The 50,546-nt window shown below is 37.5% G+C and overlaps 1 protein-coding gene across 2 annotated transcripts; it reads right to left on the bottom strand.

Annotated features, from left to right (window-relative positions):
* Positions 1–5,569: 5,569 nt before the first annotated feature.
* Positions 5,570–39,373, bottom strand: LOC753040 (serine protease inhibitor dipetalogastin). Of its 2 annotated transcripts, none has more exons than XM_001181022.4 (9): positions 39,058–39,373; positions 26,531–26,770; positions 18,152–18,373; positions 17,493–17,828; positions 11,904–12,083; positions 10,774–10,938; positions 10,034–10,189; positions 8,008–8,174; positions 5,570–5,901 (listed from the first exon to the last, which is right to left on the bottom strand). In XM_001181022.4, the coding sequence occupies exons 1-8, from the start codon at positions 39,131–39,133 to the stop codon at positions 8,023–8,025; spliced, it is 1,527 nt and encodes a 508-aa protein (XP_001181022.2). In that variant the 5' UTR covers positions 39,134–39,373; the 3' UTR covers positions 5,570–5,901; positions 8,008–8,022. The 2 variants fall into 2 exon arrangements, with proteins under 2 accessions (XP_001181022.2, XP_011668235.1); XM_011669933.2 differs by having other exon boundaries at positions 11,904–12,065.
* Between the last annotated feature and the right edge of the window lie 11,173 nt (positions 39,374–50,546).

Raw genomic sequence — 50,546 nt, 5'->3', positions numbered from 1 at the left:
AAAAGGGCAAAAGTAGCTATAAGAAGTGCAGTGGGGCTTTAAAGTCGCTCAGAACAAAGCATTGACATTCATCAATCACTCATTATAGTTAATCTTTTGTACAATCCATCATTATAGGAATAAAAATGTTTACACAAAGTATGACCGAAGCATATTCCATACCATAAGTATATTTCCAAACAAGTGATGCCACTCAGTCCTGATGAATGTAACATCATTCCGCGTCAATAAACACTTGATATGTTTCTATGAAAGAGTCCATAATATTATAATGCTTTAAAAATATAACATGTAAATTATCATAGGGAGTAAGATTAAAAGAAGGATTACGAGTACTTGTTGAAAAATAGAAGAAGAAGACAAGGAGGATAGGGGAAAACAACGTGCATACCATTTTCAGCGAGCGATTATTATATATATTGTTGGATATGCGCATTTTGATTATAATATGACATCCCAAATTATTATGAAGATATCCATATTCTTCATCAAACACAAAAAAAAACATTTAAAAGCAACTGTTGGAATAAGTAATAGACCAAAGATGGCGTTGTTTAATTCTTCTAGAAAGGCGCCTTTATCTGCGCCCTTTGACTCTCCACCAACGACCGCGGCCTCATTTTGCATTATTTCCGTTTCTAGATTAATGTTGTTGCTACCGTAAATACGTTATTACATTCATTCATTATATCGTCTTTCATCCATTATTTTTAGAATTCCTGCACCTTTTTAAAAAGTACTTTTACAGCTACATCGTAAGCAGAATAGTCGCAAGTCTTCATTTTATTTCGCCGATATTCCTAGCTTCATGGCCTTTACACTGTCAATACAGATAACTCAAGGGGATGGTAAAAACGACCCAAATTATGTTCCTCTCTGTAGAATTTCTAACATATTATTTCAGCGAAATGGAATAGTGAATCCTTTAAAAAAAAAACTGATATCCTGAGGGGGTTGATGGAATTAAGTGTAAAAAAATGTGCACGCCCTCTAGCTTGTATCAATACCCAACCATTGCCACGCTCGTCAGTCGTATCTCTGTGATCATGACGTATAACACAAAGGCTGAACTAATCGATTTGCAGAATGTCAATTAGGTTTTATTCTTGCCAATGAACGACCGGCATTCCGATCTCTAATTTCAAATGGTGATCGCGCTCTTCGCATTAAGGATTTCAAATCTTAGTTGCATTTATTTGATAGGGAGTGTAATGCACCCATTTACCGGATCGATCGCTTATACATCACACAGCCTTTCGCGTCTGTATCGCGGGTAAAATTTCGCGATTTTTTTTTTTGCCCGCGGTTGCCCGTGGTGGAAAATGTGCAAAATTGGCTTACCCGCGGTTTACCCGTGGTATGCCCGCGGAACAGACGCCGGCGACTGTTCCGCGTCCTTATCGCGGGTGAAGCGCGGCGGTACCGCGGCCTACCACGCTTACACGCGGTACACACGCTAATGCACGTGATAACAACGCGGTACAGACGCGGAACAAACGTGCTATGACCGTGCTCCACCCGCGATTACCCGCTAAAATTTCGCGTCCAATTCCGCGAGTAACCACGTCTTAACCGCGGCCGTAGCACGTCCTAGCACGTTCGTTCCGCGTCTGTACCGCGTCTTTACCGCGTGTGTACCGCGTGTGTACCACGTGTACCGCCCGCGATTACCCGCGGTCTAAATTTTTGGGCAGCCCAAAACTTTTTCGCGCGGCCAACCGCGTGTGAATTTCTTACCGCGTGTAACGACGGGTAAAGTACGGCTGTATCGCGTCTTTATCGCGACCTCAAAGCGTCCAACAGCGTCTGCTTCACGGGCAGAAATTTTTGGCCGTGATTCGGCCGCGATACGCCCGTGGAGGGCTGTGTGACCGGGCCTTTAGAGTAGTTTTTGACTGAACATAAAGACTCATTGAAAATGGCTAAGAAGAGAACCAGCCCCAGCTCTCCATCTAAAGTACCACTACAAGCAATTTCAAGTTAGGAACGTATAGATTTTACTTCAAATTGCAGGGGCACTGGAAATATATGATCAGACGCCCCTCCCCCACTTATAAATATTGTAGCGATGCATAGCTTGCATGCCCATGGATCGGTGAGAGCGGATTGTAAATCTTTCGTGAACATCTAAATTCCTTTCCTAAGGCCGCCATCACGTTCAAGCTCTAGCTTTAATAAGGTTGTAGTCTCCTTCATTTTTTCATTTTGAAATGATTTGTCAACGATGTTTTTTTTAAAGGTATGATTATTTAAGTGATTGATATTATGATATGACCTCGAATTTTGTTTATAATATCAAATTTGTATATAGCTTCTTATTATGTAGAAAAATGCAGAAATAAATTCAAGCAAACAAAGAAACAAACAGGCTTTTATCTAAATACATTATTCTATGACGTTGATGGTGATAAATGTATCTTTTGCAATAGCGCCATCTTGTGACAGATGATTTCACTTTTTCACATGTAAACATGGTAATACCTTTTGTACGTTTATTAGAGATATCGTCAAATTTGTTCACGAAACAGAATAACATGGCATCGCATGTAAAATGTCACCAAGATGATGATTTTTTGATTGTTTATCGTTTTATTTTAAATTTATTTGTCATACCATCGTAACTTCTCTTCAGTTTATCCCTCAATGAAAAGGCACACTGGTGATTAATAGCCCATCTCTCATTGGTTATGTGCCGATAGCCCTTCTATAACTTAATTCATTCAAACAAAAGTGATGATATTTCATGTCAGTTTATGTTCACTCCAAATATCTATAAGGCAATTCAGTAGTATTTGGTAATTTAGGGGACATACTTTGACTTTCAATGACATTATAAATCTCCTTTGCGTAACATAGTTGTTTTGTTTTTTATTGGAAAAGGTACAATAATACTGATCCCTCCATCCTCTCTCCGTTTCTCTGTCACCCTTTCCTCTGTCTCTGTCCTTTTCTTTCGTTCTTTCGTTCTTTCTATCTCTCCCCTCTCCATAGTTCCCCGTCCTATCCTTTTCTCTCTTTCTCTCTCTCTCTCTCTCTCTCTCTCTCTCTCTTTCGATCTCTCTTTCTCTCTGCACACCCTTTCTCAGCCGATATTATGTTCACTTGACAATTCCATAAAACAAGTCAGTAGTATGGGAATAGTTGGACTCGTATTAAAGTCTGTTTTATCTCTCCCCTCTCCATCTCTTCCCTTCCCTTTCCTCTCCTTCACTTTCCCCTATTTCTCTCTCACTCTCTCCCTCTCGTTCTCCTGCCCTCTCCTCCTCCGTCCGTTCAAAGCAAGAATAGATGACTGTTTCATAGAGCACTGATATCTTTCTTTCTGGTTTTATTCTCATTCCACAATAAGCAGCTTCCAACAACAACATCGAGTATTTGCAAAGGATATGCTTATAATAAGGTACTAGTCAACATGACCACTAAAATTCATCAATACATGTATAGTTTATCAAAACGAATATTTACAGCCATAAAATACAAAACTGCATGACCATGATAATACATTCAAAAGTCACGTTACATCCCAGGTTGACGATATTTCCAAACCTGTGTACATTGTCTATTGGCATAATAACGCCCCTTATTATGACGTGTGTTATATTTCATAAAAAAAACATGATAATACAATGAATACAGTCCATTATCTTGACAGGACAACTACTACCTATCTTTTAATCCTGATCATGCCCAAAATGCGTGTTTCCCCCTTATAACATATATTCCAATATAACTTCCTTTTGCTAACAACGTACAACAAGTTTCATGAATGGATTTACAATATAGTGTAAATACAATCTGACAAGGAAACATTTATAATACCACAGAGTCCTAAATACATATTGTCAGGATGAACACACATACATACGCACACGCCAACACACACGATTGAATTGTTTATAAATACACAAAAACAGAATCATACAATCTTGTTCAATATCGAATGAAGTCATTCATATGTTCGTTTATCAAAACAATATTCCGAACGATAATAAATGCGTCAAATTTTGGGGGTATATTTTATCGAAGACGAGACAAAATACATATCCGAAGGAGGTACGTTTAATTTTAAGAAATCGCCCACATTCCAGAACGACAGTGTAACACCAACATCTGCATTCAGTATACATTTATAAAGAAACTATTGACATACGTGTACACCTACATTTAAAAGAGCGATTAGTTTTAGCATAATCATAGCTTAATCACATAGGGGTACTTAAACAAGTTAAATCAGTAAATCTCGAAATTCACTGTATCCATCCCTTCAAACTGCAGCAACAGTGTTTTGGGGTGTAAACCTTCAATATTTGTTTTTTAATTTTTTCATAAGCCCACTGTATAATGATGCTTAATTTTGATTTCAATCTGCGATGAGCGATAGATAATGATGATGATGATTTCAAGAACAAAAACAATCTTCAATTGATTTTCTTCAGTACAAACTACGGCAAAGGACATCTATGTATATCCACCGAGTTGACATGACGTCTAAAATTAAATCATTATATTACATATACATGATTATTGACATTTAACTCACATACCAAAGTAAATTGCCATGATTTTTTGAATAACAAGGAGATAATGTGTATCCGTATGAGGACGATCCTGCATCCATTCGGGAAAACAGTATACAACAGTCTCTAAAAGTTGGTAGGTTTAACGATATCATAAATATAACATTTAAGATAACATTTAAGATAACATCATTAATTTAAGATATTTATAAACAAAAATATTTTTCAAGAAATAATTGTTAACAATTTAAACGATTGCCAATATTCAAAGAATCACTACTCCGAAAGTTTATTTGCATGAAAATGGGTATTTCTTTTACAACCCGCTTTCTGAGAAAGGAAGACCCTGGGTATTTCTGGAACATAATAATTTGAAGTGCGGAGTCTTAGGTTTTAACGACCCTTGGGATACTGTACCTTTTGGGTACAGGAAAGACATTTTCATTTCATGATCTCTACAGAATTATACTTTTTGGAATGCCCCCAGTAAATCATTGTTTTAATCTATATTTATAAGCTACAGGCTTTTATGTTACCGTTCTCGGAAGAAATTTCTCGTATTAAGAGAAACACGCTAACCATTTGACCCACATCCTTCCCAATGTGGCGATGCATATGGCAGAAATCAATAAAAAGCTAGTCTACCATTGTTACATAGTCTAGAAATATGTGCGTTGTATTTAGTTGCATACTTTACTTGTTACAGGTAATATGGGCAACCCGTAAGCTTAAATTCCTTAAAGGTAAAGGCCAGTATTGGAAACGCCCCAATTTCAAAAAAATGAAATGGAAGCTCTCATTACCAATCATGTGAAAGAATATGTTTTGACTAATACACGATGATAACAAATTTGCCGGGAAACCGCCTACTAATTCATATATTTGGTAAATTTGTTTCTCTCATGGTCTGTGAGAGATATAGGGTAGTCCCATATACATCTTTCTGTGTATAGTGCTTGTAACTTTACGAAGAATGGGCCAAAGTTCTTATCATTTTGATGATTCCAGAACCTTGCAGATGCTAGATGCTAGATGATCAACCTTTTCTGATCGATTCCACAACGTTTCTTTCACAATGCAATCGCATGACCATAACTGGTCTTTACCTTTAAGCACCAGAAACTGAAGTGTTTATATTAAGATTTGGTTGTTATATAATCCATTGTAATCTGAGTTCAACAAAGTATCAATACTTTTATAAGCGTCTACCTGATGAAAACGTAAATGAAGAACGCGTAGACTGCTTCGTTTTTGGCCTAAGTTCCTCTGTAGGATATTTAATTGTCTTACTGCTTTCACTTTACTATATATTTTTTTCTCATTTTTCTTCAGTTTTTTGGTTTTTCTGCTCAATAAATATGACGAAGATATATCCTGGATCTACCTGCAGATGAGTAAATTGAAGGAAGAGGAGGAAATTTGATAAATATTGAAACCACAAAAAAATGAAAAATTTGGATTCATGATAAAGTTTACCTATAACTGGAAGTAACATTAGTATAAAGAAACAGTATAAAACAAATATCATAAACAATATGTTAAATAAAATACTCTCGGATTAATATTCTTTCTCACATTTCCAAACTAAGTTAGGAATCAAATGCCAGAAATGTATTTCAACTACATATATGACGAGGATAATGGGCATGCGCATCATCATATCATGAAGCAACGCAATGTTAGAGGGCGCCCCGGTAGGAATTCATGATTCCCAACATGCTCTTTAAAGGCATTAAAGGAGGATACATCAATGATAATTAATTCTAAGTGATATCTGAAGATTTGTTGTGGTTAATGGGGATCCATGAAGGTCCCTGGGGAGGGAAACGGGTCGTTAACAATCCAGCCTCAACTTTGACGCACGTCCGGGTTTGGGGGCTTGTAATTTAAGGAGGACGCCCGAGGTCTAGTCGAACGTGTCAAGCAATAAGCAGGGATAAATAAAATGAGATACATGTAGAGGGTGGGGGCAGATGAAAATGTAAACAATGTGCACGTGTTTGTACTGCCTAAAGTGTTTTGGAATGTTTAGACATGTTGCTTTCATTTGATCATACATTTCTTCTTTAGTTAATAATATTTTAACCTGGAACCCCTTGGTGGAAATAGTCATTTTATTTGAAGAATATTATTCAATATTAATTTTCTATTTCCATTTTGCCAGGATGTGAAGAAGTCGCTTAGGCATGAAAACTGTGAATGTATTCTCCCATCTTTAGAACAAACTAAGATAACCTACTGGTCTTTTCTGAAGTATTATAGTCTTATATCTGGATTTCGGTATGATTCATGAATTTGTAATGAAATATATATCAATTAATGTACATTTTCCACTCAAGAAAATTATAAAGGATTTCCTCTGATCCATGATGGATTATTCCCGTTGTCGGAAGCATCTATCATGCCTTATCTCCGATATGGCATAGATATTATAATCTCTTGAATTGATGGCTTCCCCGACAGACATCTTTTTGATGAAGTGATAACAAAATTGAATTATCCTAAACATTATGACATCCACTCCATGGAAGTCTGGGACGTGTCTAAATAATTTTATAACCAAACAAACAACATGGGAATGAAGTCTGACATGAAGCAGAGGCGGTCAAACATCTTTTGCACTGCCTAAATGTCATTGGTCACGTGATAAGGACTGCATTGTGCAAATGTTATGGACATCAAATTTTTGGTTGTAGCTTTATTCTGTTCATAATTTTTCATCCCAATGTTTAAAATAATTGATAAATGTAGAACATTTCTAAATTATGAGTAATATGTAGCTTATCTCAATTATCCATTACAAAAGCACGCATCTCTGTTTGTTTTGTCGTTTTTGCTTTGCCCCCCCCCCCCCCCTCCTTAAAACACTGTTTTGAACCCACTTTCAACTACACCTTCGCGTACTAAATAACAAGGCCAGTGGAATACCTTTATTATCAACAACAAAACGAATTTATGAGTCCAATTAGGTTTAAAATTCAGTAACTTCCTGACGTTTGCGCACCCTTTTGTTCTGTTATCAAATTATGATGAACTTTGTCAATCTGCACCCCTAATAGCCTTCTTCAGGGGCTTTCACTTTCAGCTTCCGTGACAAATATTTCCCCAGATAAATCAGTGCCTGGACACGTGTCACAAATATTCTGTCTACACCAAAATTTGATTTCCATCCCTTTGTATTTGATGCATACTTTATATATACAGAAAGATGATGTTGCTAAATCGATTTTGATATGTTGCTTTGAGCAAGATGATTGGCATAGTGATGATAAGGATAATGATATACAACTCGTAAAATTCGTCCAGTGTAAAGTATCTTCATGTTTAGCATTTGGTTTCTTTACCTTTGGTAATGACTAAACACACGATTCTAGCAAAGTAATTACTTTTTTTGTTATTTTGTTATCTTCTTTCTACTTTTGACAGAATTCGCACCCAGCGTTCAGTTTCAAGTTCAGTAGGGTACGAACGAAAAAGTATTAAGTTATACCTTTTAAGTAGGGGATCATGATATCCTAAGTCCGCATGAACCCGAGACTCCTAGAAGACCAGGTGATCGACACTTTGCCACATCGAAGAAGCATTGGTTCAAGTACGTCGTCCCATCTGAACCACAGACTGGCGAGTAAAGATATGGACAATTCTGCTTGCATGGATCTAAAATAGAACAAAAGTGGCGAAAAAATGACAGAAAAATACATAATTTGGTGTTACAACTTCATATCTGCCGCTATCGGTAGCATATCCGTAAAATATTAGGGGATATTTTAGGGATTGGTGGGTTATATGAACAGATTTCATGAGTTGAATCCTGTGGTTAGAAACATGTGTCATTCAAAGTGTCTTCATAGGTATTTGTGGTTATGACCACTAATTATATTACTCATGCCTATTATGCAACTTGAAATTCCAAAAAAATCTTGTACAAAAAAGAAAAAATCGAAAAAGAACAAGTGAAGTGACATAAAAATTTCATAATTCTATTAGGGTAAACGAAAGTGTTAAAACTGTAACAGCCAAAACTTTAAGGCGGAATGTTATCATTATAAAGATACTTTCTGAGACAATACATTGTTTGTACAATGTAGGTTAATTGCACGCGATATGTGTGTGCGTGTGTGCGTATGTGTGTGTTTGATGGCCTGGTGGAATATTCTGATTTAAGGCTAAGCCAACAACAACATTTAATTTCACTCATGTTTTTCCCAGCACGTGATCGTGTTTTAATTACTCTGCACAGTGCCGGAAGGAACTGAATGAGCAATGGGATATCAAATGCTGCACACAATTCTGTTGACAATGTGAAAAATTCAACCGTGCTCGGTCCTATGAATTTACTGCATTTGTCAGTGCAACCTTGCTAATCCTCCAATGTCAAAATTCCATTAAATCAGGTGCAATGTAGAAGAATTTTGATAAGCCTTTTATGTCCCTGTCGTACTCGGCTGTTAATGTGTGACGATGGTATTACTAGTTATCCACAACATAGCAATACATTAATTTGCTGCTTTTCACAAAAAACAAGGTTAAGTTTTCCTTGTTAAAATGTTTATTAGACTGTTAATATTTAACATTCCAAATGGATTTAAATCCATAATCCAAGTTTTGAAACATGCTTCGTTTTATTCAAAACGATAAGCCTGTCTGGTCCTTAAATATCATTCACACTTCAACATGTACTAATCCACAAAGAGTGCCCATCATTTCACCTCAGCAGATGGGTCATCACTATTCCTTTAAACGGAAGCAGGGGGTAAGTAATCGGTCATTTCCTCATTTACTTTCTCTACACAAACTAAACGAGCTAAATGGTTTATTAAGTGTAAATGGTGCTAATGCAACCAGGCACTGGGGTTTCTCTGACACCTCGTTCTGCGGTACGTCAGAAGATATCGGAATATAACAGCATCACCATCAGTCTTCATTAGTACGCGCGCAATTTGCTTAATTGCCACGAAAACAACAATTTGGGTGGGGAGGATATTAAGTTGATGCGCCTGAGTGAAACAGATTAACATGAAAGCCGCACATGCCGTAAACATGAGGCAGGCTTTGGGTGGAGACAGGTCCTTTGCTAACCAGATACCCCCACACCCTGCCCTAGGTATGAAGGAAAAGCGACAAGATATGGTAAGCTTACAGTGTCTTTTTGCAACAACAGGAACACTCTTTACCGTAAACTGCTCTTTTAACTCAATACTAAACTACTGCAGTGCCGGTTGTTAATTGAATTTGAAGAACATTAGTGTGTATTGTAGAGAAACAGGGGTGTTCCGATAGACGGAAGGAGATCGGTTATGATCCTGGTAAAGATATGGAAAGGAGGCCGGCTGAGCGACCTAAGCAGAAGTAGAGAGACTTAAGTGGAATTATGGAGAACGGATGGAAGAAAACTGAAAGAAGGTTTCGGTTCATTAAAGAGCTTTTGTAACAAGATACCAAACAAACAATTAAAATATAAGAATAGATCATATGAAATTAATTAAAAAATGACCGTGATTATTAAAGAATATTACCTATGGTGGCTATGGCGCAGGCCCCTGGATGATCTATATTGAGAGTGCTGCTGTCTAAACACGCTTGTCTGTTGAGATGGCACAGGGATGGGTAAGTGTTTCCATCGGATCCACAAACGTCATTATCATCAGGCGCAGGACATGCAGATGGACATCCTGGAAAATATGGGGAAAACGGAACATTAAATTAGAAATCTCTACATTGGCACGACCATGAGCGTATCATGCATGGCATCATTTTCGTGTCTCCAATTCTTCTGTAGGGCTATCAAAGAAGGACCTTCCATATTTTAAGAGAATGTGAAAAAGCACTTGACATCATCCGATGCATATGAACGAACCTTATGATAGCGTATCGTATGTCACCCTGGCACGGTACCTACTGAGTGTTTGGACTATTACTACGATTTCCTGTAAAAATCTTACACATGCCTTTCTCGATATTACGTTAGGATCTACGTATACGTTATATTCATGATTGGAGGGTTAAGGCAAGGCATCTCCCTGGTTAAGTTTACTATTTTAATCAGTAGTACGGAGAGGGTCATGCATTGGCATTGGGTTTTGCACTGACGTGGTTATTTGTTTACTGAAATGTTAAGATGGTTGGGCTTGTTATCAATGATGCAAAATGTTAAGAGGTTTTTTATGATAAGCTCTGCATTGCACAGGTACTGTTGTGCTTTAGGCAAGATGAAGTTGGACTATTTGGTATTACATGATCTCTTGTGTGTTCTTACCTGGTGAAGGTGCTACACATGCACCTGGATGCTCTACGTATAGCTTTGTTTTGGGTGTATTGGTGAAACAAGCATATCTTTCTAGCTCGCACTTGTTGTAGTATGTTATGCCGTCTGTTCCACAACAAGGGGTGTAGCCAAACCCATCACATGAAATTGCGCAATCTAGATGTCGATGTAAGAGAAAAAATAGATAGAGAAAGAGAGAGTATGTGAGCCTTTGTGTAAGAAACAAACAACAGCCAGGAAAGCTCTTGGTAATGTAATCTAAATTCGTTTCATTTAATCTTTTAAACAATGCGGTATTAAATTCAAATTACGAGATAGTTGTCTGGGAGTAGGTTACAATGAGCCTGGCAATTGTTCTAGGAGGGGTTAGTTGTCCACGGGCTTATTTCCCTCAGGCGCAGATGTCCTGAGGTAGTTGTCCAGGGTGGTTGTGCCAGCCCTTTTTAACCATGCGATGACCCCTGGGCCTATAATGATTGCTCTCGTGACTAAACGTTCAACAGACGTCCATTTTGTTCTTAATTTATCCAACAGTTTCGACCAACTGTAGTAGGATGTGGCTTTCCACCTGTGCAACCATCTGAATGATAAAACACAAATGGTTGAATCATGTCCTCTTTTGACATTAACTACTCTTTTCACCCCCTGCCCGTCATATTTTCTTCTTTCTTTAATTTAGTCACGTTTCACAACACTTGTAGATAGTCGAGATTAGATGAGTTTCAGATTTTCAGTCACGTGCTCATGAACGATTAAAAAACAGAATCGGAGGTTTTGTGGAGAGCAATTTATTCTCGCACATTTCCGAAAATATTCAAGATAAAAGAATGAAAATTTGATTCTTTAAAATTAATATTCAACTAGTTATTGCTAGATAAGTAATGATGCATTGTACTCTGCACCAAAATAATTTTCTCTTCCGATAAAATTGTCTAGGTAACAGTACTTGCTATCATTACATGGCATAAAATGATATACCTCGAACTCTTTTCAAGGTAATGAAATATCTTACGGTTTTTTTCGCCAATTTTCGTATTTTGGTTTGATGATATAGAGACTAGATTAACTGTTATGGAGCTTTTTTCTTCCTTCTGAAACGAAAATATAAGTTGTCCACTTACCATCTCCGGCACATTCTCCTATGTGGGCCAGTGATACGTCGGGTGTTCCTGGCATGCAGGCCTCGTACCGTAGGTGACACAATGTCTCGTATGTCTTTCCGTCCGTCCCGCAAACAGGTTTCCACTTGTTGTCTGGGCAGGCATTCGGGCAGGGACCACCATCTGAATAAGGATCATCAGCTTCAAATTAGAAGCAAAATCGATAGAGATATTCGGGGTAAAACAATGGCTTAAGGTCATCTGGAAATTTATAGCCACTCTGTACCACCTGTGTCTAAGCAGGAGTATTGCACGGAATGAAGAAATCTTTCATCGGGAATTCGGCATATCGGAACAGTTTCCTGGTTTCATAGGACAAAAATCATTATGCTAATTAGAGATGTTAAATTGGACTGCTATAAGACAAAGACACAATCATTAAAAAAAGGGAAAAGACACAAAAGTATAACAACCATAGTATCACCAGATAGATTTTCCAGATTGTTCTGTCCATGATTTCCAATGGATTTTAGTCTATAAGTAAGGAAGGTACATGTATTAAAGGTCCCATTTGCAGGCCAAAAAAATGAAAAGGTTAAATTCCAACTGCATTTGAAAGATAATACTAATTTAGAACTTCCCTAAAAAAGGTGGGGCTTGAAAATGTCTTCAAGTGGGAAAATAACGACTGTTAGTTGTCAAATCGACTTTAGGGCTATAGAGCCCAAAAGTAATAGTCTTGATTTTCAGACAATTGTACCGAATGGTCATACGTTTTATGCTGCGCAAAGCTTCAATCAGTTTAATCTTGGCCATCACAAGAAATGGGTTATTGATGTAGACAAATGCTCATGTACCCTTTACAACCCTTTTCATGTATGTTATTACCAAAGAAGAAAAAAGCCAGTCAGTCACTCAATAGTGTCTGACAGTGAAGTCTAGCAAGTTAACGGGTTTCCTTGCATAATTTGAATATGAGGACACTGGTAATGTTTAAATTTCACAGATAGGATATACATGACATATTAATAATTCCTGCAAAGTTCTACAGAATTTGAGGTTGGCTGCAAAAGGGACATAGTACCTTTAAAGTCAACTCCAGGCTGAAGATCAACCCAATCAGAGGCGAACCACACTGCATACTTGTTCGTGAAAGTCCTACAATGTTTGAGTTCTTTGTTCAATACATAATGTGTAAGGTTGGCTAACTGACAACGCTTTTAAACAATATTGTTGAGACAAAAACTGGAAAAGAAGAGATACGGAAAAGGAATTTTTTCTTGCTTTAAAAAAAAAACGATGATCGAGGATTTGGTGAAACCTGTTAATTGCCTTCACGATGAGAAATCTAGCAGGTGATTCATTTAAATGAATCAGTGTGTGGACATGGCATGCATTTGGACGGCAGGAGGCCATTTAACGGCTATCTGTCATCTCGGTTTTCTTGCTTTTCGCGCTTGAGGTGTTGCTTCAAAGCCTGCTTTGGTGCCCATGGAAATAGGATAAGTACGTAACATTTCCTCATATTATCGGCATGCCTGGAAGAATTATAAAGGGTGGACCCTGGGAAGATTCTTCTTGAATTGAAATCATTAGAGAGTGCTCTCTTCACCTTAATTGAAACAAGGATGCCTTGACAGTATCGTCACGACTTTCGCCCTTGTTTTCAAATTAAGTTTCCCGTCATCAATTTCGTATGACCTTTATCGTATAATGTGATATAGTTAAGTGACTAAAGAGAGGATGTTCTTCTTCGTACCGTTAATAATCAGGCGAAACACGTTCTCCTTTGTTAGAACAGTGAGCACATTTTAACAGGTTGTCTTTTTTCACAGCTTGGTGGATTGAAGATTTATCTTTTCTTTCTTTTTAGTTTTGATAGAACAATGAATATAATGGAAAAATGTTTCAATGATATTGATTTCATATGGACAAACTGTTTCACAGATATTATAAACATATATAGCTCTGTATCAAGTCAAAACAAGCCATCAAGTTAAGTGACATTTATAAAAGAGCAACCCCGCACTTATAGATTACACGCCCACCCGACTTGCTAGGTGGTAGATGTGTCACAATGACATGTTTTTAGCTTGCATTCAGACATGAAATATTTAAATAAAATAGTAACTTATGATGAAAATGATAACTTTTAATGAAAGAGTCGAGTATACGGATGAAAATGTGGATTGAATACAACATTTTTAGTGAAATGGTTCTTGGTTGTGGTATATCCGGATTCAACTCTTCATTTTTGGTTAAAATATACGGTGTGGCGCCTTGATCTATTCTATGGCGTGACAGCATCTTTAGCCATTATGTCTGGAGCAGTAGTATTTGTAAATTGAACCATAGACGTAATAGAAATTGAACATCGTCTGCTTGTCTCATTTAAGAGAGGCCAAAAGGATCATCTGTACGTCAGGAGCAATTTGCTAAGACGTAATGGTCGTGAATGAATCGAGGGCAAGTGTCTCTTAACCAATACCACTTTATGGGGACCGATGGAGAGATAAGACCTTTTTCGTTACTCATTACAAGAGAACGGATAAAATGTAAAGGTAACAGGAGTGTGTGTGTGTGTTTTAAGTAACGGTTATTCTTTTTCCTCGAAATGAATTTCATAAAACCATTACTCCTTACTAATTCCACGAGATCTGATAACAAAGTAGCACCAGTTGTGTATTTGAAGTGAAGGTTATTATGTTATCCTTAAAAGGAATTTCAACCCGAGATGTCTCAGTGCCTTATATGAAAGTCATACTTCAGAAGAACAACAAAAGTTCCTCATAACAGATTTGTAGTTCCCTTTTGCACGACGGTATGGAGTAAGCCTGAAAGGGGAGTTTGGTTTTTCATCAAGTCTCTCTTACATGTAGCGCAGATCAATGAAACGTGTTCGGGATTAAGGTGAGAAAGCCAATCCATTCGATTTAGCTTTGGTGACTGACTATGAAAAGACGGTCTGTATTGACGGGGCTTAGTGAATGCTGTCTCCGGATAACATTGAAACCCGACCGTGTCTACAGCCGCAATTAATCAAGTGGCGGAGCGAAAGGTATACCAGGAATAGGTAGCCCCTCCCAACAGTGTTATTAGGCTAATGGTAAACTACAAATTAATTTTTTTTCAGAAATACAACATTATACAGAAATAGAAAGGAAAACGAGATAACGTCAGGTACATCATCGGTAGGTGTGTTGGTTATTAACTTCCCTACCAAGTATATTTACAAGCCATAGAATCTCATCAGTATATGTGACTTTTGAGTTTTGATATTTTACTAAGCTACTGACAGTCATGTTCCTTACATAATAACAACACAAAATAGTGTTATCATCTAATGCCGGTGAGAGCGGTAATGGAAAATCTAACTAAAACATGCTCTAAACGAAAAATCTAGCCCCTTTTTGTCTAGACTCCATAGTGTCAGTCGTAGTTGGATACGGGCCACGCCTTTCATGTTCTGTCGGTGCTTTTCAACGAGATGAATATCAGAGACCGGTGGCCTTTGGGAGGATGATGATTCATGGCTAATGCTATCATGATGAGACTGATGAATCAACGTATGCCCTTGATAGAACAACATCAGATGGGTATCGTATTAAAGAGACGAACAACCGTTTCTTCGGAGCATCGTCTTAATCAAGAAATGTGTTTGTTCTGACAGTAATATACTCGTTTTATTTTGTTTTTATTTCAATTAAAAAAAATCCTTAGTATTATCTGCCTCATGTCCTCTTTTAATAATGGTTACTTTACTAATATGTAAAGCGGATAATTATAAGAATATTGGAATCTTGATCACCAATTTCAAGCTTATATTAAGGATTCCAGGCATAAATCGTTAGATAGGCCTTGCTCAAATACCAGGGATTTCCCAGGTAGTTGTTTACCTCATTTGATTTTTTATTCCAATATTCATCGGGCATGAAATGATTTGACGTCATCATATTTGGCGAGGGATTAGTTGTGATGATGACGAATACAGGATAAGTTACAGCTAGCCTAAACGCCCAGACCCTCTAAGGTATGCCATAATTCATTTTGTAAAGAATATTAGTTTGACACCTCTGAAGAGCGTCATTTTCGCGAATGAGCAGAGGTCTTCGGTAGAGAAACCCGCTCTAACACATGCATAATAATACTCTTTTATCATGATTATCATATGATGCATTTTGCAAAGTGAGAGGTGATGATAAAGACTTGTAAACAAGCTTGTCATCCCCTCATTACGGTTTCATGGTACATAGAAAGAGCCATGTGGTCTTCGTTTATACCTCCTTTGTGTGTCATCTTTTTAAAATGTCCCGTACTTGAACCGTGATAGATGAGAAGACGTGATTCATCTTTACCAGTAGCGGCACAGACTGTATTTGAACACATCAGTGATTGTCTTGGTCTTGACTGGCATAACCATCAAAATACTTCTTCAATGAGGTCTAATTTTAAATGAACGAAATATCATCATCCCCTCGTGAATCGTGGACATTGACAGTAGCAAAGTGTTATATTATGAAATAATACAATTTCCAAATAGCTAGACTCCACTTTTTAATAAATTAATTATGTGAAAAGAATATGGAATTCAACTGTCTCCTAAAACTATGTGCAATTTTTGTGGGGCGGAATCCTATCATACGTGTTGATCAAAGCTATACAAGTCATTCGCATATGCGTTTATAATCAATCGTTGTTTGTTGTAATGCTAAACCAATTCTTCGATGTAAAAAAATATCGAATATTGAAGAGAGAAGACGAAAATAAATCATTAGTTTCTTATTATAATTTGTTAAACATTAAATAGGTCGCATTGGACTGTATGCCTCATTCCTCTTTGGATTTGATACTATGAAAAAAGGGCGATGGTCATAATGTTTATTCCGTTCCATCATTGACCATGTTGACCATGTTGACCACTACTTGCCAGGGAAATAAGGACGTCCTAACCAAGGAAGTACATCGTCAACTTCAAAATACTTTACGCCGAAATGATGGGCGTGATTGCCAGGTAGAGAGCCATCTTCGCCGCAAAGAATCACAGGTAACCCGATTAAAAGGTATGCATGAGATAGCTGTTTATTTCGTGATGCCATTCCCAAGTTTCTTTGAATTAAACGAAGGTTAAAGCAAAGATGTAGTGTAATTTCTTGGAAAACGAGATGTGAAAATCAATTTACTTTAGGGGTAAGGTTGATTACATAACAATATTATAAAGTAACAGCATAAGCCCAACAACGACTTGAAGAGATCAACCCTGGTATAATCATCATTTCCGACAGAAGACCATGAGCGAGTGAACTCCAAAGACAACAATGACCTCCTGTTATTACACGCCTTTCTTTTGCCCTACAAGTATTAAGTTCGTGCTTAATTCGCACATCATAATTAGAAGGGCAACAAATAAAAGGAACAAAAGAGAAAACAAATAATACCAAAATGAGACGAAACAAAATTAAGACAGTTGATATGACAATTTAGTACCTACATCCTTGAAGTTTTCTGGCATAAAACTCTCTTCTTCATCTGTTATCATTATGTCATTTGTTACGAAATACTTCCTTTCCTTTTACACTCCCCACCGTCATCATTGTTCCCTAAAATGCTCACCTGGATTGATTTCCGGAAACATTGCTGTCGGGATCGGCTTCTCTGTCGGGGCTGGGAGGATGGTCGTAGCAACTGTCGTAGGGCGCGTCGTAGACAGCAGAGTGGTAGGTGGCCTTGTCGTAGTTGTGGTAGTGGCAGGATAGGGATAGGGATAGGCTCTTCGCCTGCAAGGTCCATAGTACAGGACATGGACCATGTTACCCAATAGGCATTTCAGTACTTCTAGATGGCATTCTGAGAGATATGTAACACCGTCCGTGCCGCATACGAGTCGGGAACCAGTCAGCGACGGGTGTGGACAACTCCTTCGACAAGGTTTTTGCGTTGGAGGATTTGCTATCAATGAAACAAACATATTTTATATTGGTTTAATATAGCATACACCAAATAAAAAAAAAATTAAAAAAAATCTTAATATATTTGTTCTTCTCTGTTTAAAAAAAGGTCTATAGAGTGTATTTGAATTTGATTTTTTAAATTGTATTAACCATTGACCAAAATTATGCGTTCAATTACATCAGTTAGTACCAGTGTAATCACTTTGTCATAAGAGCTGCCAGGCCAGTTTTATCACAATCGATTGATTGCATATTAATGATTCACACAAACTAGGACGCAGCTTTAATAACAAAAACCCAACCCGCTAACCCGTTTCTCACTTGTTGTACTGGGTGTGTATATCCTAAAGCATCTTCCTTTCGATGCTCTCTGGACCAGAGACCCATCGCAGTTGGCCTTCTCCAGCTCACAATCGCTGCTGTACGTCTTTCCGTCCGTCCCACAGATGGGACCTCGTAAACGATGCTTGGGACACTGTTGCTTGATTCTGACACAGTATGCTGCCCTGGATACTTCAGAGCTTTCCGAACTATCCCCTGCCCCTGAAATAGGAGAGTACAATAAAGACGAGTAATTTATATGCTCAAGTACGCCAACGAAATAACAATTGTTTTAACTCAATAACTGTTACCTACTGTTTAAACTTTAATAATCTATTCGCTTTTCCTTCGTAAGTTACCATTGGTGTTATTGTAGCACGATCGGAAAGACTTTCGGAAAATTAACTCACGGTCAATTTCAATACCCTGTAGTATTGCCTTCACAAAACACGTTCGGATTTCGTAATATCCTACATCATTTTAATATTTGCACTATAGGTGATGGACAAGGCTATTGAAATTGCCCTTGGTCGACTTTTCGAAAGTATTTGTGATCGTGGTTTTGTTTTGTTTATGCCTATTGTTGATGTGTGTATGCATAAATGGGTAACATTATGTCTCGCAATAATATAGACATGCATGTAGTTACAATCTGATAATAAGCGTATTTGTCATCATTTCTATGAATTCATGTATAATTCTGAATTTTTGTACATAATTCACAATCCACATGTTCGACACCTTCTATCTTTGATTTGACTTCATGTGGTTTTCTGTAAAATGTGAGGTATTATTTTAAGATCCCGCAACTTTCCTGTTTCCATCTCCCTAAGTCCTTCAGGAAACGTCAACTTATCCGACTGTTACTCTTCGAACTACCAAGGGTGTCATGAAGATGAGATAACTCCTGCATTCAAGTAAGACTAGTAACTTTTAACCTGACATCAACGTTTCCATGGGGGAGGAACCGCGCACCCTTCTCTATTAAAGGTGCGATAGGTTGAACTTGGAATAATCAGCCGTGGGATTTGACGACTGTTATGTCTTGCCGCGGCGGCCGTGCGGTCTAAAAAATCTACGGCCACTAGCAAGTATAGGGCCATCGCAGCATTCCCATCATCACATACGGTAGCGGTCACATATTATGTTAGGGTGACGGCACGGCGTATTTTTAATTTGTGGAGATAGAAAATCTGCGGCTGCAGTACGGCCTTTGAAGTGATGACGCACGGACGCCCCTGCGTCCCTGCGGCGGCCATAGGTTTTTTTTGACAAATACTAAGGCAGACGCAAAGTAGCCGCAAGGCGGCCGAATGGGGACTATACGGCGACCATGCGGCCAGACTGATGCTACTGCTTCACCCCTGGAGTATATATAATGCAAGGCCACCGTACGTCCGACGTACGGTTGCCGTGGAACCACTCTACGGCATGGCTACGGCGTGTGTAATCGCTACGGCGATCCTAAAAATGAAAACAGTTGCGTTATAATCCCACGGCGACCCGTACGGCCTGTAAAGATAGAGATACGCCCGTGGGTGACCCTGAGGCCAACGCAGATTTTCTGCGGCCGCCACAAGTATCTCTCGATTTCAGGGGTGTACGGTCGCCGTATCCTAGCCGTAGAGCAAATGTGACCTAGGCATTACTCTCCAAACTAACAAGGGTGTCATGAAGATAAGAAAACTCATGAATTCAGCAAGACTAGTCAATGTTAACCTGACATCATTGTTTCAATGTGGGAGGAACCGCGCACCCTTCTCTATTAAAGGTGTGATAGGTTGAACTTGGAATAATCAGCCGTGAGATTTGACAAATCAGTGTCGAAGTAAGACCAACCCATGACTAGTACAATCAAATTTATCAATAAAAACGTTAATATTTTCGGAAAAAATATGGAAATGAAGTGCTGTCACTGTCATGAACAATCGAAAAAGGAAAAAAATGGTTATTTTCGTGATTGACCAGGCCAGTGGAACAGAGAAAATCGACCAAATTTGCTATGTTCATGTTTGGAACTTTTTATCCCGTGCTTCCAAGACTGCCATGACTGTAAAATCTCTTTTATTCAACATATTCCAATCGCTATTGTCTAATGGTCAATTTGTTTCAGTTTTATTTCTATTTCAACATATATTCATACATTTTGTGCTATACCCGGTTATAATAAATACGTGTAGCATACGATCTGAGTAAGATTGCATGAAAATGGTCCGTAACTGTGTCTTCATAAAACTAGGTCTAGGACATAATTGCACCCTTTTTTCAAATATTGATGAAGTAACCTTTAAGCAAGCATGTTAAAATGTAATAAGCCCTTTAAGCATTTTGTCCTAATGGAGCACTTGAAAATGGGAGGCATAATTCGGTGGTTTCCCCCTCCTGCTGGAATCTACGTAGTAGCGACTACTTATAGAATAAACGATTTCCTTTCCTTCTATTTAGGAGCGATTACACATACAAACCGCATGAAATAAATCGCACAAGTGCTCCAAAGGTAATAGAGAACCATAACGCTACTGTTCTTCGAAGAACAGTGTCAAGCAGTATGATTACTCCCATTTTGTCCCAACCACCATTAGTCACTCGATGTCATATTGATTTGTGAGTATGTTTTCACCGATCACATAACCGTTATAACATCATCTTCTAATTTGACAAGACAAAAGTGGAAACCAAGTGACAAAGCTAGGCCTCGAGAGGTTCATACCCAGGTTCCTGACGTCAAAGGTACATGCAGCCTACACCTATTTGAAAACGTGCACTAATTATTCATTTATTGAGCATCCGGCCACCAAACAAAGATTATAATTTTCAACTGACACTGCAATGATTTTTTTGTTATTTTAGTTATACCATCAGAATCGCACACATATAAACCCACAGCACTACGATGGGAATGTATGTTACAGTCAAATAATGCCTCAAGTAGTATTCAATGATATATATCTCTTTGTAGATAAAGAAAATGTTCCCATACCGCACCCCCGCCTACTCAGCACAGAAGGAAACAAGCTACTTCCACAGTCACTACTAAGACAAAACGGTCATGGTACGTAATGTCCATAAATAAAACCAACTACTATTTGGAAACAAAGTGTTTTCTTGATGGACAAAAAGAAAGAAACAGAAACAGAAAATTTCGGGTCTTTGTTATAATACGTTCATTTTTGTGAATATTAATGACCTGTGTATCATGTGATTTCCTGATCAAGCTAAATCGGTAACGCTACGTTAAAATATAATAGTTATTTTGTTTACTCGGGGGAGCCTCATCAGCACCAATACTGATCTTCCATAGGGCCCTGCAATAATTATCACCCCAAGGATATACACCTGGGTAGTGAGCGGGAAATGTAGATTGATGAATTCTCAAAGGACGTTTATAGTGTGGGGCTGACATCTGAGCCACAAAATATTGGATTAACAGCCAAGTGAATGAATTGTTATTTATACCAAGATGGTTCGTCGCCTGAAAAAAAAGCGGTAGCAGCGAAATAAAATGGCACAAACGTGGTGTGCGTCAAATAACACAAAGATATTACAAAGGCCTTTGTTACGCAGGCTTTTATTACACCCACCCCCTCTTGTGCCACTCATTTCCACGACAATTTTTTTATTTTATTTATCTATTTGTTTGACGTGTGTGAACGGGGCTTCGGGCTTTTTTCATTCCCATGATGGCGTCATTCATATTCAAATACATGGCGGGCAGATGAGCACATTCTTCTTACGCACGTGATCTACGTTAAAGGAAGATTAGGGCGTGGATCACACACCCCAGTGGTAACTTTACACCTGTATGTACATCATCGGGTAAAATACACCTCCAGAATACCCTCTTTGGGGGGGGGGGGGGATTATCAGTATAATGCCATAATGGACATTGGTTTAGCAAGTTGATACCTAACTACATGTACTTCAGAAAGGAAATTAATTGAATGTCTAATGTATCTGTGGTAAAATAGGTTGACCAAAAAAATCGGAATTTTTTAGCAGAATTAGTATCATTATTGTATGTGTTCAGACAGAACATTGGCTCTACTGTATGTCGACGAAGTAAAGTTAACATGGATTTTGTTGAGAGCACAATACCCATCGAAGTCCTTTTCATTTTTCCTTTCCTTTTCGGTTATGAGAATCAGATTCTTTTGGAAACATTGTCGTTTCAAAGGTTTACGACTAAGTTAAAGAAATTAAAGGGGATCTTTACAGTGCTCTCTGAATATATAAGACTACGACTGTAAAATACTTTCAGAATCTTATATACATCAAAAACTATGTCATTCCCGCTTGATCTTTACCCGTTCTCTCTACGTATATTCTCAATGACCGTAACTTTTTTCCTTCGTCAGAAGAGGAGTCGTGTATGTATTAATAAAAATTGAAGGATATCCCCCTTTTGATGAAATGTCCTTGACTCGGTTTCCAATCTAGGCAGTTTGTATCACTTGTAGTCCTGTATTCACCTCTGGCTCTATAAGTGACGTGATTTGGCAGCTTGAGTTAAAGTGGCATATTAGTGGTTTATTTTTGGCATAGAAAAAGTGGATTCAACAAATTGGCACTTTGAGGACTGGCCAAGATTTCAAAAGTAAACTTTCAATGAGTGTACTTTTCAGGGAAGACAAGATGGGAAACGTACAACCACTATTTATCTCATGGGCATGAATACAGAATATTAGATATAACAATTTCCATTTGAATTGCTACCATTTACGATACAATACAAATTTTCGTTTTTAATTACAATCAAGTATTTTTCATGTTGGCTTTAAATAAAGGAAGCACGAAGACTAATATTTAGTCGGTCAAAGAAACAGGCAAGCAATTATATGTAGGGTCTTGAAAAAGTCTTGTAAGTTATAATGTAAAAACATTCAAAACGAAATTTAGAAACACACATGAGAAATAATGCCTAGATCCATCCAAAACTATGGGTATTATTTTGTAGAAGCATTACTTATCCTGTAGTACTTATGAAATTGAAAATATGAAAAGCTTTGTGAAATTGATTTTATAAAACATTGTAAGGATCAATTACAAACGTAATACTAAAAATGCATTAGTAATGGCAAATTATTCATCTTAATGAATTTGGATAAAAATGGGGAAATATTTTGTATTTTACGTTGATATCTAACGAGAAATCAGTCATGTGACCGGGTAAAGCTAGACGTGGTTGTGATTAATGACTTTCAAATGGTAAACTTCCGAGTTACAAATAGCCTCTTATGAGCCAATTCCATCGCCATGAATGAGAGCGAACAACGCTTCTGTGGCCAAAAGTAACACTTAGAAATGACTTCATGTCTAGCTACCCACTGGTTTGTATACGTCACCTACCTTGTCTTTTGGCTTTATCATAAAATATTTGGCGCCGCGGTCATATTTATCACAGTATAAAGTAGAGAGTTAAATATTTTAGCGTTCCTTACATCAGTTTCTAATTATAATATGTATGGGGAAATAAGAAGGAGACAACGAGATCGCGCCGATAGATCGGACAGTGTTACAGATATCGAAAAGCGATACCGAAGAACAAGAGGGGATAGATTCCCAAGTGAAAGCTTGATAGTTTTAAAAGAAGTGTCGTAGATGAGTACTGCGTTCAGTTTTTACTATCTATTTTGGAATGACAAGACAAGAAATTTAGTATGTCTCTATGGGATACTTTTTTTCGAATCTCTTTGATCAATGTTTGCAAGTTCCCTTAGAGCATGAAATGGATGAAAGTTTTGACTGTGTCATGCGAAGGGAGTGGGTTTTCAATGTGCAGCATAGTTGACAACACTTGAACTCTCCATCGACTGACGAGATGTGCTCCATGTTCAAATCGAATTTTCCAATCAGAATGCCGTTATTTGGTTTTCAGTTGTTAGGTTCCATTTCCTCTGAATCCATTTCATATCCCAGTAACCATTTACTGGAATTCGATAGAACTGAAATCTGAATAGTCATTGTGGTGTTTGGCCGATGAGAGGAGAGGGAGCTCTGTACAGGAAGCGGTAGAGGATATGTCTCTCCGCATGTTTTCAGTAGCAGCAACGCACTTGGTGTGGGGTCAGGTGCAAATCAACGCATCACACGCAGTCCATTCTTCTCGAGTTTGATACATTGAAGATTAAGGGTATAAAGCATCAATAGACGTCATCTTCATTTCAAATCTATCCTCCGTTTCCAACAATTTTAACATGCGTCTCCGAAAAATTTAATGGCATATATCTTTGCCAGGGAGAAGGCAGGCTTAGAAACAAATGTCACCACCTTATCTTTCGATCTCATCTGGATTTACAAAGTTAACGCTTTATTTTCAGTCTAAATCGTAAGATCTATTAAAGGCGCTCAAAAAAAAATCCTTTAATTTTCAATAATACTTTTTCTATATTTCTCTATGATTCTCTGGAACGGGGAGTAACTTATAGTTCATTTATTTCTTTTGATTGTTTTGCTTTTTCTTTCTCGTTCGCCATTTTTTCCATCCCTTTAGCCAGCATAGATTATCGTTATTACACTTGTATAAGTTGAAGTAATGACATTGCGTTAGAAAAAACTATACATGCCACAGCATCATTACGGACTCGGCACAAACAAGGTAGACGAACGAATACATGCACGGATCCTAATTATCGGATGCTTTATGGATTTAGTCACATGTGTCAATATTATGATCAACGAACTTTAATATCCGCACTTCAGAAATAAGGTTTCCTCTCTCACAATGTGCATTCAATCTAGCTGCTTATTTTCTAGATCGTTTGCATGTTCTTCCCCATGATTCGTTTTAATGCGGAATTCCGGGGTTCATACCTACATAAACCCCCTTCAAACTTTCAAGAGTTACGATGATTTGGCGTGACGTTGGCTAAAGTGATGACGTCAGTCTGTACCATGTGATATGGCGAGTGAGAGTGCTAGTGACCTTTTCATTCTATCCGCCTGTGATTATGGCTGTAATGATATAACTAAGGCTCTGACTCGATGGAATGATGTAGTCATAAACAAACTTAAATCATCCCACTGTCATATCTCCTCCACATGGCAATTAACGACAAACAAACCCTTTTGTGGTGAAAGTTTACAATAGAAAGACCTGTTTGAGTTCTTTACATTTGATTTATATAGGTATTCATGAATCAATAAGTTTTATACCATTTTGTCTACTAATAAGGGAAAAGCATTCACATCGGTAGCTACTATATCGATGCTGACAGATGACTGGATTATTCACAGTAGTAAATCCTAAGTTCAGGATCTGATTTTCAGACAGATGACTCCTTCACGACCTTTGAAGCAGTCTCTTCAATCACCGAGACTGTTTCATGTTTCAAAACTTTGCTTCAAGTTCGACAATCGTTCATTATTCTGCCACCCAAAATTTCCTAACAGCTTCAGACTTTCGACAATTTGTAGAATTGGTTTGATGCCTGTTGGTAATCTAAGGAAAATGATTTCAGATCACCCATGGACTTAATACAAAGACGCACTATTTTATGTTGGCAGACACCCGCCGGGCTTTCCATTAAACTCGACTTCAAAGCCGGTTTGTGTTTGAAAGCGAAGACATCAACTTCTTCACTTACCCAGCTCAATCTCATATTGCAAAGTCAACGGCAGATTTACTTTGGTAATGGGTCGTAGGAGAATGATATACCGTACTTCTGAACCCAATGCAAACCTGAACTCAAACGTTTTTTTTTTTTTTTTTTTGCTTTCTTAAAAATACTGAAAAATGCATTGTGATCTATTAAAATAGGCGATGACTCACACATAGCCATAATATGAGAAATGTACAAAGAGTGCAACAAAGATTTCAATAGACCAGTTTACTAACATATACAAATGTATGGATGTTTCTTTCCTATGGGGACCTAGTGACGAGTTATTCCATTAACCTGTTATTACTGAATGCACTACCATACTTGGAATCCAGTCTGCATACATCATGTTTTGCTATATCGGGCAAGCTCATGCAAACATTCACGTTGTCAAGAACACCCTTTGTTTAAAAGGTATAATAATAATAATAATAATAATAATAATAATGCATACGATTTGAATATTTTGTAGTAAACCGATCTATTATGGGTTCTTATAAACCACGAGACTGCTTCACAGGGCATGTATTGATCGAGACAGCATAACCACTTTAATACACATTTATATTTGTCTATCTCATGACAGTGAATACACCTTTTAATATCCAGTAAACAATGGACACTCGTTTTGTCTGGGTCCTCAGATTAGGCTGGTAACTTTATCAGATCAAGCGTCCAGCTTATGCCATTCCGTTCTCCAAATCTTGTTTAATTTTGCAATGGTAGCAGGGCTCATAATGATCGAATCTTTGTCAAAATCATAATAACTTTGAATCCTTACCTGACGTTATTCCTTTATTTGGCGCTTTGTCCCTCCTTTTACATGATCCGTCATATATAAGGTCAATTTGTTTTCTCCTTTCACAAGCTACCTTCATCATTCTACAAATGTCTTTATAAGTCTTATTGTCTGAACCGCACACCCTCCCAAGTGGTTTTCCTCTCACATCAAAGCGACATTCTCTATATTCAGATCGACACCTTTTAGCCAGCTCTCTCCTCCATGATCGTCCTTCATCATCTAGAAAAGAAAGGAAGAGAAGAATAAAACAGTTCGGTGATATGTCGGGCATAATAATAATCAAATGATCAATATCTTATCAATACGTTTTGCATGACAGTGAAAAATCATTTCATTCGGTTATATTTCACACATATTATACTCGTAAATCAACTTTATAATCAAGCCCTCAAATTATCTAGGATGGATTAGGCATAACGCGTAGTGATTAAATTTGGTATTAGTTTCAAAGGTTGTTAAATTATCATCAATAACGAGGACCGAAGGGAAATAGGAAGGAAAAGATGACGGACATTAAAATGAAAGAGTGGGGAAGAAATTTTTTTACAATGCAATTTTATGGCGTATCATCGAAAAACCGAAAAGGATTTGTTGTTCATAACTTTCAGCTTGAAAGTGTATCTGTCTTCTTGGGAGAACACGACATATGAGAATGATTTATGGATTGGTCTCTTAGTAACGGTTCATACGGCAGATTACCACGGTCATGACCATGCGATGTTATGACTAGACTGGCTATACCTCAACATTCGATGGGAACATTTCTCACCAATCTTACCACCTGAAGCAGGCGATAAGCACGAATCGCTTTCAGCCGGAAAATCAGTTTCTGGGATAATTTACTCTTTCAGAGAAACAACGCCGGTTTGGGTTTTTCAACTTCAAGATCAAGAGGCTTAATACGGCTATGGTTGTTGTGATGAAAACAAGGACCTTTTTTGTATTGCGATCATAAGAAATAATATCGGGTCATAAACTATACTCGAATATTGCCCCGGATATAATATTATCATGGCCAATGGAACAAAGAAACTAAAAACTCAAGAGTCACGTTGTAAATAAAAATATCATGTTGATTATAAAACAAAACAAAACAAAACAAAAATCACTTTTTTAAAGCGGCTTCCGAAACTTCTGATTTCTCACGAACAAGGATGAACGCATTCATGCAGATATCGTATTCAAAATCGTATTTCAAAATTCTTTTCATGGAATCAATATAGGCCTTGTTGTTCGGAAACGACCGCGCATCGTACAAATGTCGCCATGGAGATTACATCCCCATTTCGTAAACAATATGTTGTTTACAATCATGTGTTTAAGAAAACTCGTCTCATAACTTTAATAGCGGCAGTAAAACTTAAGGATAATGCCTCTCCTTGAAGAACAAAAAAAGAAAAAAGAAAAGATAAACAAACAACAAACAAACAAACGAAGCATGTAGGACTAAACAGACGTATGAAATTGGCAGATACCAAGGTGATATTGCTTTTTCGAACTAAAATTTCTTGGTTAAAAATATTTAGCAATGAGGTGTCAGATTCCAACGTTTAATGTGGTATGGGAGTAAGAGAGAGAGAGAGAGAGAGAGAGAGAGAGAGAACGTGCCGTCCTTCCGCTAGGCCGATCAGGTAGTAGGTGTTCTTAGATACCATGACCTACACTTGTTTGCACATAATTTTTTTAATACAATTTATTGAAATCCAAATCATTTATCGGCCAAAAACTTTGAACATTTTTATCTTTTGAAATGATAAATTGAAACAAGGTCATCTCGCCAAGGTGACTAGTTTACTGAAAATTAAATCTATCAACGGTGAGGTGCATGGCACGGTATAACCCCCAAACCAAGCACATACAGGCGGCCTGTCTGATTGTAGATGTCATAAATGGTGTGCCTCGGGGGAATTGGATTTGAAGGATGAAAACTGGCATCTGATTAAAAAAAAATGAATTTACTATTATCTTTTCAAGCAAGAGTTGCCCATCTAGAAAAGGGGGGCCACGCATGTTGATTTACCTTTTGATCTCATTTGCGAGAGAGGGCATCATAATTTCATATTTTGTTTGTGTTCCTCACCCTTCGTTAGACGTTGTAGAGGCGTATCCAGCATAGCTTACTTTGTGCCGCCCCCCCCCCCCCAATTCGGGAGGCCCAGAAAACGGAAAACAAATTGTATACACACGGGGCTATCGAGGGACATTCCAACCCCTAGCTCCCCATCCAGGTATCGGAAGAAATCCGCCCCGTCCTCCATTTATCAACTTCTCGATACACAACCGAAATGTAATATAATATTATTGGCAAGTGCTGCTGAAAGAATGATTGTACAAATAATCCTCTTGTGTGCTGACTCAACGCAAACATTTGCAAAAGAAATTGATAATAAATAATCAAAACGTAACACGTTCGCATAGCATAAATTGGAAATGTTATCATACAGTTTTGCCGAGTGACACCGAGGCAACGTTAAGAACCCTTAAGGGCCTTCATATTTATGCCTGGCATGATATATAGCAAAGGCTTCATGACAAAAAATACTGAAACAGTTCAGTGAAGTGACAGCTACTAAATTCATGTTTTGTCTGCTGTCGCCGTATGATTTTGTGAGATAACATGAAATATGGCAAGTAACCGACTACACCTACCTCGTCACCCAGCACGTATATCCTTATACTGGTGTTCAGGTACCTGGGTTCGGAACTAAAACATGTAACACAAGATGCAGCTCTGTCTAGATTCGTTTCAGATGTACAAAGGAGGATCATACGAGAGGGGGATGGAGTGAAACTGAATCAGTCCAGTTCAAGACAATCCAGCAAAATGAATATTAACCTTAAAAATAACATTTTTTAGAACATAGCAGTATTTTATTTACAATTTAGTATTAAATACATCGAGGAAACAAAGAAATAGAATATACACCGTATATGCTGAGATTTATAACGATAAATAACATTAAACGCATTTGAATATCGATGTAAATAACTATGCAAAAATCAACGATGTTCATCTTCACGTCAATAAACTACATAAATATTCCGCTTTTTTTGTATTTTTTTGTTTTGTTCTTGTAATCACGTCGTTCCAATATACTTCGTTTACAGTTCAACACTTTGCCTTGCCTAAGCACAATCTATTTCGTTGCATGATGACGTTTTGTCTGCAACCTTGCGCCCTTCGGTTAACCTGGGAGATGCATTGATTACCATCAACATCTCCTCTGCTCTGACAGGTATTGCAAGTGACTTGCAAAATCTAGGTGAGGGGGAAAGAAGGGATTGTGATGAAACATACCCCCAAAACTTAATTTTCCAGGTGTTAAACCCATCATAACTATCTTATTAAGTGATTTATGTGGTGGATAAATGACTCTAAATATGTGGTATAATGAGAAAGAAAAACATTGACGGCGAAGAGTGATGACGGGAATAACCACTATCACATCGGTAGAGTCTGAGTGGGCGTAACAGCACGGATCGTTAGAGAAATGATGTTGATTGTAACCATGGTAATGGCAATGGCGGCAGTGGCAATGTGGCTTATTCCCTTCTTTTTTTTATGCCTGGTGTAAAATGTGATCAACAGACACACATACATAACAAACCACTTTTTATGAGCTATACAGTCATACATGGTGCAAATATATTATGGTGCAAATTACGTTTATTTAATGCACATTTTACATCAGGCACTCATTAAGGAAATGATATCTGGAGCTCCATACTCCGACATCGTGCAAGTATAATGATTCTGTATTGTACATGTATTTGTATTCAAACGATAAAAGGGAATAGGATTATGTATCCATTAAGACAATATTGTTCGTATTCCTTCTCGACATGGTTACGATAATGGCCACGATCATGTGTGATTTCCTCTTTTTATTTTCATTCCGTATGTCTGTGCGTAACCTCATAGTGTTTCTTTATTCCAGCTCTCGTGAAAATCTAGGACTGTATTGTTTACATTTCATATAGAAACTGAAATAGAGTTTGTGGCCTTGCATTTTCCATTTTGCACATATCATTGATTTAGAGAAAAGTGACTAACAGGCTAATTCATGTCTTCCTCCGGACGCACAAAGTTTCAATTTCTGAAACATTATCCCATGGTCAATCTTGACTAAACAATCGAGAGCTTTAATACAAATCACCACCTCTCAGACGATGATGCCCGCCATGTTGTTGAACTTGCCTTCTTCGGTTGCTATGGGATACGAGGTTACCCTCGAAACAAGAACCTATGTATCTCATCGGACGTTGCCAAGTCAATGGGTCATGAAAACACAGGCTTCCCTTTTTTTAGGAATCGGTTGTGAAGAGGAAAACATACAGAAGTGAGGAAAAATCTTGAAGGAATCATACTTCATTCAGATGTCACAATTGGAGCTTGTAATATTATTAAAATTATTTTCCTGGGGCGAGCTGCACCCTCCTCTATGTGAAAGAGGTGCTCGCCCACGCTCAACAACCTCGCGTTCATTGTCGGGTCGTAGACCAGACCAGGAGAATGTGTGGAGGAGGATTTCGGAGTGGGATAAAAGAAAAACAATATTGATGATATTTGTTTTCTTTCTCTTGAAAGGCGACCACCTTCGTCTTTAAAAATCTAAGAAAATATTTCGCGACCAAAATGACACAAGTAGGAGTGATATGCCAAGTACAAACGTAAACTAGGTCAGTAGGAGTATAAAAGACGGCTTCCTTCCCGCCCCCTCTTAGCTTATTTCTTTGATTGAGGACGTTGATCCGACCAGATTCCAATGTTTAGACGTGGACTTGCAATCCAAGCAAGTTTCCACGGCGCCTGGAGCGTCATACGGGGAAGTATTTACTTTGCTCTCTATAAAACCACCCCATGATTAAGTACTTGACAATTTTAAGATGGATAATGGATGAGGCATTAGCAATGAAAGAGTCCCTTGTGTAGTCTAGCGAGTTAATGTCTGAAACCACAGGCGGACAACATACAGTAAATAAGCATTGCAAAGTGATTATTTAAACCCCGTATCTATGGTAACAATACTTTGGGTGATTTCTTTCTCTGACGAACACAAATATTGTTTTTGTTATGTATTGCAATGGCAATAAATGGAATCGGATAAAAATGGAGGCAACATGTTTCATTGTTGAAACTAATGGGCCATATTGATGACAATGGTCTAGATATGATCTCTGTAAAGTAAAGTTTAAACTATTAAGGAAATTCGAAACCGCTTTGAACAGAGCCACATATAAAATTTAAGCCTATATACGTGTACCAGACGTTAGGACTTTATTGTTTTCACGAAGTGACGGTAGTGAGGAAAATCGGCACGCAAAGTGAATGCAATTTTTTTTCACTACCGTCACTTCGTGAAAACAGCGACGAATATGTATATCAACTTCGCTGTTATATCTTACTGTGACAATACAGTCATTAAGAAATACGATTTAACAACATGTTTCTTTAATTGATCTGTACACAAATATGAACGATTTGTCCTGAGCCATCAGGCGTTATTTTTTTTTTATAACTTATAACGCAGGTCGTATTCATTCCGTCCTAACGGATAGTCCTATACGTTGTAGGTAAAAAAATTTGATTACTGAAATCATGAATCATCACCAATGACCAACTCCAATTATCATCTATGCCAGCTTTGGACTAATTGGGATCAGACACGAAGGGCTTCCCCAATGAAACTATAATGAGGTCAATGAACTGGCTAGTGACCAGAAGCTTGAAAGCCAACAGAAGGATCTATTCATACAAGGAGTGTGTAGAGCAATGGCGCCTCTGTGGTGGACATCGTGAGTGAGTGGATAACTGGTCTGGAAGTCCTCAAAGAAGTGGCAGAACGATTGTGACGTTTTAGTTCTTGAACTTGGTTTGACATTATAGCTACAATTGCCATGATTGTATAGCAATCACACAATGTAAAGATATAATGCCCAAACTCCAAAGATAAGGTGTTTTTAAAAGATTTTGATCTTGCCTTTGTATGCTATCGTGAGAAAGCATAAAAGGGGTAATATTCAAGTAGAAAGTTGGCTCGATAAAGCATCTCAATAAAGTTGTAAATCGATATATTACATTTGAATGGAGGGGGGGGGTGGCAAAGAACATTTCCTTTCAACAAAGATGGATGCTTCGGATAGTGCGTCACCCCCCCCCCCCCCGACCCCACTATCCTGAAGATGAATCGATGCAGCGTACTTTCCGGAGTGGTGGAATCATTTACTCAACTCAAGAAACTAAAGTTGCTTGTGAGATATTTTACATTTCTGCATATTACACTTCTGTAACTAATTATGTGCCTGAGCTTCATAGCGAAAACTAAAGACAAAAAATGTTACTATGACGTCAGTGCTTGGTTGGGTGCATATTAAACCTCTCTTATACTGGTAAAAATAACGAGATGGTGAACTCTTTAAATACAAAGATTAAAGACAAACACCCCCAGTCCACCTGTCACAAATACCTCATTCTAAAAAGAAAATTGATTTAAAAGGTAGCAGTACAGCTGTCACAGCAATCATATTTTAATGGTGCCAGAATGATCACAGATATATATATATATATATATATATATATATATATATATATATTTATACACTTCTTACCAAGAGATAACGTACTGTAACGAAACTAGTATTCGCCGATTCCATCTGTCGTCACTTGTCTGACATTTACAAGCAGTGTATTATCGTACTGTTATCATCCCCATGGGGAAGGTTTCTTATTTAAAGCTGATGAAGTCAGTGTAGACATATCTTCGGAATAAACAATCCTTACAAAACTAATCAAATTGATTAAAATGTCTAGCAGAGCATTTGTAGTAAAATATACAAATAAAAGCCGCACCAGAAAAGAGTCTTTATTGAAATTTGAACCAGATACCGGATTTGTTTTGTTTACATTTTTGATGACATTGCTGCAGCGTCGATCGCCAATATCTAGTTATTGATCACGATTAATTACTTACATGGAGGTCATAGAGTGGTGACAGGCCGGAATTATCTAGGCGTGTATAGAGGTCATCTATTCACAGTGTAATGAGGCACATCATAAAAGATGACTCAACGTACCTGTTGTGTCCCGTCGACCTCAGAGAGCTTTTTACCCGCACCCCTATCCGCGGCAATGATGCAAAGAAAACCTTTTCCTTCATTTTTTTTTCAATTCAATTTCAATTGAAATATTTATTCAACCAATATAAAAAAAATTACATTGCGTATGCAGTTTAATTGTAATTTACTCTTCTTCCTCTCCCTCCCATAATCTCTCCGATGATCTTCATGTCGGCCTTTCTTTATTTAACTCTCTTAAAATCAGCTTCTTTACTAGGCCTACACGTAGGCTGTAATAATAATGTACACCTTATTTCCCCCCTACTCCTCTTTAGAAACCATTTAGCAATCACCATCAATAATCTAAAGCTATCCTTACACACTTCAAAATGATCTGCTGCGTTTGAAAAAAAAAAGCATGAATGCAATTAAATCATTACACTTTGGAGGTAACTCATCTTTGCTTCTTTTTATTGAAAAACACTTTCAAAACACGTGGACAGTTTCCTGTATATCATTTAAAGAAAGATATTTTCCCTTTGAAATACATGTACTGTATGTACTCAGTTCCATGGTAGTCAATAGCATCAAAGTGGGAGGTATCTTCGTTTGATGTCGAGTTGGTATTTTACTTTCCTGTGATTCAGATCTTTTCACTTTCTACCTCCTCTTTATAAATTACAAGATGGAAAATACAGTTCATTTGGAGATCAATTCCACTGTGCCCCCACACCTTTTCCCTGGCTTAAATATGAGGCAACTTGCGATCGCTGTGTCACTGCGAAATTCTACAGGAAAAAAAAAAAAAAAGATCTACACTATAATCATAGCATGTAGGCCTTCATACCATATCTGCCTTTCAACTGCATGTATTTTAAATCGCAGACTCATGTAACTTATCTTGTGCAGTGATACGACTGTTTTCACTACTCAAGCGGGTACCCCTAACATGAGACGTCGGGTGAGTAATGTAAAGAAGACTGAAACCATGGATCGTGTTGCATGCTGACAAACGTAGCACCTCAAACAAAGAATAATCCAGGGACATGGGTTTTTACGATTTCGTTGGAATGTGGACCGAAAAATATATGAATACATATTCATCGCCTGACATTGTACAGAAAAGTAGGCCTACATGTTGATTTACAAGACGACAAATAAATAACACACTGTCTAGTTACCCTTGGTCATGGTCATATGTTAGCTTTAGAAAACTTTGCCAAACATTACAAACTTTGCAAAACTGGCCCGATGATACTCTCGGCATACATGGGGGAATGATCTAAATTTATCACCGCCTACGATAAGTCTGATGCTTCAAACATGAAATCTATCATTCTGGCCTATATTATTTTGTCAAAAGCGATGCTATCAAACATTGATACATGACTTGTGTTTCTAATAAGGGCATGATAGACCTGAAATGTGATATCATTTGATTTTCGGTATCCATGGTGCATCTATCAAGATTACTATCAGATGTGATGCTATTTTCTCTGTCATAGATGACTTGCAGTATACTGCATGGTATCAATTTGGCGGATAACTAATCTCTTTCCTATATATACACAACAATTTTTTTCCTTCATTTTTCTTCTTTTTTGAGGGGGGAGGGGGTTATACAGTTTGAAATTGCAAATATATTATATATGATTTTCCAACCCCCTCGGAAATTAAAATAGAAAAATATCTTAGGGTTAAAAGGAAGAATTCTGGAAATGAGATCAGTTTAAGTATTGTTCATTTAATTTGAACCATCACTTTTAATTCTCTCGTTTACATACAAGTCATGTTAACTAGGTAACTACTCCAGCTCTTCTGTGTTGTCTCCCCTTCCTCTCTCTCTCTCTCTCTCTCTCTCTAGCTCTCTGTGTCTCTCTCGGTCTTTGTTTAGTCCCTGTTGATATCGTGTTGCACACCTCTTCCAAGAATTGACGATTTATCTATTGATAGAAGATATAGCACCATCACTAATGGTAGCATTAAATTTGGACATTGCACATTGTCCGATGTATAAAAATAGATTGAACAGCGTCAGACGGAACCAACAAAACACCCTCCTGCACAACATCATACCTCCAACGCCCACTAACAAACGTCTGCCGTCCGAGAAGGAGAAGAAAGGCCAGAAGTGTGTTTCTTACAAAGACCAAGAACAACGTCACGGCCAATCGCCCACCTAACAACCCCATGAGGATCATTGCTTCCATCATATGGGAACAAGGTGGGGCCACCAAACAGGTGCTTAACCAAACGAGGCCTACGACCGACCGGGCCGAGTCACCTATAAAAACCCCGATGGCGCCTAAATTTACAACCCAACCTGCCCACGGTCAGGTGTGCCCATAAATAGTAGCCGGGGGCTCCACATCCTAACCCACTCCTCTACATGAAAATGAAAAGGATAAAATATCAAAAGTATATTTGACGTCTACGACCTTCTTTTTTTCGAGATATAAATAAGAGAAATTAAACCGCAAATATTGACAAAGTAAGCTCTATTTCCACCTTTAATTGGTTAGAATGTTTAGAAGAAGAAACAAGAACTTTTTGCATGTTATTGTACATGATGACTTGTGTATCAGACACGATTGCGTTACAATTTATACGCCCCATTATATAAGAAAATACTGCCTAATATTCGTTGATTTGTATATTTTAAACGTTTTGAATCTAGGCAACGTCAAAGTAACATCCTGTCGTCTGGCAATGTTCAACCTTCAACAAATTAGTTTAGTCTATTGTCCTCAAATGTCATTAACAAACTATGGTCTCCGAGCATCCCACTATGATTGAACTCATTAGTGCTTTTATCTGCTTATCAGGAGTTACAATTACATTACTTAGGCCTATCATAATGTACGATGAAAGATACATGCGTTAAACAGAGCCGAGATTATTTGCATATGAAAAAGATTATATCCTGGATTTGTCATCAGAATAATCATGAGTTGGTTTTAAATGTGTTCGTTTATCAAATAGTGAAATATGGAATATTACAAATGATAAAGGTGGTAATCGACAATTGTATCATCTCATTCAACTTGATATTTCGACGACAGATCTTTTGCAAGCCATTGTTTCCATTTCCCGTCAGAAAAGATTGAGCTATTGACATTCATGCAAAACCACGGCTTCTCTCCACTTGGGAATATGAACAATGTCTGATGTATCAAAGCCTGCCATTATTCAACCCAAAAACATAAGTAGTGCTAATATATTGTGTTACGGCTATCATGTCAAAAGAAGGGTTTTCAAATAGAACATGACATGGTAGAATCTGCTCAGGTCTAGGCAGAATTCTTTGGAGGATTTGGAGAAGAGAGGCACGAATACCTTTAAAAAAAAAAACTTTTTTTTTAAACTCTGCCTTTGTATTCTACAAAAAGATTTAGAGGAAGCTGAAGTATGAGTGGGCTTCTGTTGATAAATATATATCTAAATATAGTATCTCTGTGCATAAAAACAAACATATTTTATTGGACATTATTTCATACTCTCATATATTTTATATATTATACAAACCCTCTCTGTCCAGACAAACCTTATTTTGTATACATAATTTTCCTTTTAAAAAAGAGAGTGAACCGAACAATGTTATCAAAAAAGTATTTCAACAACAGAAAAACATTTCATATAAAATAAATTAAAACATAATGTCATGTTTAAGAAGGTCAAATATTCACGATGGTTAGGATTTATTCATCGATAATACTTGGGTTACTATATAGTAGAAGTATTTAGAAGAAAACAAATCGTTTGTATGCTCTACCAAATGTTAGGTCTTGTTTCATGGTCTATAAAGTGTTGTTGATTGATACAGCATCGGTTATACAGAGGAGGACATAGACATTTAAAGTTTAATACCCTCTCAAATTTGGAGAATTAACAGTGAGCTGTGTCGCCTTACAGTTGTAGAATTATGATAGAACCAAGCAGGCTTTAGAAGAGGCCCTAGATCTATAGATGATTAATCCGTTACGCGGAATGCTTGCACCTAATACTATATCCAATTTCTTAATCCATGAACGTCTACAACCTGACAGTTGGCTTCCAACCCCCTATCTCCTAGTGAGTGAATCTCACGTGGAACATCCCACGATATAATCTTAACTGGTTTACAGCCAGCCACTGCTCCTTCTAATGACTTCCTACCTTCGAAAGCATCAAGGAAGATGAATATTACGTCATTATGAGGGTGTAGAAGATTACAGGTGATGATAGCAGAGTCAATCACCCAGACGACCCGTAAAGCAGTTGTCTACTTCAAAGATTACATGGATGCCATAGGCTTGGGGTCTTCTCCGACGAAGAACGGAAGCACGTCAAATGGTGATAATCGTGGGTAATTTTTATCATTACAAAATTAATTTCCTTCGACGTTTATGCTAAATTTTAAGATGTTTTTCTGCCTATAGCATTCGTATTTCCCACTTCTGGCAACTATGGTCCCTCAATACCAACATGCTCAAGCTTGCGTGATGTGTTTTACACGTACACCTACAGTAGTATCAAGCTGTGAGTTGTCACTGCATATATGAAAACAAGGTTCTGACACTACATTATGATCCCAAGTCATATGATATAATTAAACTTGCTTTAATTAATGCCGCGGCACTTTTCACCCCTCAACCAGCTATGACAGTTCCTAAATCAGAAGGCAGCAAAAATAAAATATGGTGACGAAAGTTATTTTAGTCTGACAATATGAGATTTGTTGGCTAAAAAGAGAGTGTTGGGAAACGTGCCAGGTTTGAATAGTGATATGTCAAAAGGAAGGGGTTTGGGATCGTAGGTGCGTGACCCCATAATACATTTGGATGCGTTGATCCTGACAACGCGCGACCTCAAAATTTATCGTAAGCTCCAAAAAACACCATCTCGATGTCGCATCCGACTTGACCGCCTTTTCCTCGAAATTGAATGTTATCCTAGATTTAATATAATAACTATAATACATGAGATGAGAACATTATTCATCAGAATCATTGTGGTGTATGGAACCGACAAAAAGGAGTGTGAGATGGCGGCAGGAGGGGTGATGGACGATGAAAAGAACTGTTGACATTCAAACCCGGAGTTTGTAGCGTACCGAAGCACCTGGGAACTAGCTACCGCTTCATGCAGTTTCATACAACACGTCGGTTGCGCTATCGATGAAGAAGCATGGGCTTATTTGCCATTATGATAAGCGTGATAATCATGATTTTTTTTTTAAGCATTAAAAGCATAAGAATTCATAATAGATATGAGACATGGTGCAAATATCTATCAAGTACAAGTACAACTTACATGTACAAGCACGAAATCTATTCACCTCAAACAATAATGACATTTTCCTCCAATCAACCGCTTTGCCGTATACGACAGTGTTTGAGCCTGAGGTTCGTGACAAAATAGCAGAACATTATTCAAGAATATTAAAAAGTATCAAACACATTAAAACTTACCGTTATCTCTATTATTCCACGCTGATGTCACTGCACACACAAATAGTACACATACACAAGTCTCGGTCAAATGCATGGTGAGTTTATAAATGTCAATTTAGTGAATTGATGTATAAAAAAATCCAGAAAGTTTTTCAGATTAAAGGTGAACAAAAGTCATCCACTATTGGAGAAAATATGATGATGGCAAAAAAGTACTGTTGACAAAAAAAGAGGTGATGCATCGCAAAACTTGTATTTCTTATTAACTACGGATTAAAAAAACAGGCATTCGGATGCATAATAGAGACTTGCGCTGCTCAGAATAAAGAGGAACGGCGGGAATGGCATCTGCTCCTATCGGGTACCTTGCAAGCGAATGCAAGCCCAGCTCAGTAGCACGGCTCAACGGCCGTATCCAGTATGACGTCATAGGGGGATGCCCGTCATACCCGTGACACACACAGTTGGGCCAAATGCATGGTTATTGGCGCGTTGTCAGACTCGGTTGAGTTCCTTCTGTAGATAAAGATACATTCATAAATTGTGTGAGATCACTTTGTCATAGAAGAGAGGGAATAAATCAAAAAGTAGCAATTGCCAGTCAAAGGAGTTCATATCAGCAGCAAACTGTTTCCATGTACCTAACAGTAACATGCTGTATCAGTCACGATTTCTAAGGGGGGTACATGGATGGAGATGGGGTGGGGTAAGCTTAGCGCTTTTCTGCAAGGGTGGGGGCTCAAGCAACCGTGCTTATACTGACCGATTAAACAAAAAATACTTGAACTCTTAGGGCATTACAGAGCCTAATACAGTTCTACCACCCATCATATTGACTCATTTTACTTGTTCGTACTTTCCGCTAAACTCTCAAGGGGACATGGAGGGGGGGGGGGGGCGCACAAACACATACACACATGTGCACCCCGAGTTTTATTTGGCTACGGATTAAAAACGGCTTATTATGTTTATAAACACACTCATATTTTGAATATGATTGTTTTTTTTACTTCATATTGCACTGTTGACATTACTTATCTACATGTAATAATAAACACGACATAGGTATTGATATTAATGGAATGTGAAATGAGCAAATAGAAGCGTCACGTGGATTTGTATAGGAAGAAACAGAAATTAAAGTATTTCTACAGGACTGTAGTTCTATATCACTTCCAAGCCAGGTAGGACAGTGAACTTAGGCGGTAATTAGTCCTGTTAAAGTATTCTGCAAGTTGGCTGGACAGAATAAGTCTTAATTTATGAGCTCAAGTCCATTTCCGATCAACAGTGTAGTTATATCTTTACCAGTGTCACTGGCCATTGTACGAACCTTCCTTTCCCTTGATCATTCTGATCTCAAGGGTACAATACAAACGATGTGCCAATTGTAGAGAGCCTTATTACAAATCAAGCATTACATAACAATTAATGTCCTAATTACATGCCTCAAAATGATTTCACTCTCAAGTCAAAATGGGATATCGTTACATTTTGAGATCAACAAACTGTAAATGTGTAGCGATCTGGTTGGTACGTCACCGTACTGTGTATCACATGATTCGAGTCCAGCCGCAGTATTACTGTCCTTAGGCAAGGCATACATTTGCCTCTCGCCACCCAGGTGAAGTAAGTGAGTACCCAAGAGGGTACCTATTTATAATTATAATCATTTACAATCTTTACAATTATTATTGTAATTATGATTATGATTATGATTATTATAATTATCATTATCATTATTAAATAATAATAATAATAATAATAATAATTAGTATTATACTTATCATTAGTATATCCCAACGTCTAGGATATTATGAGAAGATAAAATTAAGCCGATCCGATTGGAAAAATATCCTTTGAAAGACATCGCCATGAATCAAAAGGGATATAGGAGAAACATGCCTAATAAAACTAGAAATGAAATCCTTTTTCACAAAGATGTTTGAATTCTTGAATTTCGTTTGGAATTTAGCATGAACTTACAATGCTTATTGAATGTCTCAAGAGTCTCAACAAGACTGTCAATAACAATATCAGTCATTCTAATTTCACTGATATCTCGGCCAGTAGACCGTATAAGTTTCACCAATTAAAAATCATTAGCCTGTGTGATGTATGATGGGATTTGCGATGCCATCAAATGGAAAGCGAAAGTCGACGACCTTTAGATAAAGTTTGTTGTCGAACGATGAACTGATATTTCTACCCACTCATGAATACGCTGTGCACTGATTAAGTAGAATAAAATCATGTTATATTGAATAAAATCTCTTTTCCGCCCAACCACACTCAGATAATATATATCGATTACCTATTTACATGTATCAACGTGTGTATCTATCTCCCCCCCCCCCCCCTCCCCTATCTCCCTCTCATTTCTGACTTTTGGATACATCCGTTAAGTACTATTCGATTCATCTTGGTATCCTTCCCCATTTGTTATCATCAAAAGTCATAGGTTTATGCTAAAATATGCTTTAAATTACGATTGGATTGTTGGTCATGGTCTTTAGATGTATATTACGCTACGCAAACAAATATTCCTTTTTTCCCTGAATATAATGTTAAATCCCATTTGTTGTCAAAAAGGTCATGCTAAATTATTATGCTGAAAATCTTTATGCAAATGCTCGTCATGGTATCCAGATGTATTTTACACTACAAACTAAAAGTGATATTTTTTTCTTCTGTTTGTACAAAATGTTAAATCCCGAAAGTGCTCAAATAAGCCAGGAGCACTTCCTGCCTAAAAATGAGGGGGCGCCTGTGGTGGTGGAGGAATACATGAACTGAAAGGCCTAGCCATTCGATGATAGAGAAAGATTGAATGATTATTTACACGTTGTGATGGTAACCAGAGGCATGTAGGAATACACAGCGGTTGATATAGAGGCGGAAGCGTTAAGCTGTTATAGTATTAACATTATTATTGCTGAGCTGGTTTCTTCATTTTTTAATCATCCTTTAAAGAATGTCTTAATCAGCACTTGGCCTCCTCCATCACCTCGTTTCTTTTATGAACCCCCCCCCCGATTATTTTCTATCGCGTCTCTTACTTTTATATGAAAACTATGCTTTAAATTTCATTTATAACTATACCATGTGGTTTGTTGTTGTTGATTGTACGCAATGCAATTTTCTTTGTAACGCTTTTGTTCAAACAGGATAATCGAATCGATTTTCTCCTAATGAATATATATATGTCTCTTTAAAATTGGAACGGAAAGTTAAAAACATCATCTATATCATACAAATATTTGTGTTCTATGTTTGTTATATTTCATAACACAAAATAAATCAGTGATATTTGATACATTCAATGGATATCTAAAAGCATTTTTAACTGTATTATTTTGATACGATAGATAAAGCAACAGGTTAGTGTCCCCACTAAAGGGGGGGGGGTAAATGTTTTTAAATTGTTTACGCCATCAAAGCAGCTAACAATTAATATCAACCCTTCAAAACACATATCTTTTCTTCATCCATCAAATTAATCTCGAGATTTCGTAGAGGCGTTCACATTGTTTCATTGGAAAAGGGATTAGAAGGAACATTCGCTGTTTTCGAGACTGAACCATTTTAATATTGAGTCCTTGTTTAAAGAAGAATTGTTAAGGATTACATTTCTGGCACAACATCCTGGCATAACCTGTATACAATAGCATTTATAGATGCGAGTAAAATGTTCTAAAAATGCAGCTTTAATTTGCGTTGTGTGTTTTTTTCCTTTCTTATTTTGATCTTTTTCATGTTACTTTTGAAATTTTTAAAGTAAGAATGCTGTGCATAAATATTAATCTTAAAACGTTTGCCTTAATTTGTGTCTGTTTGTTTCTAAGAGTTTAGGTAACAAGATGAAAAAATAATGGCCATAATAATCTTTCAGTTTCATTCTTTAATAGAGAGTCTCTAGTTCGAGCTAAACTCTTTGTGTTCATTTTGTTCATAACAAAAAAAGAAAACTGAAAATCCGTACCTTTTACTCAACTTTTAGCCACGACGTATAGCGAATAAAAACTTGTATGCATCAATGAAGGGGATTTTTTTTAAATTTCAATTGCATGCAAATAGCTTGATGTATGATCGCTCTGTAAAATATGTTTATTCAAAAATCTTTCTTCAAGTGTGGTGGGCACAAAATCTCAAATTTCTGATATCATGATTAGACCTGACATACGGAATGAGATCATTAGTTTTTATTTCAAATCAAATTGATACATTATCCAGAAACGATAATCATACATAAAATGTAATACAGAACATGAATCAAGAAAGGTCAATTAGTGTGACGTTAATTGGTTAAAGGTTTTAATTTGATGACAGACCATCTTTATTAGTAAGTTCCTGAAAATATTGAAGCGGTAAATTCCAGAAGCTGTAATTGATCTTGACCTTTATACCCTAGGGAAAAGCGTGAACTTTCAAGTCTTGTATCCTCTTCTAGTTCAGTGGTTTGCCTGCGAGCATTTTTTCTTTCTTGGTCACGTGATCTCTTGCGGGCTTTAATGTTTTTGTCAGTGTCATAGTATATGGTCATAGATAGTTATTTGTTTTGTATGTTGTGGTTTAAAGGTAGCTTTCGGGAAATGAAAAGGTCGATTAGGGGACAGAGTGATGAATTTCCTTTTATATCTGCTACCACTGACGACAAAACCATGATACCAAACAGCGGTGTTAAATCATTTCGAAATGCTGACCATGATTGTGTTTCATAGAGAACAAACAAGACTTGAAATTACTACTAGTACTGGAGAAACAATGCTTTGTAAGATCGGATGTCGGCAACATGTTTCAACAAACAATGATAAAATTGTATATCATTTGAAAAATATGAACATTTGACTGATGAGTCTTGTCCAAGATACTATTGTTTTATGTTTGCGTAATACAAGACCGTTCAATTCATGGTCAGATGGTTAGGTTACTTGCAAAACAAATATTGATTAATACCCAAGGAGGAAAGGAAAGTGTTGTTTATCGTGTAATATATTCTAGAAGTTATGTAAATAAGAAATATATAATATATAATTCAATATCTTATTAAAACCTTAAACCGATAGAGGAACAATCGAAAGAAATAGCAAATTGATTACCGATTAAAAAAAAAACGTGCGTTGACGAGAAAGTGGTGAATTACAAGATTTGTTTTGTTTCATGGAAAGGGAGAGATAAGCTGTACCTTCATGATGTAGTGAACTAGCTACGTTAATTCTCTCTATGTGTCTCTCTCTTTCTGTCTCTCTCTGTCTCTCTGTTTCTCTGTCTTTCTCTGTCTCTCTCTGTCTCTCTCTGTCTCTTTGTCTCTTTGTCTCTTTGTCTCTCTGTCTTTCTCTCTGTCTGTCTCTCTCTGTATCTTTCTCTTTTTCTCTCTCACTTTCTGTCTCTCACTCTCTCTGTCTCTCTCTCTGTCTTTCTCTGTCTCTCTGTATCTCTGTCTCTCTCTGTCTCTCTGTCTCAGTCTCTCTCTGTCTCTTTCTCTCTCTCTCTCTCTCTTTGTCTCCCTGTCTTTCTCTCTGTCTCTCTTTCTTTGTATCTTTCTCTTTTTCTCTCTCTCTCTCTTTCTGTCTCTCTCTCTGTCTCTCTCTCTCTGTCTTTCTCTCTGTCTCTCTCTGTCTCTGTCTCTCTCTGTCTCTCTCTCTCTCTTTGTACCCCTCTCTATGTCTCTGTCTCTATCTCCCTGTCTCTCTCAGACCTCATTCTTTCCAACCTTTCCTCCTTCTTACAGTTACACTCTTCTTACCCGTTCGAATCTAATTCCCAAACCAATACCATCGGAAGGACCTGTCTGTCTATAGCAAGTTGCACACCTGGGATAAGGGCTAACCCGGTTAAGTAAAAACATCCTAACCCAGCCCTTATCGTAGAAATTAAACAAATTCCATACGTCACATCATGACATCCTCGCGAAGTCATTAGACATTACCAACCGTTTCGTTACTGTTAATTGGTTGGTTTTAACGTCCTTACAGTAAAAAATGTTCAGCTGCACCTTGTCCTTTATTACATCATCTCCAATTGATTTTAACAAAGAACACATGCTAGAGGTACATCTCGCTTGAACAGGCATCCTCCCAGACCGATTATTCGTTCAGTGAGGTAAAGGGTACTGGAGTGACAGGGGCGATTTCAGATAAAGGTACAGAAGGGGCAGAATAAATTTAAGAGGAGGGGCAGGATGTATTTTGGCAGCCCCGCGTTAAAGACACACTGTAAGTTTAATATCCTCTCTCCCCCCCCCCCTCTCTCTCTCTCTCTCTCTCATTCCCCTCTATTTTCTCTAATCTCTTTTTTTTTTTGGGGAAGGGGGGCTTTAAGCACCCCGGCTCCATCCTGGGTATGCTAACTCACTAGGCAACATACATGTAGGTTTCCAACTATGCGGAAGTGTGCATGTATACATTTTTTTCCTCCATTTTTGCCGGTAGTATAATATCGGCTCGGTGTAAAAATGTCAGAGGAAAAAATGTCGGAGGTAAAAATGTCAGAGGTAAAATGTCAGAGGTAAAAATGTCAGAGGTAAAAATGTCAGAGGAAAAAATGTCAGAGGTAAAAATGTCAGAGGAAAAAATGTCAGAGGTAAAAATGTCAGAGGAAAAAATGTCAGAGGTAAAAATGTCAGAGGAAAAAATGTCAGAGGTAAAAATGTCAGAGGAAAAAATGTCAGAGGTAAAAATGTCAGAGGTATAAATGTTAGAGTTATACAATAAAAACAAAAGCATGTGACAAGCTTGTTATAATTACACCCGGGTTATATATTTAATTAGGCTTATCGAAAAAGAACAGCGAGGGATATTCTGCAGTCGTTATTTCACCGCTGCTTTATTTTCCACTTTCCCAGTTTAAATTTATTTACCTTTCGGCCCAAAATTGTGACTTTTTGCCCGATTATTGCCGAAGGAAGACGGGGGGGGGGGGGAGGAGGGTATTCTTCTTCTGGGGCACGGTGACCCGGCTGCTCTCCCCTTCCTCTTAAATATATGCTTTGCTTTATATATCCTTCCGAACAGTGGTCAATGCCTAGGCAGAGCAGGCAGACTATAATGGGACATGGTTTCTACTCCGAGTTTCGCGCCTTGCAAGCAGTCACCAGGCAACTGATAGCATTCTTAAAAGTACATGATTATCCTACAACCTTGGTACAAATACCCCTAAAATAAGAATTAACTAATAAAAATACAATTGGAATTACTCATGAGTATTCTTATTGCATTGTATTCAGGTATTGTAGTCTTATTTTTCATTTCATTTCATTTATTTTCATATTTCTCATAAACATACAATGTATGTTTATGAGAAATATGAAAATAAATTTTGTACTTCATTTGAAATAAATGTCATTTATTTCAAATGAAGTACAAAATTGTTTTTATTTTAATAACAAATAATAATAACAAAGATAAGTGGTCAATATGAATTTGTGATTTAACTAAGAGAAATATGATGGGACCTACATGAAAGCAAGCTTGTAAGGCTGTAGGCCCCAGTAAAGTAATTGTGGTAATAAATGGAGGACGGATATACATGTATTGTATAGCTCTTATTTTGAGCGTATTTGTACCAAGGTTGTAGAGGAATCATGTACTTTGACGAATGCTATCAATTGTCTGATGATCGCTTGCAAGGCATAAAAAATTCGGAGTAGCAACCATGCATGTCCCATTAGTCTGCCTTATTAAATATTTATTTACCGGTATATTATGCTTTTGTATAAGCAAATGGTACTGGTACACTGAGCAAACTTCTGGGGGGAAAGATTTCTAAAATCGAAAAGTTTGGCCATGTTTTATAGGCTGAATTGTCGCTCCATGGTGTAATCATTAAATAAAAAGAAAAGTCAGTACAGCCCACAAAATAGGATCAGATATCTATGAACCTCCCCCCCCCCCCCCCCCACACACACACACTTCTCCTTCACTTTTGAAGATTGTTGGACATTTCAACTGCGTGGCAATGACTACTATTATATGTAATTTCCAATAAATGCATATTTCCGACAATTCCACTTTCTTGTGGGCTTGGTATTTTGATACTCTGAAAGTAGGGTCCATGCTGAAACAAAGCAGAAAGCCATGTTATCAGTGCTAACCGCACCATCACATTCCCGAAGTGCGCACGTTGCAATAAAATATTGTCGATTACTATTGCGGTATAAAATAGTCTGGGAAAAATCAATAAGCAGCTTTGTTACTCCGATACAAAGCAGAAAGCCGTCCATGTTACATCAATTAAAGAGAAGGTTGAGTTCTGGGGAAAGGTGAACAATAATATGTGAGCGTTTGTTATCATTCTTATTATGCAAGTGTGGAAGAACATCAAAGAAAAAAAGTTATTCCTTGAAAATCTATTTCAAATGACTTCATATCCCAGATATGACAAGTAACAGCTTTAAAATGAGGCCCGATTTGTATGCCATATGTTTGTGTAGTCCCATATCAATATCTTTCTGTGTACAGTGCTTGTTACTTTACCAAGACTGGGCCAAAGATTTTATCATTTTGATGACTCCAAAACCTTGCACTACACACCATTAATAACATGTTTATGCTAGATGATCAACCTTTCTTGATTGCTTCCACACCGTTTCTTTCACAATGCAATCGCAAGACCAGAACTCAACTTTATCTTTAAATGCCAACCGCACCATCACATTAGAGAAGTGCGCGCTTTGCAGAGGTTCGGTTTAAATGACATCGTTATTTATAATTGTCGGAGAGTTTAAAATGGGGATGAGCTTCTGAATCGAGACAGTCTTTTACTTTTTGGAGCGGGTTTTTAGTTTTCGGAGCGACTTTTTTACTTTTCGGAGCGACTTCTTGATTTTCTTATTCTTACTCTACTTCCTTTGCCGCCATGAGGTGCTAAAGCTTTAGCAGTGTTCGGGGCGCCCAGCCCTTATATGTAACTTTTCGTGATTCCTCGGGATTATGTAACTATTTTGTACTAAATGCACTACTCACTTTAACACTTGACTTTTGTCGAGAATTTTCATTTCTTCGTTTGGACTTTGTTCGTCTCTGGAACGTTACACGGGCTATGTTGCAGGCTGCCACCGGCCAAACCGGTCCGTTTCACAAACATTAACACATCAACCAAATCAAAATATCAAAAAATGTTAGACATTCATTATATGCAAGCCTGATCACAACAAAATAAATTTCAAAATCTATTTTCCACATTGTATTATCCTCAGGACATGTACGAAATACTTTGCTAATTTTTTTGCTTGTACCTCTGAAATTTTTACGACTGACATTTTTTCCTCTGACATTTTTACGACTGACATTTTTACCTCTGTCATTTTTACGACTGACATTTTTACCTCTGACATTTTTACCTCTGACAATTTTACCTCTGACAATTTTACCTCTGACATTTTTACCTCTGACATTTCTACCTCTGACATTTTTACCTTTGACATTTTTACCTGGCACCATAATATCATGTATATTCTACCCGGGAGGGGGAGGGTATTCACATATTAAGATATACGGGTTTGTTTTTTTTTTATCCGAAATGTCCCTAAACATGGGTCCGTTTTTTCAAAATCTCCAACCGAAAAATGTGAAAAAATAAATGGGCTTTACTTCAAGAAAAATCTCCCAAATGACCTTTACAAATGGGTAGGAGTTTCGATGTATTAAACGCTATATAAACGCGGAATATCATTATTAGTATTTAGTATTTTCTATTCATTATTATTGGTCAACAGACTTAGTATAATAGCGGCGTTTGCTACACATACAAAATCACAAAAGCGTGGGCTCAAAGAAATGAAGAAAAAACGTGGAAACGCAGAGAAACTGCCAAGACAATTTCACCACATATGGTTGAGCATACACTGCTTTAAAAATAGGAATTTGACTCATAAGAAAGGTCTCCGAATCTAAACTTGTCGGGACAGGTAGTGAATCAGAATTTTTTGTAAAGACTTGTTTATACGAAGTGAATCAGACTGGAATATACCGTAACAGATGTGAGGGTTACATAGTACAGAATCATTTTAGGTTCAACATTTTGAAAGCGCTGTTGAGCGGATTTCACATTTATAATTAAACACATGTGAAATAATATCCTATTCGTTTGTAATTCATAGCAAAATTGTTTTTGTATGTGGAATATTGGCCTCCACCCCCTCCTATTGTAATTCAATTTTGCTTTATTTATATACATCTTAACACCCAGGATCGGTGTAAAATAGAAAATGCAATCAGTCAAATTGCGTAAAGCAATCGATTACATTATATAAATTCAAATGTATGCAATACTTTGATAATACACCACCCCCTCCCCTTCTCAGCCTTGGTTTTGTTATTACTATCTTGAACTGAAGGCCAGGACCGTCCTACTTCTAGTGCTCTTGGAAGCGGAATAGTGTTTAGAAGGAGTATTCCCGTTGGACTTGTCCTAACTTCAAAATCAGAATTCGACGTGACATGCAGACGGTCATTTTGACAAAGTCTGGTGCAGTTTCGTGTAGATATGTCGGTTGTTTTGAAAACAAATCGAGTGCATCGAAAACTATGACCATAAATCATCAGCAATATTGTATTTGTTCTTGTTTTGAATGAGTAAATGCATCGGGGACTCTTGGGCCTTCGCTTGTAACGACCCAAGAGGGTCTTTGTTGGGGGTTATTGACTGGCTGAAAATTCCTTCAATCTTCCCAATGCAGTCGGTAGAACTGAATATCAGACGAAGACTAATTGTATGTACATGTACGCCGTGTGGTAATCGACTTCTTTAATTTTAATTTTTTTCATCGATATCATAATTGCAAGTTAAAGTTTCATCTCAAGATTTTAAATGTTCATTACTATCTTCATCATCAGAATATTAGGCTATCCCCTTTTCGATAGAGGACTGCGTATAACGGTATGAAACAAACGTTTGAATATGTACCAATATAAAATTGCAATATCTTTGAGGCTTGTTAACATAAAATGGATCCCCTCCCCTGAATATGAACCAATATACAATTGCAATATCTTTGAAGCTTGTTAACGTAAAAGGGTTCCCCTCCCCTTATAACACTTATGTGAAGTGGTGGTCTACCTGTTAATTAATGAAGTCATCGGCAAGATTACCTGTATATCAGAGACGACATCTTGTTTATATGTTACTCGCGTCACACCATGTAAGCGATCAGCGATCACCCGGCAGCCTGTCTCGTGATCATTACCATGGTTATGATACTGCCAAATCATCGTTTATATCATTTTATATCGTGAGTGAGGAAGAGAGGGGGAGATAGAGAAAGAGTGAGAGAGAGAGAGAGAGAGAGAGAGAGAGAGAGCGAGAGATGAATAAACTAGAAGAAGAGAGAGAGAGAGAGAGGGGATGAGCGATAACTTAGAAGAAGAGAGAGGGGATAAGCTAATATAAGAAGAAGAAGAAGAAGAAGAAGAAGAAGTAGAAGAAGAAGAAGAAGAAGAAGAAGAAGAAGAAGAAGTAGAAGAAGAAGAAGAAGAAGAAGAAGAAGAAGAAGAAGAAGAAGAAGAAGA

Source organism: Strongylocentrotus purpuratus, unplaced genomic scaffold (genome assembly GCF_000002235.5).
Source record: "Strongylocentrotus purpuratus isolate Spur 01 unplaced genomic scaffold, Spur_5.0 spur5_scaffold_6, whole genome shotgun sequence".
In the NCBI taxonomy this organism is placed as follows: domain Eukaryota; kingdom Metazoa; phylum Echinodermata; class Echinoidea; order Camarodonta; family Strongylocentrotidae; genus Strongylocentrotus; species Strongylocentrotus purpuratus.
The sequence above is the reverse complement of the archived record's forward strand: the minus strand, read 5'-3'. Positions and strand labels throughout refer to the sequence as shown.

Excerpts from the sequence above, each read along its gene's own strand:
- LOC753040 (XM_001181022.4), bottom strand. The coding sequence starts at position 39,133 with ATGCATTTGACCGAGACTTGTGTATGTGTACTATTTGTGTGTGCAGTG. Across the intron at positions 26,771-39,057 it reads GTGGAATAATAGAGATAACG|ATGATGAAGGACGATCATGG; the intron begins GTAAGTTTTAAT and ends TTTCTTTTCTAG. Across the intron at positions 12,084-17,492 it reads GTTTCCGGAAATCAATCCAG|CTGATGATCCTTATTCAGAT; the intron begins GTGAGCATTTTA and ends TCTAATTTGAAG.